The sequence below is a fragment of the Lissotriton vulgaris genome, chromosome 7 (assembly GCF_964263255.1).
Source record: "Lissotriton vulgaris chromosome 7, aLisVul1.2, whole genome shotgun sequence".
NCBI classification, from domain to species: Eukaryota; Metazoa; Chordata; class Amphibia; order Caudata; family Salamandridae; genus Lissotriton; species Lissotriton vulgaris.
Genome location: NC_141695.1, coordinates 1,620,079,597 through 1,620,151,685, shown reverse-complemented (window position 1 = coordinate 1,620,151,685; position 72,089 = coordinate 1,620,079,597). Strand labels below are relative to the sequence as shown.

The following is a 72,089-nucleotide window of genomic DNA, read 5'->3' as shown; positions in this document are numbered from 1 at the left end:
GGAGGAGGTCTTGATCACGGTAGTGTTAGGAGGCAAGTGAGCTTTTTTTGAACTGCTGCGTATATGTACGTGATAGTCAGCAGAGAAGGACACAACCATTGGCCTTCATACGTTGCTTTCACACACATTAGCCTATGGCTGTGTGGGTCATGGAGTAGAACACCCACTAAGCGGTCAACTTCCGCTGCTGACATCTGATTACAAATGTCCTGATGACGAGGTCAGGCACCCGCCTTTTTAGAAGGTCAAATAGCGTGTTTGTGAATTGTAGGTGCGCCTCCATGACTCAAAATGGTGGCTAGATTGTTTACATATTCAAACTTCGAAGGACACTCATCTATTTAAAAAAAATATCTCTATGTAGTGCGTTCCTGTGGTTAGATGAGATAGTTGTGCAGTGTTGTTTACACCTCTATTGATGGTGTTTAGGTGAATTTTTTTACAAAAAGATTGTGTAAATAATACATCAGTAATTTATAATTTACATATTCTTTCATATTTTAAATATTACATTTGTGAAGTAAAAATGACAAAAATAAATGTTAGATTGAAATATGTTGTGAAACCATATATATGTTTAGCACAACAGGAAAATTGTGTTAATAATTCAAATTAAATATGTGGAAAATATTTTTACATGTTCACATTTTTTCCAATGGAGACGTTTGAACCCTGGGAGAGTGAGGAGACAACAAGTGTACCACCGATTTCTAGGCCTTGCCACCATGGAAGAACATGATATTATCAAAAGTTCAGAATAAACAGGCAAACTATACTGGGTATATGTCATCAGCTGAAACCAGATCTTCTGCCTCACACCAGAAATCCCAGATCTATTACATCAATTGTCAAACTCATGGCGGTACTTCATTTTGTGGCCACAGGATCAGTCCAATAGACCTGTGGTTCCCAAACTGTGCGCCGCGGCGCCCTGGTGCGCCGTTATCAGTAGCCAGGGGCGCCGCATATGATGTGGGAAAGATAGCTCTGGACGCGATGTCAGAGGTGCAGAGCACCCGCCAGAACACCAGAGAAATAGTATATTGAAGCCTTGGAGCTTTCGGTTTCAAATCTGCACAGTTTTTTAAAAATATTTTTATTTCTGCAGCTTCGGTAGCTTGAAAGAGAAACTGTGGATAAAAACCACGCAAAGCTCTGTGACTACGAGTTACGAGCAACTGAGTGTGTGTGAATTATGAATGAGCCAGCGACGAATGAACGCCCTGGAGAAAAAGTTAGTAAACTGAATAAGAGACTGATATTTAAGCATTCCTTTGCGACCATTTCCATTTGCCTCCACCATTTCCCGAGCATCATTGCTCGTGGAGCATGCAGATAGGGAGCTTGTATGTCCAGCTGCACTCAAAATAAAATATTATGCCACTTGTCTACACTCTTTGGGGCTTTTTACAAGCCCCTTGCTCCGCAAGTGCATCACTTTTAACATTTGTAAAGTGACGTATGAGCGGCGGTGTGAGATCTAAAATTACAACATAGTTGGCATACATTAAAATATGAATATTACTAAATTGTATTTTTGGCAGAAAATTATTAATTTGTAGGAATATTATTCATTTGTAGAAAACGCTCTGGAAGATCACTTATATAGAGAGAAAATAAAATGGGGGGCAAAAGACAGCCTTGCTTTAGTCCATTCAACATTGGTATAGATCGAGTTAATCCCTTTTCTCCCCCCATTTGGACTTTATACCATGTTGATGTATGTAATGATATAATTATTGTGAGTAGGTCATTGGGTATTTCTAACCTCTCTAACTTCTTCCAGAGTGTTGGTCTATCTACACTATCGAAAGTTGTGGTGAAATTTGTGGTAACACAAATAATTCTCAATAGAAAACATTAAATAGATATTGATCAATAAATGACATTATATCATATGTGAAAAAAAAATTGAAAAAGGAGAACGGGCAAAATTACATAGCAATATGGTTTTTACAAAACAGATGCAAGGCATCGTGGTAGTTGTAGTTATTTCAATGATACATTCATTACACTTGCAAAATTGTAACTTGAACATACCATGTGTAAATCTGCAGTAAAAAGAGAACAGACATTAACTATGTGAAATACACATATGTCATCTATTTCTTGGCATACATACATTTAAAGGCACCATATCATCATGTGAAATGTGATGGCTATTGAAACCTGTTATCTTAAATACAACTGACTACATTCAAACAGGCAAGCCACACAAGATGTTACTGATATATTTAGGTGTCTATGTAAAATATATTGCACTGAACATATTAGCAACCGCTAACTTCAAAGCAAAAGGGGCATTTTGGTTTAGGGACACATTGCAAAGTATAACTTACCAGTCTCCACTCCACCAGGGATTCCTGTCAAGCCTGCAGGATGTAGGATTTGCAAGACCTTCTCTTCCCAGGGATACAGTTGAAAGGGGAGCAGGGAGAACCACCACCAGTCCTCTGGGCCTCCAGTTGATGCTTGGAGGCCAGGGATCCTAATCACCCCCGCAGGTCATTCTACCTCTTCCTAATTTCCTCCTGGGCACGCAGGTTGTTCACAACAGCATTCACTCTGTCAACTGTTCTGGCACATATTTGACTTTTCTGATAGGGGTTTATTTTGTACTTGGGCTTCAAATAATTGTGGCTCTATTCTTATGACATCATCCACCACGACTGTGAGAAGCTGTCCTGGTATATTATGTCCACTAATGTAAGTGGGCACCTGGCGCCAGTCCAGACAACCCTTATGGTGATTTAGGAGGTCTCAGACAACCTTAGAAAGCTATCCAAGTGGTAGCTGTGGAGAGCAGCCTTCAGGCTTAGTCTTGAAGTAGTGTAAAGCAGCTTGTTTTATCAGAATGCAATTTTATAGTATAGATTAAATTAAAAAGAATCACGAAAAGTATTTATAAAAATATGTATTTATTTAATAACACTATCTAGTATGTTACAGTATCACCCACACAAAGATAGATACAAAGCACACAATACCTTAGCAAAGACATCACAGTAAACAGCACTAATACACAGTGGGGGGGAACCAAACCATATACTAAGAAAGTGGTATAAGAACCACGACTCAAGTCAGGACAATGTCAAGAGGATGTAGAATTGCTGGAGACCCACAGAACCACCCAAGGTAAGTAGATAGGGGCCCCACGGAGAGTGTGTGCAGTATGTGAACATGACTGCGTGCCCCGTACAAGTTTATGTGCAAGTCGTGGTTGGATTTTTAAAGATTAGGGACCCTTCCCAGGGCACCGTGAAGAAACCCTGTGGAAGACAGAAGGTTGGACAGCCACTCCACCTGTGGATACCGTGGTACCCAAGTTACCTATCCCAGGGAAGCCAGGTGCATAGGTTTGAAGTGGTGTCGGAAACCGCAGTCGAACCCAATGGAGGACTTCAGGGAGGTGCCGCCGCTGGAAGAGGAAACAATGTTCAGAGGAGTACCTGAAAGCAAAGGCAACATAGTCTATGTCACTCAGGAGTGACCAGGAGCCCTGGAAGACTAATGCCCTCCGATGTCGGTGCTTCAGGAAAGATGACGATGACCGTGACTCTGCAGCTGCGAGGACAAAGCGAAGCTGAGGATGACCAGGACCCGGATACGAGAATCCATGAAGAATGTCGAGTGCTGAGGGGTCGGTGTCCGGCAGGACCACCAATAAGCCTTGGCAAATGTAACACACACAGGGAAGTCAAGAACGTGCAACAATGGGACCAGCAAGGTCCAGGAGACTCACCACAAGCAGGGGAGTCAGGGACAGCCTGAGCAATCAGGGGAGCCCAAAAGAGACATGTTTGACCCTCAAGTGGGCCCACAGGCCATAGGCACTGAGTTGCTAGAGGACATTAAGCAGCTCACCAAAAGCTGCAGGCCACGATGCCCATAATGTGGAGTGGCTGAAGATTCTGGTCACTGTAAGTGCTCGAGGTTGGGACCCGAAGATCTTCTTGCAAAGATGACAATAAGCCTTTGCAACTGCAAAGTGGATGTGGTACTCAGGTGTTTGGTTATTGCAACCCCCACGAAGACTACTGGCATCAAACCTGGGGAGAGGGTAGAGCAGGCCTTGGGAGCTGTGGAAAACCACCACCTGTGATGCAAAGCCGACAGAGTCCGGAGGCGCTCAGGATCTGCAGACCGGTCGACTTAGTTGTGGTGCCTGCGAATGCAGGTGAGTGACTTCTTCACTCTAAGGGAGAAATATTTTGGTTGTCTTTGATGCTTCACAGGCCTTAGAAGGTTTCTGTATGATGCACAGGCACAGAAGATGCAGCAAACTGGAAGGGAGATGAAGTAAGGCCCAAACGAAGTCCAGTGAAGTCCAGAGTGTCCAGACATTAAAAGTTCAGTGGTTTCAGTTCTGAATCTTATCCCATAACAAATCTAGGGACCTACACGCAGGTAAGCCCTTAAGTACCCTAAGGAAAGGGTTGGTATGATTCAGGGGACCTTCCCAGGGGAGGGTCTGGACAGGGGGGAGTTTACTCCCATGTCCTTTGTCCAGTTTCGCACCAGAGCAGGAGCCAACAGCTCCCAGGACTGGTTTGAACTGGATTATGCTCAGGGACACCAAATGTGCCCTCATGCAGACTTTCAGGTGGTGGCAAGTGCACCCACTCAGCCCTAATACATTAAGGGCCAGATGTACGACCCTTTTTTGCAGCCGCAAACGGGAGATCCATCCCGTTTGCGGCCGCAAAAAAGGGCAATAGCATGTACAAAGGCTATTTTGTGACTCTCGCTATTAGGAAGGGGCGTCCCTTCCTAATAGCGAGTCAACATGCTCGTAAAACACTGGCAGTTTACCACCTATTTCAAGTAGGTGGTAAACCACTCGCAAAAGGGGAAGGGGTCCCCAGGGGACCCATTCCCCTTTGTGAGTATGTGGGAAAATATTTTTTAAGAGCAGGCGGTGGTCCCAGAGACCACTGCCTGCCCTTAAAAAATGAAACTGAAAAAATTCATTTTTCTTATTGAAATGCATCCCATTTTACTTTAAGGAAAACGGGCTGCGTTTGAAAAAAAAAAACTACTTTATTAAAAACGCAGTCACAGACATGGTGGTCTGCTGACCCCAGCAGGCCACCATCCCTGTGAATGCTAGCCATTCCTAAAGGGGTAGCAAATTGCGCTTTCCTCATTAATATTAATGAGGCATGCAATTTGCAACCCCATTAGGAATCGCAAACAGTTTCTGAGACACTGTTGTGCATTCTAATTTGCGAGTCGCTAACTGGCGGGTCGTACATATGGCCCTAAATCCTTTCTGGGAGGTGGTCACACTTCCCTGTGACAGGATGTCTATAGTTCTACCCTCCCCTGCTCGAGCTTGGATCAGCAGAAGGAGGACAGAAATATGTCTCTGGTCGGCAGCAACCATTTTGTGCTGTCTGGGTCTAAAAGGTTGATATCAGGAACACTGAGAGCTTAACGGAGGGCTCTTCCAGTCATACCTCCAGTGTGGGGGAATGATTCCAACATGTTTCATACCAAACAGGATAGGATTTGTTGCAGCCGTTTTCGAGGTGGTCATCGTGCGATTACGAGGTGACCCTCTATATAGTATATGGCTGCTTCACTGACAACCCGGGAGAATGGACTACATAGGTTGCAGGGGTGTCCTGCTCATGCAGGAGCACCGTCTCACATAGAACCAAGCACCCTGCCTTTAGGATTATAAAGGCCTGCTATAGGAGTGACTTATAGGTTTTAAGGGCAGTGACCCTTAGATATAGTAAACCTATATTGTTAGTACGTGGTGTAAGCACCAACTTACACGGGATGCAATGGCAGGCCTGTAGTTCCATTTTGAATGGTCTCCTTTGGGTGGCATAATGCATTCTGCAGCCAATGGAAGACCTTTGGGGTACCTATGCCCTGGGTACATGGGTACCATATACTAGGGACTGACAAGGATACCCCAGTATCCAATCTGGGATATACCGAAGTACTGAGCACAACAATTTAGGGAGAAAGCAGATACACTAGGGTCCTGATTAACAGGATCCCAGTCAGACTAGTCAAAAACAGCATCACATCAAGCAAAAAGTGGGGGTAACCATAAGAATCAAATCCTACTTTCCTACAATGACTGACAATTCTTCCTCAGAAAAACGTACATTTTTGTTCCCTGGAATTATGAAATGATAATCTTAACTGATTGTAATTAACCACCAAAAAGAATTTACAAATGAGAGAGAATGAACAAGTAACAGGAAAAGCAAAAAGAAAACCTGACTTAACTGAGAAATCGCCATGGAACAATGTTGTGCATCCGTGAATGCAAAGGACCATGCCGTGATATGAAGCGTGTTTTATAGTGAGGTATGCAGGTGCAAATAATTGCCCAATACAAATCAGGTGTGTGATGCTAGCATCCAGCCTACAGCCACAGGAATAGTCCAATGTTAACCGTATCCCCAACGGAATCACTCCGTCTGCATCCCGCCGCTAGAACACCGCCAACACAACTGTGAAATCTAAATCAGCTTGGCGCTATCCCGCGCCCTGACAGTGATGGAATACTATTCGTCAGCTGAGGAATCCGCCGCGTTGACAGCGGTAAGCAGCGTACACGACAGTAAACACTCCGTCGTGGACGGAGAGTCAGACAGCATACATGTAAATAGGGCTGGCGGACAGCCATCAGCTAGACGGAATACTTGGAGCCGTTGCAGGATGATGGAAGTACAGCCAAGATCTAGATCAGGGCCTAAGTTCCCATCCCAGTTATTGAACTTCACCTGCAAAGAGGGAAACATCTAGTGGCGGTATAATAGTAATTTTAGCTTCCAGTAAATTATTGATATTTGCTTCCCAGTGTACACCTAGCTATTTCACCATACTTATTTAATTTAACGTTTAGCAATTGTTTTGTGGGAAAAAATATATCACAACATTTTGTTAATGTATTGTTTTTAGTTGAGTATGTGACACTGTTTCTCTGCCTTCTCTGCCAGGTGCAGAATGCGGATTCCGTAAGGCATCCAGTGACTTTGCAAGGACTTTGTGACTCACCTGCTAGGACAGCTTGACTGAGGATGTCAGTGGATGCATTTCATCTATTTGTGTCGCTTTTTAAAAATTAGAACTACGGCTCCTCAATCACAAAATAGAAGCTGAAACTGATAAATAATAGAAGTAGATGCCATGGATGCAAAAAGAACCAATCATGGTTACATAAAGTAAGAAACGATGAAAATCGCAACAAAAATGCAAGAGGCAAAAGGGATTTAAGAGGGAGAGAAGGGAGGACACAATAATTCAAAGAAAGAAAGATAGAAGGAAAAATGGGAGCATGGAAGATGGTTTTAAGGAATTAAACAAAAATCGAAAGAAGCAATGAAAAAGAGAAAGGAGAAAAGAAAAGGAAGAAAGATGTAAGGAAACTTTATCTGAGGAAACAATACCTAGGGATCTTCTTTGAAAGGGTCAGAATTGCACGCTTTGCTTACTCATTCAGTGGCTGATATATATTTCAAAGGGAGGGGTACTTTATTTTTCTGGCTACACCCATGAGGCTTTGTGGAAGTTTGTAGTTGTGAGAGCCTGATTGGGAGGTTGGTGGTTTTAGAAAAGGAGCACACTTTAGCAGCACGCCAGACTCAAGAGGCAACTAAATCAGTATTGCAGGAAGAAATAGTGATTGCTAAAGCTGAAATCAGTAGTTATTATAGTAGGAGGAGCACTGCAGGATTTTGGGTGTATAAGAATGAAAGTTATGAGTATGGAGAGTCTGTGAATAAGTTATTAGTGCTCTGCACAAGGCAGAAGCTGCACAGCAATAATATCCCCGGCATTAAAGGGCAGGATAGACTGTATGCTACAAGTTCAAAGGATATTATCAAAGTATTCGAAAGCTTCTATCAGGATCTATATCTGCATGACAATCTCAGCCCTTTTTCTATTAATTGGATTGTAAGAATCACAGGGGACCTACGAGGGGCTGACGAAGAGACGAAAAAGGAGCTAGAGGCAGATATTATATTAGAGGAAGTTTAAAATGCCTTATACTCTATGGCCTCAGGAAAAGCGGCATGCCCAGATAGAATTCCCCTGGAGCTATATAAGGTAATACAGGCGGAGATAACTCCCCTACCTCTGGAGGTGTACAGCATAGTAGGGTCCCTCCGGAATCCTGGCAAGGAACAGACATAGTCATCTTCTCTAAAAAAGGATAAGCCCTCAGACAAACCTGCAACCCAAAGCGAGTCATATCTCTTATTAATTCGTATGCCAAGCTATATCCTATGATTTTAGCATCTTGGTTAGGTAGGATCATAGCCCCAAAACAGACTAAATTATCTGTGGGTCTAGATAGTTACTTGGCGCCCTAAGGCATCCTAAACACAAGTAAAGAATATTGAATCTCACACAGTGAAGCCCTAATTAAAGGACGTAGTCTCATCACTCACCAAAGTGAAATGCATCATCATCTGGGATCTCCACCCAGCTGTAATTCCTAATACAGCCGAGGGCTAAAACCCCCTCGCCGTGAGGAAGGAGCTCAGGGATGTTTTCAATGTTATAAGGATATACTAAAATCCACTGGATGAAGAGCTGGAATTCGTTACTGGGTGATGGGTGCAGTCCTCAAAGAAAAAACGTGAAGATGTGTACTAAAACGTACTACCAGGAGAAAAAAGTTTTAATATGTATCTTGTGGTGTCAGGGTTAAAAACAGTGCTAGCACAGTTTTGAAAAAATAACTGCAACTATCAAGTTAGTTTCTGCGATCATGACCGACAGAGTGTCTAGCATTCCTCAGGACCTAAAAGTGTAAGCTACTGCATATAATGTGGAAAAAAATAAACACAGGTGTAACTGCAGAAAGGAACAGATACAACCATCCACACCAAAACTCAGTGTTCTAGGTGCATGTAGTTATCAAACCCATAGTGTGTGGGTAAGAAACCGCACACCACCTGGCAACTGCTCAGGACATGATGTACCGCTCTCTCTGTCGGTACTTTGGTCTTCACTGAGCCATAGTCGGAGGTCATAGCCCGCCTTGTCTCCCCATGGCAAAATGACTTTATACCTGTTAGAGGCAACAGCGATCATATCAGGTGTGCAATAGCTTTATTTGATATAACAGAGGTAACAGGAGAGAGGATGGATATGATCCTCCTGGACACAGAAAAGGCCTTTGACAGTACTTATGGGGAATCTTGGCTCAAAAGTGGTTTGATCTGGGTCTTATAACGGCCATACGTGCAACCAGGAATCAGGCTGTATTCAGGCAGCCAGTGGGACAAGGCAGGGCTGCCCCTGCTCTCCAATTTTTTTTGCCTTATATATTGGTCTGTTTATCCAGCAAATCCTCCAAAACCAGATAATAAAGTCAATAAGTATTAACGGATTTGGCACCAAGGTAATGGCATACGCCGATGATATCACCATAGTGATTCCAGACCCTAGAGAGGCAATATTATAAATAGAAAGTTTGGCCGGGGAATATGGCTGAAAATCAGGCTATCAACTGAATGCAGGGAAAACACAGATTGTTTGTAACTCCAATACTCCTCTTTTGGATTGCCGAAACCAGGATGCAGCAGTCTAACTTGGGATTAGGGTTAGTAGTAGGGCTAGCTCTATACAGTCAATAAATATGAGCCCCATGCTAAATAAGATTAGTATGGATTTAAGATGCATGGATAGGCTCCATCTTTCAATAATAGGATAATACAATATTCGTAAAATGATTATTCTCCCTAACATTTTGTACCTGTTTCGATCCATCCCCCTTGAGATTGAAGTCCACTTTTTAAAGAAATTAGACTCTATTTTCTTTAATTTCATTAGGAGACATAAGAAAACCTGATGATCTTTAACATTATTAACTCTGCCGCAAGAGGGCGGAGGGTGGGTGGTTCCAAATTTAGGATACTATTATTATGCAGTTTTTTTACAACAGATGGAGGTGCTGTTTACATCAAAAAATACTGGCTGGAGCATCTGGGACCAGGAGCTTGGTATGGTTATCCCTAATGTATACGAGTTGGCTATAGGTAGATCGGCACGCGGCATCCGTCTTCGACAGGTTAAGGCCAGGTAATACAAGAAAACGGGGTTCAAGAGTGTGGTAGCGACCTGGAAAGTATGGAGCAAAGTGATAAAACATACGCAGATACCCACGTACAATCAATATACACCTCTGTAGCAATCCCCTCTGTTTCCTACAATGGCTTACGATGTGATAGGTAGGCAATGGGAACAAAAGGGTATAACCAGGATATGGGATCTATACTTGGCCAATCAAATCTGCTCATTTTCAGACCTGCAGCAGGGTCATGAAGTAACTGCTGGGTCTCGTATCAAGTATATACAGACTACTAGCTTTTTGACTCCACCTAAGATCAAAAAGTTCACTTTAAACAAAATCCTACTTCTGGAAGCTGTTATCTATCCCCAGTCTAGGATAAAACACATCTATAAAATGTTGTGGATACAATGTCCTGTGACCTAGAGAAGGTAGAAGCCAACAGGGTTAGGAAACTGGGCGATCAGGATACAGACTTATATCAGTCAATTGTACTAGGTAGTGAAATCTTTCTCTCAGCCAACTTAAAAGCTCACCACTATCAAACTATTTTTAATATCTACTTTACTCCTGGTAGGGTCTTTAGCTGGGGTAAAAGGGAGGATGATAAATGCCCTAGGTCTGCTCAAGGGCCAGACAACCCGATGCATATGTTTTTTAGCTGTGGGAATTTGCCCCTTTTAAAAGAAGGGATCGAGGAGTTCTTGCACAATGCATTGGGTAGAAGGGTTCACATAACTCCATTATTGATGCTTCTGGGCTATAATAATGAAGAGCAACACAATATATCTCAGATCAACGTTATCATTATTGTGGTTGCTGTAGCCCAGCTGCTTATTGCTATGCGTAGGTAGGATGACGATCACTCCACCTATCATGCCTGGCTGGGCCGCTTACTCGCCATATACAAACTCGAAAGGACCTTTATAACCTCAAGGGCAGGCGCCCCAGCAGGAAAGGCCACAAGATCTGGGCTCCAATGAGCAAGTGGCTCACAATGTATAGAGGCGGAAGGGACTGGCTTTTCCACAATCGTTCATTACCGTAATGTTGCAAAAAAGTTTTGTTTGAGTAGGCATAAATTTGTATTAGTAAAATCTACCTGACCCACTGTGGTATGTTTTAAAACCTGAGTATGTGCTTCTCCAGACTAAACACACTTAAAATATACTGCCTACAAGTATGGATGGCGTGTGACTCCTATACCTTGTAGCCCTCATCTTATGTAAAGTTTTCCATAGACTGATTTACTCATGTTAGGGTGACCAGACCTCCTGCATTTGCCTGGACAGTGCAGGTTTTTGAAGGGCTATCCTGGCGTCCCGACACTTTTATGTAAAACAAAACAACGATCCCAGTTTTTAATGGAGGGTTGGGTGAACCTGCACATTAATCTCCAGGGGCGTAGCATGGTTAGTAAAATAGGGGGGTGTAAGTTTCAGATTTCCCAACAATCACACTGAGGTATCTTGTTTAAAATGCATCGTGAGAAGCAGGACACGAACAGGGGGCTTAAGATGCAGTGGAAAGAGTAAGTAGTGCAGATTGTTAGGGGTACTTTAAACACAATGGTTTTCAAACTAACCACCTTTGGAGGCTGAGAGGAGAGACAGTGTGTGTGCGTTTGCAAGTATGGACATGTGAAAATCCAGGTGAAATCCAACATACAGCTCACCATACGCAACTGAGGGCACCTGTACCCAACGATTTACTACAGGTTACATTCCTTAGGACGAACAAAACAAACACACTTTGCCACTGGATTCAAGCTAGCCTGGCTGATGAAGGGTGTTACCCAGAAATCGGCCACAGGGAGCTTGTTTCCGGTTCAGGGAAGACCTGGCTTGGCAGTTCGGGCTGGACTGTTCCCATGAAACACAGGCTCGACTGATTTGCATATAGCTGGGTCTGAACTGAGGTGGTGTAGTGAGCTAAAGAATGATGATGACTTTAACCCAGATCTGTGACTGGGGGTGAGTGTCTGAAACATTTCAGCGCTAAGTCCATCATCTCCTTGTGTTTACATTCCTTATGAACCCCTGTTAATCACAGATTCATGCAGGCTCACATTACAACTGGCCCTCTCAGACACCGGGGACAAAAGTTTACTTGTTTAGGTTCTCCGGCTGTGCTGCTTCGCCTCATTCAAGCAGCTGAGTAGGATTTTCTGAGGTGTGAATCCCTAGAGATGGTCAAATGAGATTCGCGCACGGGGCGCCACCAGCACTAAAGCAGGCCCTACCTCCAACTGGTCAAAAGTAGGTCTATGAATCTGATCTGTTGAATCGGCAGTGGTCTTACATTCACTTCATTACTCGCTGGCTAGTCTTCATTAAAAGCGTGTTCGACTTTACAGGCTATCGGACCACCGAGTTTTCGTTACATTCACAAAGAATGAGCAGCACAATTCAAAATTTGCGAACATAAGTGACAAGAATTTTCAATTTTATTAAGGACAAGGAGGTGAGGATTATGCTTTCTCGTTTCTTTATTAGAAATGCTCAGCAGCCAATTAGAAAACAGTAGATAAAAAACAAACTACAGTACCCATGAACACCAGGGTATCACATGTCCAACCATAGAGACCAAAGTATAAAAGGTCATGTAGAGAGTAACACATCCTCTTTCTATGGTGAGGAAAAACTGTTCAAATTAAAACAGGAAGTCCAAACGAAACGTTGAACATCAGGAAAATGAAGCCATCATCAGCAGCAGTAGTCCACGCTGAAGAACACAAGAGTCGTGCAGACGAAGAGCACCGGAAGCAGAAAAAAACCATTGAAAGGCAGGATAAGCCAAATGGAACAGAAAACCTCTACTTCGGGTCGGGACCTGAAAAGAGACATATATCCGTAATACACATCCAGTATAGAGAATGAAGTCATAAACAGGGGGGTAGAAAAAACAAGGAAGTACAATAAACACAATCCATATGCAAATAGCAACATTATAATGATATAACATGTGCAGAAAAAGACAATAACAACGGGTGGGATTATCCTCGCCTCCTTGTCCTTAATAGAATTGAAAATTCTTGTCACGTGTGTTCGCAAATTTTTAATTCTATGTCCGGACAGGAGGCTCCGATTATGTTTGTTTAAAGCTGATCCACTGCCACAGAAGCAATATGATCAATTTGTTTGTAATAAAATGTTTTGAACACTGAATCAGAAGACCAATCTGTGGCCTTCATGAAGTCAAATAAAGTAACACCCAATGAAACAGCCTTAGAAGCCATAGCCCCACATGCCGAATGAGCACCAAAAATGGAAACATCAATGCCAGCTTCAGACATGAGTAGGGAAATCAAAAAAGGGGGAGGAAGAGGTGGTGCTGTAAGGCACCTAGGTGGGCACGTCCTCCTCTTGCGAAAGTACCAGTAATCAGAGAGGTCCACCTCTAAGAGGATCAGTGTGTATCCTGATGTCTATGGAATACACACAATGTGTTAAAATACCCCTCACACACCAAAAGGGCCCTTGGTGTCATGCTTCATCATCGGTGTCTTCCCGCCCGGCTGCCGGACAGGGCAGTGCTGCGACAAGCGACTACGCTGGAGCACCTTTTGAATGAGGATGCTATGTGAGTGAATTGGAGTGAGTGTCAGTGGGGTCAGGAGTGATGAAAAAGTGGTGTTAAAAAATACCTGGCCTAGTGATAGAAAAAATTATTTAATAAACACTGGCTGGTATTATTTTAAAAAATGTGGTGTCGGAAAGGGTAAGCGGGTTAATGGGCTTACTTTCCTGTGCGGGTATTTTAACACATTGTGTGTATTCCATAGACATCAGGATACACACTGATCCTCTTAGAGGTGGACCTCTCTGATTACTGGTAGCTTCAGACATGAGCCATCTAACCCAGCGAGGTAATGTAGCTGGGGTTACAGGGCGAAAAGGCTTCTGCAAAGCAATCAACAGTTGACCCTGCATATCTGAACGGAAAGGAGCAGTACTTAATCCATAATCCTTGACACATTGAACAGCGCAAAGGTTGGGATGATGAGGAAAGGAAGGATAAGTAACCGAAGTAGTATTCGTTTTGGTACGTCTGGAAAGAAAAAAAGTGACACCTTCAGGCGTAAAACTTCAACCTGGCAAGTCCAAAGCACGGACATCAGACACCCGCTTGCAGGAAACAAGGCATAATAACATAGTCAGTTTGGCTGACAATTGTTTACAGGATAGCAGTGAATTGGAAGGCCAGGCCTCCAAAAATTTCAAAACAATGGAAACATCCCATAAAGAGACGTACTTAGGACATGGAGGCTTCGCCAGACGAATACCGTTAAGTAATTTGGCAATCAGAGGATGTTCTCCCGCAGGTTTACCAGCAATATGAAGATGGCCCGCCGAAATGGCAGACCGGAAGTTATTAACAGTGCGATAAGCCAAACCGGAGGAAGCAAGAGAGGCTAGGAAATTGATGATCAGGGAGACATCCGCTGAAGTGGGATCAACCTCCCGTTGAACACACCAGTCACACCATCGATTCCAGGATCCTCTGTAGCATTTATGAGTATTGGGTGACCAGGCTTCACTGATAAACTTGGAAGCGTCTTGTGAAAGGCCCGGGACCGTCCAGCGATCCCCGAAATTTGCCATGCTAGCAGAAGGAGATTGCCTGATAGGATCAGGGGATGCGGAGTGCCGAGAGGATCCAGCAAGAGATTCCACTTCTGGGGAAGAAGGAGTGGCACCGCAAAACACATCTCTAGGAGAACCGGGAACCATGCCTGAGCCCTCCACAGAGGAGCGATCAGAATCAAGTCTGACTGATAACGCTTTGTGCAAGCCAAGACCCTGGGAATCATCATGAATGGGGGAAAGGCATAGCACAGAAAAAACGGCCAGGTCTGCAGAAACGCATCCGTGGCCAGGGCTTCCGGATCCAACCTCGAGCTGAAAAACCGAGGGTGTTGAGTGTTGAGGCGAGAGGGGAATAGGTCGATCTGACACTGGCCCCAGATCCGGAGGAGAGAACGGGAGATGCGAGGATGAAGCCTCCAATCGCTGAAGTCCCGAAGGTGGCGCAAATTCCAGTCCGCAATCTTATTGTTACGACCGGGAAGATACTCGGCAATAACAAGGATCTTCTGTTGCAGACAAAAATGCCAAAAATCTTTGGCGCTCTCCGCCAATATTTTGGATTTTGTTTCGCCCAACTTGTTGACATACCGAACTGCCGAAATGTTGTCCATGCGGAGAAGTATGCAGCAATTGGACCGAAGAGGAGTGAAGCAACTAATCGCAAATAACCCTGCCAGGAGTTCCAGGCAATTTATGTGGAGAGACAACTCCTGGGAGGACCACTGACCTCCCGTCAAGACGGGACCACACCGGCTCTCCAACCCCACAGACTGGCATCGGAGTCTATCACCAGTTCCGGAGATGATCCGAACAGGGCTCGCCCATTCCAGGCCTCCATGTGGACTAAACATCACTGACTGCATCTCCCACCTCGCTTCCTCTGAAAGAGGAATTGCATCAGAATAGCGAAGGTCTTTTTGGAGATGACAAATCTTCAAACGCTGAAGTGCTCTGTAATGCAGAGGGCCTGGGAAGATCGCCTGAATGGAGGACGCCAACAGATCTATAACGCGTGCTAACGATCTCAATGACACATTCTGTCTGGAAATAACTGATCAATTCCCTCTTGATGTATCAAAACTTTTGATTGGGCAAGAGAAGTTGACATGAAAGAGAGTTGACCTGGAAGCCCAGAAAATCTATCACCTGCGAAGGGATCAAAACCGATTTCTGAGGATTCACCAGAAATCCCAGAGACTGTAAGAGGTCCATAGACCACTCCAGGTGTGTCAGGAGTTTGAAGGGACAGTCCGCCATGATCAGAATGTCGTCTAAGAATATTATCAATTGAACACCCCGAGCGCGCAAACATTCCACAACAGGCCTCAGAAGTTTCGTGAAGCACCAAGGTGCTGATGAGAGGCCGAACAAGAGAACTTTGTACCGGAACCGACGATGTGGCTCGAAGATTGGAATCGACAAGTACACATCTTTGAGATCGAGAAGAACCATCCAATCCCCTTCTCGAAGATCTTGCAACAGATGGATTCCCTCCATCTTGAAATGCCTGTAAACGACTCCTCAGTTGAACTCCTTCAGATTGAGAACCAGGCGGGATCCGCCTCCTTTTTTCTGAACCAGGAAAATCCTGCTGACGAACCCATTGGGATGGCGTACAGTTAGAATTATTGCTACCTTTTGAAGGAGAAAGTTGACTTCCGCAGAAATGAACTCTTTTTCCTGAAGGGAGAAACACAGAGGAGAGGGAGGGAGGGTTTGATGTTGGTGCTGATAAAACTCTATTTTGTAACCTTGAACGGTCTCCAGCACCCAAGCATCTTTGGAGATTATACGCCAATTGTGTAGAAAAAATTGTATCCTGCCCCCCAGAACCACATCGCAAGCTGGGATCAAGCTCACTTGAAGTGTTGGAATCCTGGTAGCCACCTTGATTGCTGCCGGAACGTCCCTTTTTATACTGCCCTCTCCCCTTGCGAGAGGGATAAAAGTTGGAATGGGTGTTGTAGCCTGAGTCTTGTCCACCGCCTCTCTGGGACTGGAATCCCCTCTGGGAGCCACGGCCGAACGAGCGCCCCCTGTGTCATCCGGCCCTGGCAAAAACCGGACAAAACTCTTGTCGCAGCGAAGCTTGGGCCTTGTCAAGGCCACTGAAAGTTGCCACAAACTTTGTAAGTTCTTTTAGGAAGGGCTAGCCAAATAACAGACCCTGAGCAATGGGACCGGATTCAGAAGAGGAGAGCTCTGCCAACTTTGGGTCCAACTTAAGGAGAATAGAACGACGACGCTCACATGAAATTGAGCAATTGGCATTACCCAACTGGCAAATAGCCCTCTGAGCCCATTCGATAAGTTCATCTAGGTCAACCAGGGCCAAAGACTCTTTGGCTAGAAAACCAAGATCTAAAAATTTCGTCAGAGGACCCAACAAATCCAGGAGTTTGTCCTGACAGGAGCGCCAAGATCTGTCAAGACCTTTCTTTGGATCTTTGGCGTATGTCTTGAGATAGGTGACTATCATGGGATCAACCTCTGGAGTGTCAGCTAAATGGTCGGCAAGATCCAGACGAGGACATTCGGAGCGAAGGCGGGCCCTAACATCTTTTTTAAAGGGTTGCCGAATGTGAGTTTGAACATACTTCGCCACAGCGGGGGAGAGAAGACAGGAAGTGGAATGTGGATGAATGATGTCTGAAGGATCAAATGTTAATACAGGAGGATGTGTAGGAGCATCAACATAATGCTCTTTACACAACTTCTTTCGCAGTGGAGGGTCATCCTGATCAGAGAAAGTGGAGGAATGAGTATCATCCGTATCCGTAGGGGGATTGGTGTATGCCGCAACGTCCACCGAGGCCTTAGTTGAAGACTTGTCAGAGGCTAGAGTCTTGGCCAACTTCTGAAAATCCGCTCTATGAGGATTAACTGGTGACTTAGAGGACAGTGAGGACGATAACCAGCCCTGTTGCTTTGCGTATTGATTAACCGCAGAGGGAAGGAAGCATCCAACAGCCGACAGAGATCCTGGTTTTTTACCCTGAATACATGTCAAAAGGGCAGCAGGACATGCTAAATCGTGGCAACATTCTCAGATTATTGGAATGTATCCCCAACTTGGGGGGCATAAGCACAAAGGACTTAGTCTCAGTAGAATTCTTACCCTCTGCCAATCCACACAGCCCAGAGGCAACTAAGACACCCTGGTCCTCTAGCAATGTCGCAGATTCGATCTTAGCGGAAGTAGAGCTATTTAAAAACTGGGGAATTAAGCTGGTTCCCCCTACAAAGACCAGCCTATCCCTCGCCATTTTGAGCAGGACAAGTCTGGAGCCAGAGACACACAAGGCTCACACCTTTAGCGTTCTTAGGGATGAACTGGGAAGCTCACCTAAGAGAAGCAAGAGCAGCCCCTGGCAGCGAACAGTAGCACGTCCAATGGCGGCAGCAGGCCTTCACTTAGCACCACCCACGAGCCGGTTGAGCCCAGTGCCAAAGAAACATCAGACTCGCACTTTCAGGGCAATCAGGACCACACGAGGAAGCTCACCAAAAGGAAGCATATGCAGCCTCCGGGGCCGGTCGGAAGCAAGCTCATCGGCGGCACCAGAGCAAAACCAAGCTCCAATAAGGGAAATACTGTCTCAAACCATCTTTATACGCCCTGAAGAGGCCTGACGCTATCAACAAAACAGAGAAGGTAGCAGGGGAAGGACACCAACCATAGGCATCTGCTTCTGGAATATCAACGGCCTAAACTCAAAAATGGACGATCCAGACTTCCAGCATTATATTACTCTCTTTGACATTATAATGCTGCAAGAAACCTGGCTTATAACTCCACAGCACATCACGGGCTATACTTGCTTTTCCATAGCCGCGGCAAGAACCAGAAGATTTGGCAACCATTAAGGAGGTTTGGCCACCTACCTTTCCACCACATCAATATCTTCGGCAATCCTTATGGATCCATCTTAATCTACAACATAAGCAGTAAAGATAAAATTAGCCCTTGGTAATATAGAAGAAGAGGTATGCATAATCAACGCATACGTCCATCCCAAAAACAGAGCTAAAGCCTACTCCAAAATCTCCAACCAATTGGCTGAGTATGTCACCCAGATGGAAAAACCACTCTTCATTCTGACAGGGGACCTAAATCAATATCTACTTGGCTCATCAGCAGGAGAAGAGGCTCTGGCTCTAAACAGAATCTACACTATAGCACCGCAAAGTGCCCCCCTAAATAGGAGAAAACATCGAAACAACCGTTTACTCCATGATCTAGAACATCAAAACCTTCGGGCACTAAACGCAAGATTTCTGACAGACTCTCCTCCAGTAGAAACCTTTTATTCGACCACAGCAAGCTCCATTCTGGACTATACTTTTGCCAGCCTTGCGTTATTCCCACACATCCTGGGGTTTAGCATGGGGGATAAGGGCGAAAGCGATCATCGCCCCTAGGAATGTTATTCAATATCAAAGACGCCAATCGCAATCAGGCCAGATTTAACGCTTGGGTCGATTAACTCCATGAACAAAAAAAGGATTAAACGCACGCCAGTCAATTCAACCATTCTGGCTGAAGCTGCACTTAAACTATACAACATCCAAAAATCAAGTGCAGTCAGGCACACTATCTACTGGTAGCACTATATGGCAACACTGCTAAAAGAACTGGCAATCAAGACCGCCCTAAAAGCTAATCCTCACAAAGAGAGCAGCAAAAAAAACCTAAAGAAAGAATCGAGAGCTCAATTAAAAACACAAAAAAGATCAGTAAACCTGACATTACGGAAGCTAAGATTAGCCCCTAACAACATCTACCTATGAGCACAGCTGAAACATCAAAGGGCTGGGCTCAATCGAACAAAATGGAACATCAAAAAAGACGTTGAAAACGAGGTTTGGGCAAAATTACTATACGACACCAAAATCAACAATAGTGCCCTCTTCTGGCAATCAGTGAATAGGATCCTGCGCCCAGAGCACACTGATTCAGGATCTCACATCATGGAAGAGACTTGGATTAATTACCTTTCCAGTCACTTCAATGACCCTTCAGAGTACGCAGGAGTACAAAAAAAGAATCAACAAGAGCACAGAATCAGATTGTGTAACATACATGCCTGCGACACTGGGTCAGGGTGCTCAAGGCTCACTCACCAACAACCAAGACACCTCTAGAACTCAGCAGATAGCCTCAATCAAAAAAACAGAAAACCAAAGGCAGGAAAGAAGGTGCCCCAGGACCAAACGGCATCCCACCAGCCCTTTTCAAAGCAAAAAACACAGAGTGGGCGGAGATCATGCAAACCCTATTCACGGAAGTTAGGCTTCTAAACAGAATCCCAGAATCCTGGAGGTGGTCGACGATTATCCCCATTTATAAACAAGAGGGACCCAAACAACTATCACTTAGTAGCCCTCCTTGACAACGAGGCGAAATACTTCGCGGGCACCATCTTAGAGGAGATCGCACTTTGGGCTGAGTCAAATTTGATCATACCACTGAACCAGACCGGTTTTCGGAAAAAGACCGGCACAGTAACCAACATCCTTGCCATTTCATTAATTATAGATGCAGCAAAAATCAAAAAACTCCCGCTGCATTTGTGCTACATCGACTTCAGTGCCGCATTCGACAACATCGAGAGAGGCAGACTATGGGGAAAACTGGCACAATGGGGCATATCACAGCCAATTCTAAACATGCTGAAGCTTCTCCACACTGACACCTGGGTGCAGGTGAAGCTAGGAAGCGGCACCCATGTGTCCTCAAAAGTTCGTACCACCAAAGGACTTAAACAAGGGTGCATGCTGGCTCCAATATTGTTCAGCCTCTTTATGGCGGACTTACCAAGACTACTCGACACCTGCAATTCCCATTCCCTAAGGATGGGAGGGAAAACTCTGAGTAACCTTCTGTACGCTGATGACGTTGTACTACTCAGCCACACCTACATTGGTCTCCAGCAGCTTTTGATGGAAATGCATAATTATGCAACGGAAAACAACTTAAAAATAAACCTGAGCAAGACTCGTACGATGTCAATCAACATCAACAAAAAACAACAGAAGACCTGGTCTCTTGGTGGACTAAAAATTGAGCCAGCTAGTGAGTATAAATACTTGGGAGTTACTTTTGATAGAGAAGGCTCATTTGTGCAGCAGAAGCAGGAATCAAGAAGGAGGAGAGGAGCACTGATTGCAGTGACGTTGAAAAATGTAGCTACCCAACTGATGGGACCGACCCTGACCCCCTATCTGAAAGTCATTCAGGCGAAGCTACTCCCCTCGATTACTTATGGCAGCGAGGCCTTGCAGGGAAGAGACTCCAAAAACCTGGACAATATACAGGTCAAACCTTATAGAACAAGGTTTTTGCTCCCGCTTCACACTTCCCCTGCTCAAATAGACTGGAGTTCGGCTTGCAAAAACAAAATCTAGCCAGGTACGGAGCATACATTATTTGCTGCCACAAACTCAGCACCGCCACTACAGGCACATTAAACTCTTTGCTATGGCAGGACATACAAGGCAGGGACGCATCTCAGGCAAGATCTTACTTGCAGGCAGCGCTATGAGCGACCAAACTCGCTGTGCTTTGGGACATGCAACTCGGGCACAACACTTTTAAAAAACTAGTTATGAAAAATGTCAAATCATTACTAGAGGACAAGGCTGCTTTTTCCAAAAGATCTCATGCATGGATGACCCTCAACCCGTACAAATCTTTGACACCACAATCATACTTTAGTGAGGGTTACCCAAAAGCCACAAAAATGAGGTTCCTGAAATACAGATTAGGGATTCTGCCAAGTACAGAGTACCTCCCACCATGGCTCCGGACAGAGGGCAAGGAGGCCTGCCCGCTCTGTAATTCAAAGAAAGGTGACATTCTCCATATGACCTGTCTCTGTGAAGACCTACAACAAGCCCGCCAACTGCTCCTTAAGGACCAGTTTAAGCAGAAAGGGATTAGTACCAGAAGGCAAGCGGTGCTCACCTGCCTGAATCCTGCAAATACTAAATTGAACTGCAGATATGTCAAATTTCTCGCGATGGTCGAGCAAAGAATTCCAAGACCGCCAAAATCGGGGAACACCAACACAGATACAGGTCAACAAGCGGACGGACAGAAGGAAGTAAGGGAACCCACTGCATGGACAGCCACACTGTATATTTTAATTGTACGTTTACTTTTTAATGGTTTTAAAGTATGATATTGTATGATCCTTCTGTAACATGTTTTGCACTGGTTTTAATTAACTATGCATAATAAACTTTACCTTACCTTTGCATATTGATTCAAATGACGCTTTAATGGATTCATAGCACGAACAAGTGCCTTATTAACAGAGTGTTGCACACCCTGGTCCAAAGCCTCCACCAAATCCTGCTCCAAAGAGCCAGAGGCGTCATCCCCATAAGAATAGTCATCTTCGTCAAAGTATTCATCCATAGTGACACAAAGTGTTACAGTAATGCCCACAAGATGACACAAAGTCAATAATGGCCAAAGGCACAATGCAGGGGGATTGGATAACCCCACAGCAAGCCAGCAGCACAGGCAGAACCCGCACACACTGCAAACAATTGAATGTGGTGGGAGGGCTTGCTGCAAAATACACACTCTAGGCAGAACCTATGCTTAGTTATGCAGCCCAATGCTTATTTGGAGCAAAAGGCGTAAAATAGGGCTGAAATCACGAGGCTGTGGGCAGTCGGTGTATAAAAAACGACCGTTTTCCTCAAAGTTCCGTGTAAACACGGAACTAAGCGTCAAAAATGTCCGCCGCGCATACGCGGTAACGGCCGCCTCCGTAATCAGAGATGGGTGCTCGCGTGCACAGAGCACAGCGCGTGAGCCCTCAAGCCCCTGTCTCCTGCTCCACAGAATAAGGAAGGACGTGGGCGCAAAGCGCCCGGACACAGGAGGGGTGACCACATGCCCCCACAACAGACGCGCAGAAGCGTCAAAAACGAAACACAAAGGAACAGCCGATACCGGCTAAGTAGCGCAAGATCAGGATGCGAATGGAAATCGCGAGTGCAAGCGCTAGCAAGCCTTCAACCGTCTAAAGACAAAGCAAGCAACAATTAACCAGTAATAGCAAGTAAGTAATAGTATAGAAACACTAACTGGCTGCGGAGCAGCAACAAAAGAGGATGTGTTACTCTCCACATGACCTTTTATACTGTGGTCTCTATTGTTGGTCATGTGATACCCTGGTGTTCATGGGTACTGTAGTTTGTTTTTTAGGTCGAGCGTCAGCGAAGGACCTATTGTCATTGCTTTCGGGGGAATCTGAGACAGCGTTCGGCCACGCGCCTCTGCTGTCTCAGATTTGCCCTCGAGGGCGCGCACGGCGCCGTGCACATCCCCTGCCTCCCATTCACAGCCTCTCTCAATCACACACAGCCACGCTCACGCATGCGAGCACACACACATACACCCACGCAGGCACACACAGGCAGGCACACACACGCATGCATGCATACACACACACGCGCGCGGAGGGTGGAGTCTGCGTATTTAGAACTGGGAAGCGCTGCAGGGAAAGCGCTGTACGTAATAAGATCACCACTCCTGGCCCGAGGTTCTCATGGTGTGTGAACTTACCCCCCAACTTCACCGCCGTGTGAGAGTTCTTCAACATTGCCATTAGAAGCACCGCCAGCAGCCCGGGAACCTCGGGACGCCGTTGCCTGCTCCACCTACATCACCTCCGTGTCGTGCTGTGGTTGGCTCAAGGATTCAGCCATTCCCGCCGCGTCATCAGAGGGCTGCGCCGGGATTGGATGTAGCTCTCCAGGACTTCAGTGACATCAGCCTCTCTTTGGTGGAGAGGAGGCCTGGGCAGTGATCGGACAGATGGGGGGTGTCTGCGTGACTTGTTTTTGCCCCAGTAGACGACTCACCAGTGAACTGTGAGGGGAACTGCATTCCCGTTTGGGCGGAAAGTTTAGAGCCTGAACATTAACAGGATTTGCAGCTGCACAGGCAGTGCCAAGGGAGATGACGGCTCACGTACGTGCAGCACATCCAGAGAGGCCACACGCCAAGGCCCATCTGCACCAGGACAGGTAAATGCTAACTGAACACTGCCCCACGTGGGGCTCACAGCTGTGACTGTGGGCCTAATGTCTCACAGCTAGGAAACCAGGGCCCGTTAAGAGACTGACCTGGGAGTCATGGATACAATTAAAATAAGTTATAAGAATGTTATGGTCATTGGGATAGTACGGTTTATGGCATTCGCATCTCTGATTGAATGGATGTCTAGGGTATTCTTTACCTTTGTGCCTCATGCTCACACACACTGATAAAAGAATACAACAATATAGATAAGCCCCACTCTGAGTCAACCAGAGCGCTTACAGCAGAGAGAGCGTGGAGCTTGAGTTAGGTACCTGATTGAGTCATTCAGTTCTCGTGGATTTCCTTATGCAGGTACTCAGTAACTGCACACAGAGGCCACACTGCTCAGCAGCGATAGTTCACCTGTCCGTTCATTCCAGCCTATCTTTTCTGACCCAACAAAGGACATGGGGATGCAGGCCGACCACCTATTTATTTACGATGTTTTGACAAGGGCGGACTCAGGCATCATAGTGCTGCACAAAAGACCAACGTGGTAGACACAGGAACATCAAACAAAGAATAAGGGTCAAAAAGGTCCTTACATAGAGTGAACATAGGTCAGGCGAGCACACAATCTATATGTTCAGTTGTGTGTCCATGCAGGGATGATAAAGGCACAATATAGGAGGTATCTGCAGATTATACATATACGAAAGAACATGTGTTACCATGAGAAAGTGATGACACACATGAGAGAGCAATGGTCTAGGCAGGAAGGTAGACTACGTCGCCACAGAATCAACAGGCAGGTGTACAATTAATGGCGTCATCTCCTTCACTGGATGCAGGGTGCTTGCGACACCCTTTACAAGCTACTGTTCTTCTGCATTAGAATTCTTGAGAGGTGACGTCATTGGTTCAGTTCCCTGCTACCGCCCTTTGAGCTAGGACGGGACTCCTTTTCCAGAATAAGGCTCTGTCTCACCCTTGAATGTAAAAGTGGGTGGATCTGGGGCTAGGACAAGGTCACATCACAAGGTCACTTAAAGGATCCCTCGAACAACAAGGGAGGAAATAAGCTTTGAGGATTTCCGTCCTAAACCAAAGAATGTCCTTCAAACAGAACTGAAGAAAGCCGGCCAGAACCTGCTGCACGCTGGCCATTGAATCAGTCATTAATTATTTGAAGAAAGATGCACGCTGGGCTTATGCTCTATATGAACATATGAAAATAACACGTGTTCACGCTTGGACATTAGGCTGCATGCCAGCGATTAATTGAATTATCTTCAATAAGGGCACAAGCTTCTGATACTAGGAGTATATTGACATGAGGTAGTCACTTTCTGTGCAAAAGTGGAGACTCCTTTGATGCAGCTAATTATGCTGTGCTCAAGAATGCGAAGCCTTCCTTAGATCGCCCCCTACAGAGTAATTGGTGAACCCGTGACATTGAAAACCATTAATTGGATCTTTTCTGACAGTTTTAATAGACATGGGCTAATGTACAAGCTCGAACACGAGCTGTCTTACGGCTAATTGACACTTTTAATGATCACTAACTCTGCAAATATTCCTTCATCTATTCTTCCAACCAGTGCTCACGGCCTAAACAAGCATTTGCAATGCAACAGGTCTCACATGTACCCGAGTTTCAGCTATTGGCATTTTATTTATCTTTTGGTTTTTGAAACATATATAAAACGCATTGTTATTTACAATGCCAATAGCTTAAACTTGTTTTTCCTGTACTGCCCCAGCACGCATATGGCACGCCTGCTTCCCACCAGCAAGCAGCCCCCAGCCCTTTATGAGAGGCACGAAGAGGACATAAATGGTTTGATGCAACTGCCAGAGGCAAGTAGGCACGGTATTTAGATTCCCTCTGCTACCCGGCACGGGCACGCATAGGGCATTGTAAAGCTGCTGAAGAAGGGAACGGGACAGTACAATTATATGTTCTGAATACTGATTCCACCCCGCTTTGTTCTGCAGTGAAATTGCCCTTATGCCTCTGAAATTTCTTTAAACATATTGTTTTCCTTTGATTTAATTATTTGAGTGATGTGTGTGTGTCGATTACAAACATTTTGTAAAGGAATATGTTGTTTAACAAAACATCCATAACAATTGTTTTTTTTTATGTAAATACTTCCTAACACATACTATGTACTGGTGAAATACCTCTGTGCTTAACCAATGAATGTATCAGCATTATGTGCATTTAATCCCATTTCTGAATTTGTTTCCTTGGCAGTTAAAACCTTAGTGTTTGCCCCATGTTCAGTTTCAATCTCGGGCTTTCTATTGGCTCACTGTGTGATCGCTGTGAGGTTATGCTATCCTCCTGTAACTCGGAACGAGTTCATTTCAAGAGGAGTCGTCTGTAAATAATCCCTTAATAAAACCCTATGATATCATCCCTCAAAGCCACTGCACTAAAGACAGTATACCACCCCTACACTCACAATGTTACCAGAGCTTTTGGGGATTCCCTTGTTGTACCTTTCACCTGTTCTCAACACACTAAAGCGCCTAGAGCATTCGTGTTCTAGCGTGGGCTGTATGCATATATTTCAAATGTCCTCTGACATATTTGTGTTTTAGTGTGCCCTGCATGCATATATTTTATAGGTCCTCTAACATGTTTATGACTCCGCCCCTGTCTTTCTTCATGCAGTTGTGACTCTCAGCTGCTTGGGGACACTTTAACCTAGTTACGGTTTTATCGTCCAATGTGGCTCTCTGCTCAAGGCTAGGAAGGTCGCACCACCTAAATCGCGCTGCTTCTTTTTCTCTGTTAAATGTGCATATAGCTTAGTAGTGTAGCATGCCCGGTGATGCGTGTGTGCATGTTATCTTATGTGTAGCCAACCCATGTGTCTGTACCTACATCACTCGGGGACACTATCACATCACTCGGGGACACTACCACATCACTCAAGAACACCACCACATCACTCAGGAACACCACTACACCATTCAGGAACACCACCACATCACTAAGGGCACCACCACCTCACTCAACACAACCACATCGTCACTCAGCACCACAACAGGCAGCTAAAGACCTGGCTCTTTTCCCAGAATAACTAAACACTCTCTCCCCTTTCTCCGCCCATTCCTACCTGGAAAAATGATCACTCAGCGCCGGGACACCTCCTTGTGAGGTAGCTGTTCGCGCTTTATAAATGTCGGTATTATTATTATTATTATAACAGCACTGTCCTTGCTTGCTACCAACAAGCATTGTCATAGCCAATATGAGTGGACTCGCATTAGGAAAGTGTAAACGATTGGCTTTGTGAATAACAATGCTATTAATTTATATATTTTCAAAGCCAACACATATTTAAAAAAATTGTCATTTACAATACCAATAGCTCACACTTTCCTAATGCGAGACCGATTGCATTGCAAATGCTTGTTATCTACTGTTTTCTAATTGGCTGCTGACCATTTCTAATAAAGAAATGAGAAAGCATAATCGGAGCCTCCTGTGCTGACATAGAATTTGCATTTAACAGTACATTACAGTAGCCTTTCCCTTGCGGTAAAATTCAAACCACTCTGCTACAAAAAAAACCTTTTGCAACATTGTATAACCTCAGTGTCATTCAACAGCATGTTTAGGCTACTAAGAAAAAACATGAACTCTGCAGAAATGTTACTGTATGTGAACAGCTCTTTGTCCGTAACTGGCATTAATTAACCACGTTAGAATGCCATGACGTAATGCCTACAGGTGTTGCCAATTACGTCTGTGATGAGTCTGATGACGTTCACACAATTACCAGCTTTTCGGCACTAGCTTGTGATGATCAATGGAAGGAGAAAACAGACAACCGGGAAGTAAACTGCCTCGTGGGTTGACGAGGCTTTTGCCGCGATATGATCCAATTTAGCGGCCATCTTCAAATTTCTCCTCAGTTACTATAGCAATGAAAAACATACTGATCTTAAACCGATTTTTCGTCAAAAGACACATAAGTCAAAAGTGTCGAATTCGTTTAATTTATTTAATGCCATGCATTATTAGACTTCTAATAAAGAATTGAGTTTCCATACGTGACTATTTTTTTTTTACTTTTAGCGTGTGAATATACCTTAATATCATGTTTTTTTGTATTCAGTTTGATTCCTGATTTTTTTTATAGCTGAAAGTGGTAGTGCTTTTAAAGGTGTGCATTGCTCATTCGCGATTGCTTACCGGCGGCGGCCGTGTTACCTTCAACCCTAATAATGCACATAGAAAGTGGCAATATTATATTGGTAAAGTGGTACTCCAAAAAACGTCACCACGGAAAAAAAACTATGAATACCCTCAATAATGAACATCGGTTGGGTACTTCCTGGACAGGGCTGCGCACGCTCTTTAGTGATCTGGGTGTCACGATTGCAATAGGGCATTTTGCATAGTAGGGTGGAGTTCTCCGGAAGCGGAAGTGACGAACTGAACGGAAGTAAGAAAACGACCGTAAGGCTGCCCGAGGACGGAAAGCTACGGCTGCTTTCGGTGATTTCTCGTGAGCATTGGTGAACCCGGGCCGCGGTGAGTGCGGTGCCCTTTGCAGGCTTTGAGGGCCACCGTCTAGAGTGGGGGTGCAGGGCTAGGGCAATGTAGGTGGGGCTGAGCAGTGAGACCTGGGAGGGGTGCGGCGAGAGGCGCGGCCGCTGCTCTGCGGGGGCGGGTGGCAGGCCGTGCCTGCGCCCCCACGAAATCAATCCATCAATCGGTCGGTGTATACAAACCTCGAATATCGGTCCCTTCTGAAACGAGAGGCACGCAATTCAGAAACGCAGACTTCCTCCGGCCTGGTGGCCTCTGGTACCGGGGTGGGGCTGGCGCATACCGCAGGGCCCCTGGGAGTGTCTGCCATTCACCCAAGCTGCGCGTTGGGTATTTTTATATAGATCGATTGTTTTAGGGTATTTGTCTATATAGAATTACTCTTCCACAAGAAGGTTTCGTGTGTCACTACATCTGCCTTCCGCCGGATCGCCACCTCGATACTCCTCCCCTCGGGTGCTCCTTGCTAGCAGTTACTATCGCGTTTTCCGGAGCACTGGGCTTGCGATATAGCGTTCAAATCAGCATATCGTTTTTCTCTGCCCGCGGCCTTCCGAGAGGCGACTTTGTTTTGTTTTTTTAGACAAATTCTTCCTAGCGGCCCGTCTAGGCCCGCATGTGTCAGATCAGTCATTCAAGCTCTCCAGAGACCTTGAGTGCTTAAAATATGCACTTTATACAGCTTCGGTTAGTATATGGCTTTTCGGCAGCTCGCGTTACTGTGATCGCAACAATGTTGCGGTGTCACACCGGAGTTTTTCTGCTCGGCGGCTACATTACTCGCACCATTCTTACTCGATACAAAGTAACTCCTCCCTATCCAGCGCTCCTTCCTCAGTTGTATTCTTGAGATGTTGCCCTTCGTTTGCTACGATGTCTGCGGTTACGCTGTAAAATATAAATTTACCAGGATGTCCACGTCTTTTTCTAGACGAAAACTGCTCCAATTTCCACTGTTTATTGGTTTGCTTGTTTTACTGAAGAATTTAGTATTTTAGAGAATTGCCGCATACGTTCATGGTAGTTTGGGTTTCACTTTTAATGTTACTAGAATATCCACTTAATTGTTACACTCCTTGTTACTTTCTTATACCACATTACATGGAGCTAATTTGTTGCTGAAGTTGACGCCCTTCTCCCGACGTCATATTTTTTTTAATCTGTTGCCAAAGGAATCGCACGTGTCACAGGACTCTAATTTGCCTCCTACATCTAAATGGGGTGATAAGTTCTACGCCTATTGCGTCTTTATTTCAGACATGACAGAGCTGGTCGTTGATGTTATTTCACCAAAATGTTTTTTAGGTGGTTAAAAAAAGTATATTCGTATCTACGCAAGCAAAATGATACTGAGATAGTCTAGGAGTCACCACAACCAGCACAAAATATATTTTATAACCACCGTCATTAGTTTATTGCTCGTCACTGCTGTGACACACCTTGTCCGAGCCTCTCCTGTCATTTTTTTTTTTACGCCACGCAGTTTTTACTCACATTTCTTAACGTACTCTGATTTGCTGAAACATTCAACAGGGCTTATGAGATGGGCCACATACCAGTGAGTATTGAGTAGTCTGTGGCCAGCATCATAAGCTGACACTGTTGAGCGAATAGGCACATTAATTCACCCAGTAGTCAGTCAAACCACTTTATTCGATTACTTAAAATCATAAAAGTATGCTATACATGTACAAAAAACATTAAAAATATTAGTTAAAAATGTATTATACAGGATAAAAATACAGTACAAATTCATTAAAACATTCACCCAGTACAGTTTACTGATGTACCAAGCACACATTGGTGGTATAGGTGCTTAATTTGAGCTGGTGTCTTTGTGCTCGTAATCCACACTCAATTCTCCAGTGACACTATCGACAGTACACCACATGGTGGCGTTGGCTGTCTGTTTTTTAAAGATAAGCACAACAACTGTGTTTTACAATTAAATATACATTAAAGATGAGCAATACCGGTTTGTTCATGCTATTCTTACCCTTGGTGACATGGAATAGTCACAGATGTGGGAGTGCAATGGTCAGTAGCTATGTTGGTTCGGTCATCTGCTGCACATGCAAGGGCAATGGGTGACTCAAGCGGCGTGTCCTCTTTAGAAAGGATGTGGCACTTGTGATTTTTTTTTTTTTTGTTTTATACAGATTAAGCACTGATGTAATATTTATGGTGTAGTAAAGGGATTGCATTTTTCAAGTGCATGGTCTATACTTGTTTAATAGCAGCAGACATGGTCTTTTGCACTGCATTCTCACTTTGGGAGTAACCCATCCATGATGTTCGTTGAATAACGATTTTTATAAAAGCACACTAAAGGCTGACCTTGGGTGTGCTCCCCTTTGACTTAAGTTGGGAGGCTTGAATTCAAAAAATCTTTTGACCGGGCTTGTCTTCTGCTGCAGTGGGGGTTGCAGCTAGACTTTTAATTGATTTACCCGCACAATAGTCTAACCAATGAAGAGTAGGGAGAACTTTTACTAAAAACTCTGCTGAGTCCCTTCATCACTTGCAGTGCCATGTTAGGTCTGTTTAACAAAGCGTTTTAGGTCGCAGCCTACCAGTCTGGTTTGCTAAAGACATCTTGGGGACACATGGCAAGCTAGCCTAGGAATGCATTACACCCTTTGCTTACCATTGTGTTTGTGGTTTGTAAATCACATTATCTGGCTGTATTTGCTTTAGGCTGTCCAGCTTGAGTTTGTCCCTTCCGTTGTTCAAACAGTATTTACTGTATTCTTCCACAAACTCGCTTTCTGTAAACAGGCCTTTAAATCTTGCTTTTATCCTGACACATTAGCTGTGCATACATACACTGAGGTCAAATGTAAAGCTGTCCTGGAGCTTGGTGCTTAGCCACTGCACACCCTTACACTCTGTGCCATACCACTCCACTTTACAACACTTCCAACACTCACTCCACGCCTCTCCATGATAAGCCACTCAACTCCATGACAAGTAGTACTTGTAAATCGCAGTTTGTCACATGAGGGTATCCAGGCCGTTTTTTGCAGGCATCAGTCGAAGAGCCAGGCCTTAAGCTCCTTCCTGACTGGGTCAGGGAGGGTGCAATGTGGGGAGGGGGGCATTCCCGGCTTTGCAGCGATATGGGAGGACCGTCTTCTAGAGCTGCAGCAGCGTCCTGGAGCGGCAGCAGCATATGCAAGGTATCTGTGCGAGGTGAGCTGAGGTTCCTGGGAGGTCAGTGGAAATGTAAGCATGTTCTTGGTCATTGAGGGCTTTCTAGGTGTTGGTCAGGAGGTTGTATTGGCATCTCTTCTGGACTGGGAGCCAGTGAAGGTCCTTCAGGTGCTGGGTGATATGGGTTCTTAAGGGCAGGTTGAGGATCAGTCTGGCGGCTGCGTTCTGGATGGACAGGTGGCTGCATGTGTTCAGAGGTATCTACACAGATTGTGTTGCTGTAGTCTAGTCTGTTGGTGATGAGGGCCTGTGCCAGTCATTCTGCTGTTGACGGGGAGCCACATGAAAACTTTGCAGAGTGTGTAGAAACAGGCTGAGGAGATGGCATTGGCTTGACTCTTCACTGAGAGATTACTGTTGAGGGTGATGCCTAGGTTGCAGGCTTGGTCTTTGGGGGTGGGGTCTAAGTTCCCACAGCCACCAGGAATCGTTCCAGAGGGTGGTGTCTGCCAACAATCAGAATTTCAGTTCTGTTGGGCTTCAGTAATTTGTCCTTCATCCAGGTTGAGACGTTCCTCATACAGTTGTGGAGCTTGGTCTTCGTTGAGGTGGGGTCCGCTGAAAGCGAAAGGGTGACCTGGGGTTGGCGTAGGAGATGTCATCTTGCAGTCGGACGATGTCTGTGAGTGGTGGCATGTAGACATTGAAGAGAATTGGGCTGAAGGATGAGCCCTGGGCGACGCCACAGATGGTGTGCTTGGCTTGCAAGGTAAAGGAGGCGCAGACTCTGGGTGCGCCTGGTAGGTTGCCCATCAACCTGAGCGAGTAGTCTGTGGTTTTGATCTGGCATAGTCAATCGATGAGTGTGTGGTGGGAATCTGTCTAAGACTGCAGAAAGGTCATGCAGGATCTGGGCGGCCGATTGTCAGTGTTGAGTAGGGTGTGGATGTTGTCTGTTGCGGTGATCACTCCAATCTTTCCAACTCCCAATTCGCTCCAATCTTTCCAACTCCACGTCCTGCATTCCACTGTACCCCACTCTACTTTAATTTTCCACATGCCACATGGCACCCAAATCTAACCCACTCTAACTCCCATCTGCCACACCCTAATTTGCCCCAATATAGCCCACTCCACTTGACCCTGTTCTACTCCACCTCACCCAATCTACCTCAGTTTAATCTTCCTCACTCACTCCATTCTGCCCCAATTTACATTGTACCAATCTGACCCAATATACTCCGTTCTATTCACCTAATATACCCCACCCCATGCCACTAACTTTTAGCCATGCTGAACAGCAGCCAAACTGACCTACATAATGGCTAAAGCACGTTGCCAAAGCCAATAGCTCTCGTAGTGGCGATCTCTTGGCTTTGCCAGTGTTTGTTGGTGTTACTCTTTTAGAGCAGTATAAATACATTGGTCTTGATATTGACTAGGTAGTGTTACTCTTCCAGTTCACTAGGGGCTATTTAAAACCAGTGAAGTAGAATTAATCATCACACTTGGTCACGTTCACTCATTTATCTTACATCCATTTGAAAGGATTCACTTTAAAAAAAAAAAATAGAACTGTAGCAGGAGTTTTAATACATTTGTCTAACAGAAGCACAAACATGATTCTATGATGGTGGCCTTATTATCTTTTATTTTTGCAATATGGGCAGTCTGGTACCTAAATGGCCACCTGGCATCTCAAATAAAAGCTGCATTCCTGTTTGATTTGGGTGGACACTGTAGTGTCAGGCTGGTCTGATCTCTAACACTATCAAAACCACCTGCAAATTTCCACTTTCACTCTGATAAACTTGTATGGCAACATTGGTCCCCACAAAACAAGCAGTGTCAAAACCAGCTGACGTGTTTTAACTGCAATTGCAAACTAGCCTAGTTTCTAGTATCTTTGCACACATATGCCGACTGCAACCATATCTATTTACTTTGCAAAAGCTTGTTTTAGGTGAGGTGGTTTCATGTTTTTGTTTAATGTATCATTTGTTTGGCTTGTGAGTAAAGTTGTTGCTGCCACATTTACTCCAACAAAATATCGATATCCACACCAGAGTTTGAGTATTTACATCCTGTGATGCCTTTTTGTGGTAGAACCTTACTTCCCAAAGATTTTCACCTCCACCATCTAAGATACAGATTTTGGGATACAGAGGGAAAGCTTGAAGCCTCCTTTTTAGGTCACTCCTTGGCAGCACTTGCACTGTCTCTTCGGGACATGTTATATTCAGGACATGGGCATAAAGCTCTGCCCATCTTTTTATTTGTCTCCTGTCCTTTGTAAATGGTAGCTTTTCATTGGTTAGTAGGCTTGGTAGTCCCTCCTTAGTACTGCCTTGTCTCTTCTTGTAACCGCCCACGAGGACTCTCCCTTTTAACACATGTTACTCCCTAGGTTTTAATTGCAGCATCAGAGCACTATTTTCTTAAAGGGCTTCAGGCAGGACATCTGCTTGATCCTAAGCAATGATGACAGTGGTTACTTTGCTCACTAGCACATCTCACATTTATAAGACCGTTTCACTTCATCCGCTCCATACGGAGTACAACCTAATCTGAAATTAATATAATCATTCTTTTGTCACATTTCAAAGCTACTAATTGTGCATATGGACATAGCTATTTGCATGTGCTTGTGGTACTCTCTTGCATGTAGTACATTATGAGTAGGGTGGATTTATGACCGCTTCTGCAGGGTGCAGTACCACATGTGACCAAAAGATGTCCCACTGGACCTCTTTTGGCCACATATGGTACTGCACCCTATAATTGAGGCTCCCGGTTTTCCATTTTTACTGATAGACATAAAATATTTTTTTTTTTGTCCATTCGTAAATGTGGATAAAAACTGAAATTGGATTGCTTTTTGAGCAATTCGAAGTACTGTCTGCCATGACCACCAGGCCAGTTGCTGTGTGGATTGGTGGGTAAAGGACTAAAAAAGAGAGGACTTTTAGTTAAGTGGCTTTAACAGCAGTAGGTGTGCACAAGGTTGAAACTGAAATTTGCAGTACCTAGTAGGTATTCAAGCATGTGCACATTTACTGCTTAAATGTGGAATATACTAATTTCAGCCTTTTTTTCCGCAAAACCCAAAATAAATATAGATACAGACGGAAATGTAAAAAAAGAAATACCATATAATTGGGTCCCCTATTTATAATGCCACTAGCAGCCCGCCCCAGCGTTATCCGGGTCAGAAGGGGGCTGGGGGCAGCATTTCAGGCTTGCGTGCACTCCCGGCCCGCCACAACATTGTCCGTGTCCCGGAGCCTGAGCCTTACCTCAGCCGCCGTTGTTCAGGGCCAACCTCCCGCCCGTGTCCCAGAGAGCCTGAGCCTTACCTCAGCCACCGGTCCCGCTCCAGGCGCTTTTCCTCCTGTAATTCAGTTTGCTACCTCCTGCTCCCCGCGCATGAAGCAGCGCCAGTCACTCCAGGACTCACCCCCGTCTGCGCTCTAAGGCATTGTCCGGTCCCGCTCCATGGGTCCCGCTCCAGGCGCCCCGCCCGCACAGGCCGCCACTTCGCCCAGTAGCAAGCAGGGCCGCAGCAGTCCTCCCAGCAGGTCGCGATCTTCCATCAATGGGCACGATCCGCAGAGCTGCACAGCCTCGGACACCCCGGGCAGCACGATTTGCCGCCATTTCAGGAAGTGTTGCCAGGGAGCGCAAATGATGTCATAACGCAGACGTCGCGGCCGGCGCTACTTGCATGGGACTAATTTATTTTTAAATTTTTAAATTTTTTTAAACAACTTATATTTTTTTATTTTTAACCCCTTCGATGCTGATGACGAGCTCAGCTCGTCATCACCCACGGGTGGCGTGTGCTGATGACGAGCTGAGCTAGTCATGTAACGCGGTATTTTAAAAATTACCGCGCAGCCCAAAAATAGCCTATGTCCTTCTGCTTGCCCTGAGGTTTTCAAATATGTCTTGGGTGTTTGGATTGGTGGTGTACATTTCGAGTTTACCTGCCTCAAAGGACACAGTTCTCTATTTATAATAGTAGTATAGATTAACTCCTACTCCAATTCCTACTCCAACAACTGCAAGACAAAAGTGCATTTTCAAAGCATTAGGTCTTGCATTTGTTAGTTAGTTGTTGGTGTTGAAAATGACAATGTTTTTTACTTTTGCTTTTTTTTTTATACCATTGACAATAGTGCTATGCAAATAAAAAAAATAACAAAAGTAAACATTATTTTCAACGCCAACCGCTCTAACTTTAGCAAATGCGAGACCTATTACATTGCAAATGCTTGTTTTACTCTGCTATTAGGCAAGACCTCCCCATTGCACATGGGAGAGGAATGCAGTTAAAGTTGTGCCAGATGGAAATGAGTACAGCCAATAGGCGTCACCTTTGTGACCTATTGTCATTGGGGTTTTTGGAGGGGCGGGGCGAGCCATGCTGCCCGGGGTCTGTGATGCTATGCAGCGTGGCTAAAGTAAAGGGGGGAGGGTGCAAAGGGGAATTATAGTGCATGGAAAGAGATTTGCGCATTTGTTACAGCTCACTGTAATTGAGTGCATCACACTAAACATAAATAGTGCTTGAAAGCAAGAAGCAAAAGCATCTATAAAAGCAGCAACTGCAGCCAATCGGATAGTAAGGATTCGCTGCTCCATGGCAGGTACCAACACAAGATTGACAAGCTGAGGCATAAATGAGAAGCAGGCAGATAAGTGTAGTAAGGGAAGCCAACAAATTGTTTTTAATTGGCGGACTCCCAGCACCTCTGTATCGATGGAAATCAACAGTATGCTTCTCAATACAGTATATGTGCTGTCTTTTTTTTAGTCCTGACCTAAACTTCTTTCAGATCTAGTAAGTTGCTCTATTTCCAGCATTTTATTGTGCACAATTTTTATAGCCCTAGCTTTGAGATTCAGAAATCTTAACATTTATGGTCGTAAATGCGTTTTACTCTTTACTTTTACCCCACCTGTCTAGTGGATGCAGCAGCTTAAAAATCCATCTTTTGATTATGTGATTATATTAAATCAAGCTAATGTATTTATCTTCAGGTTGCATTGGTTCGACATTTTATAAACTAATAATTGGACTAGGGGAAGATTCAGTGGTTTAATCTTTAAGTATCGCACTTTCTGGTGATTTATGTCGATTGCTACAAAAAGTCTCTTCCTCCTGCTTTTATTGTGTAAAACCAGTGTTAAAGCGAATGCCCCCTGTGCAACTTGGTCCTTTTTAGCACATTCTGCAACTTTTTCCATTTCATCCGAAGAACTTGACAATGAGCGAGGCTCTTAGTGTTTCATGTCATTTGGTTTGAGTACCCATAATGGCCCTTTGGGGAGATTGCTTGTCCATTGATGCTTAAAATGCCCCATTCCTGAATACATTGGCCACGTCATGCCAGTGTCACCTAAGTTGTACCTAGGTGTCCTTGCCCAAGTGTGTAAAAAAAAAAAAAAAACAAGAGCAGCTCCTAGACGGCCCCTTATTCTTGCTGAACACATCATACCCAAAACATCGCTTAACACCAAATGCGACGTGTCCCCAAAAAGCACCAAGCACAACTGTCTCACCAACGCAACCACTTGCAAACTCTCACATTGGCATTCCACTTACACCTCGTGGCAAACAAGCAAAACTCAATATCCACCCTCGTTTACACATTTAACATGTATTACAGAATCCGATTTCTTACCCCCCCCCCCCCCCCCCCAACACGTTTAGATGCTCCTCTACCTCTGTCCAAAAACACTCGCACTCCATCTTCTGATAAACTGAACCCAACTAAACCTGCTCCCTAACAGCTACTTAGTTGGAAAAACCTATGCTTTGCCCGTGCACTCTCTCAGATTTGCAGATTCGTAAAAAAAAAGTTCACAGAAAAATAACTGCCCAACTCGGCACTGCATGACATATTGGCACATACTGCCAAAGGCCATTAATGGTTTTAATTTCCAGAGGATTCATGTTCTTGGAGGAATTGCGTGGCAGTGACGAACAAACTGGCTGCAAGGAAAGTCCTCTTATGCTGCGCTGCTTCCCGTGACAAGCACATCTCTAGAGCCGTTCAGTATATTTCTTTTCTATTAAGTGCATGTTTCACTCGGAGGTACTTAAAGTCAGGACTTCTGACCTTAAATTCAGATACGACAAGTTTGTAATGTTAATAAAGTGCGAGTGCCCTGTTAACTGCACCTTTTTATAAGCGCTGTAATTTGCACATGGGTTTGTTAATTAAAAAATAGCAGTTCCCCGGGTCCATGAAATGGTAACGTTTATAATGAGGTGGCAACATAGACATCTCTTTAACTTGCTAATTATAGCGCTCGACAGCTGAAGGTCACGTTTCAGCTTCAATAAGGTGGCTGGAGTGTTTGCCACAAAGTACATTCTAAAACCGTGTCAAGTCAGTATGGACAACTTGGACATTTAATAATCCCTTTACCCAGTGACCCTGATTATGTTCTTCTATCCCCTTATGTGCATACATGGAGACACTGCCAGTCAGCTTGGCCTTGGGGGAAGGATAAGGGGTAAAACTTAGGTATGGGGACTCACGCTGTTCGCTCTAAATTTCTGCAGTCTCAACGGAGAATACCTAAGTCGAATGTGATGCACGCGTGGTAGTGGGTGGTATCTTAACCAAAACTAGGGACACTTCCGGTATCTTTGCTGAAAACACGTAGTGGATACGGAGGAAATTCCTATACCTGGAGGCAGAACATATCGTACCCGCCCAAGTTTAGCGAGGCATGTAGAATTCCAACAGGAACTTACGTGTGCACTTTTATCCACCTGGGCGTTGCTTGGTCAGTCCGCTTTTGGAGGGGAGCTTTAGATTTCCCCACAATCTCGCTGGCATATGCTAAAAAAAATTAGAAAGGGGCAACGTAAAGGGAGAGTAATGCAGATTGATATAAATAATAAGTGAGAGAAAAAAAAATTGTAAAATCAACTTTTTTTTTTTTAGTAAAATCCGACAGACACCTCACCGGACTAAAATCACCCATACCCAACTATTCACCAGATAATGCATTTATTAGTGGGGTGTAACACCCCAAACGTATAAAGTAAATATTTTTAGCTAGGATGGTAAGTGCAGAAACTAGTTTTTTTGTTGGCATTTTAATACGTTTGTACTTGTTTATCATTAACAATTCCCCTAATTGGGTGATCTATTCAGATTTATATTAGATAATTTGATCTGAACGTTGTAAGTCAAGGAATGTTGTGATGACTGCTTTTAATGTTCCTTCCCCCCCCCCCATAGTTGCAGATATGGACCCAGCTGAGCTTGTGCAGAAGGCTAAGCTCGCCGAGCAAGCAGAGCGGTACGACGACATGGCTGCTGCCATGAAGGAGGTGACTGAACACGGGAAGGAGCTGTCCAATGAGGAACGGAATCTGCTCTCGGTCGCATATAAGAACGTAGTTGGGGCTCGTCGCTCCTCCTGGCGAGTCATCTCCAGTATTGAGCAGAAAACCGAAGGCAATGAGAAGAAGCAGCAGATGTCCAGGGAGTACCGCGATAAAATTGAAGGCGAATTGCAGGAAATTTGCAACGATGTTTTGGTAACTTTCTATAAACTTAAAAATAGTTATTGCAAAGTTTGAAATGCTGCATTTTGGTTAGCACTTTTGGGAAGCTATTTTGATGTACAGCTTAAGCAGGTTAACTTCTGAAAGAATCGGGGGCACTCCAATCTGTGTGTATGGGTGTATAGTATGTATGTATGTGTGTGTGTATCTATACCTATATCTATCTATCAGCTCGACCCTTGACTTTCCAGAGACACTTGATCGCTCCAGTCCAATTCTGTAACAAAAAAAAGGTGATCGACGGAATGCAATATATTAATCTCAGCTGGTGACAATTGCTCACCTCAGTTTGTGCACAGCCTCATGCAATCAGTCTTGTACCTGGTCCAATCAACAGTCCAGGTCGAACCAAGACAGCACCACCCTTAACCAGAACACAAGCAACCTAGGACCGTTTTTGCCCTGATAAGGGGTCATCAGCCAGTTGTAGCATGGTTCCAGTGAGCATAGGACTCACATCTGTCTGGCAAAATAACCATGGGTTGGAATGCCACCCCGATTGATTGCCATTGGCTAGACGTATTGCAAGCATCCTCAATTACCCTTTGTTTGATGTACCGCCCTAAGCGTTCAAGGGTATTCCCTGACATGGGTCTCAGCTAACTGTATTGCTGGGACCTCGCTACATCAAATTAAAAAGCCCCCCCCCCATGGTGGGGAGAGCATTTCTTGGATTGCTTATGATCTGCTTCGGAGAACACCTGACTTGACAGTTCTAGCTGCACTGTTCCTATTTGAGCAGGGTCAAGGCAAATTTGCATATGGCTGGGTTTAATCTGAGGTGGTTTGGTGGGAAAAAGCACGATGAGTTTGAATGCTACCCCTGAGTGATTGCCAATGGTTAGACCTATTGCAAACCTCCTCCCATCCCCTTCTGTTTGTTTGTGCCGCTTCTGTGTCTTAAGCAGTGCTAGTGTATAGTTCAAAGCATGTGCCTTGTGTTGGACACCAGCATAAAAAAGTTGCAATATTTAATCTCTGGAGTATTTCACATTTGTGCCGCCTACACGTTATTTCACTCTTTAGTAAGACATGTTTGTTGAGGTGCTCCGTCTTCATGCTGCTCAAATGGGAGTGTTATGTTCATCAAATCAACCTATTTAAAAACATAGTAATTGACATTACAAATTGTTCTCTAAGCTGTATCCGAAAAGTGTAACCAACACGAAGTAGTAGTTTAGCTGTCCTTTCACCTGTAAGTGGACCGTTAGCTGGTATGTGCGGGGTTGTTATGATCTGCAAGTGCAGAACCCACAAAGATTTACCTTTCAGAAATAGTTTGAACGTTCAAAGAATTTTCCTATTTCATGTACTCATTGGCTGTATTTTATGGAACAATATGCAAAGTTTTTCCTCACTAATTCCAATTTTGTTACCTTAATTTTTTTTAGTGCTTGTTGGACAAACACCTAATTGCAAACGCATCACAGCCGGAGAGCAAAGTCTTTTACTTGAAAATGAAAGGGGACTACTACAGGTATCTTTCGGAAGTGGCAAGTGGCGACAAAAAGAAAGGTATGTTTCCCAGTACACTAAGGCATGGGAATAACATCTTGCATGCAGCGCTAGTAGTGATGCAGCATTATTTTATCTTTTGACACATCATTTGCAAAGAGAACTCGCTCCATATAAATCTCCCGAATTACAAGGCTTTTATTAGTGAGGACCTGGGGCCATCAGTCTTTTTCAAGCATGTTCATTGGGTCGGTCATTTATGCTTTGGTCCTTTGGATCTCTGGAACAGTCTTCTCTGTCCCTCCAGAAAGATCTGCAGTGAGACGTAGCAATTCCAAGCGCTTGTAGACTGTTATCCTCTAACTCAATTGCCACTCGTGCGTTTGAGAGAAAATATATATAGTATGCAAAGGCCCGAAAGCTTAAAGGACTCACTCGCAGCAACTGAAGCAAACGCTTTATTAAAAGGAAAGAACCGGCATTTTCAGGAAAGCAGTTTGTGCCGACACGTTTCGAGGATGAAACCTCTTCTTCATGGGCAGCTCTCGCAATTACACAGATGGCTCCAATCACTGATTTTCACTGCATGCTGGACCCCCAGTGGGTCATGCGCAGTATATGCTTTAGTGGCTTGCATGCTGGGACGTGTGTATATATATGTATATATATATATATATATATATATATATATATATATCCTCCAACATTGTTCAAACACGCCAATTCGCCAAAACTGTACAAGTTTAAAAGTTGGCTTGCTTCCTCTATTCTTCACAATACTCTGTTCTTTGATTCTTTTTGTACTTGGAGATTTATGTGCTTAAATTATGATCGAGTTCGTTAGGCATTGGTATTCCAGTTTGCACTAGACACTTTTAAGATCTCAAGTGGTGTGTATTTTAAAAAAAATATTCTTTATTTTGTGACTGCTTCTATTTGGTTCTTCAATTACCTTTTCTCAATACTTGTTTTTTAAAATCTAAATACTTGCCAACACGATTTTGGCTTTTTAATGCTTGCAAGTAGATTTTGACTTGCACACCAGATCAAGTAGCTTCCTAATGCTGTAGTGCTCAACAAAAGTGACATTGATCACACCTTGATTAGTCTCAATTGTCATTTTTTTAATAAAAAAAGCACACTGGATAGTTCGTAGAAGTCTAACGTGAGTTTAATGCAGAACATAGCCAAAAAACACTCCGAAATAATCAATGTAATTGCTTAGTTAATGGACTAAAGGTGCGTTGCTGACCAGTTGGAGCATGTAACTAACTAAATTGTCACATTTTGGTGCTATATGTATACACCGGTTTTCCCTCAATACAAGCTAATGAAAGCGCGAACACCTGATAAAACTGAACCTACATAAAGGAACCATTAACTGGGGGCCAGGCTCATATCGTGGGGAAAATACGAGAGGGCTTCATGGCTTGATGTGAATATCGCCCTAAAACCAATGTCAGTGTTCCAGCTTCAGTACGAGCCTATGCTTGCCAGGACAATGTAGCCAAGATGTGCCGCCTACAAAGCAGGATGACATGTCAACATTTAAAATGCATGTCCGTATGAAATATAGCTCAGGCTTTAGTGGGCTTCAAACGGGTACAAAATAGTTGATCTGAAAAATATAGCATCATATTGAGGGACATGTGGATTTACTTGATATAGTACATAAGCAATCATTCAGGCATTTACATCCCTTCTCACATGATTCATATTGTGCAGCTTTTATTTATTTTTTATTTTTGACACGACATTCTTAAAGTTGGCCTTTGTGTGTTTCTAGGTGCGTTCGATGGTTTTATCTGTGTAATATATATCTTTTTTGCTTTTGGTAGAAACTGTAGACAAATCCCAGGAGGCGTATCAGTTGGCCTTTGAAATTAGCAAGAAGGAAATGCAGCCAACACATCCGATTCGACTTGGGCTCGCTTTAAATTTTTCAGTGTTTTATTATGAAATTCTTAATTCTCCTGATAGAGCCTGCCACCTGGCAAAAACGGTAAGCATGTTTCTTTTACTTAAATTTAATATTGACGGTTTACTTTTCATTACAGAAGAGTTTTTTTTTCTGGGTGCCAATTTACTACCCCTCCTCCACCCCTATCTTCATTGCAGTCATTTTCCTGTCCAAACTGATTATAAGGGGTTGCTTTCACACTAATCATTCATACCAGGAATGACTTGTAAAAACAGTCTTCGTGCGAAATCCATATACAAGGATTGATGTGTTGGTAGGTCTCCTTTTGTGACCATGAACCAGCGACTAGATTTGTCTAGTAGTTGACTATCTTAATTACCATTATGTGTAGAAATTAAATTGGATTTGCATTTTTATTCATGGAGGAGCGGTCTGTTCATAGATAGTTCATCTTTGGTGTCTAGCTAACTTGAAACCTAGATAAGATATTTGAAATTGGTAATCTTTCACATTTTTGATAGATGTTTTGTTTGGAGGTTACTCTTGTTCCCTAATCTGCACAAATTCTTTGTGTATAGTTATTCTAGTTGTCAGTAGTCCAGCCCCAAGCTAGACAATCGAGGTAAGCCGGGATACTATTGTTGCACTCTGAGGCAGAGTGTTGGCCGAATTCTGTTACTAGCAGCTTTCTGTGAAGAAAGTATTTAATTGATCTGCTATAAGTTTCTTGATAGTTGGGATAGGTTAACTGTTAATGGGTGTTTTCTTAACATAGGCATGTCTTCAGTTTTTCTGTTTTGCATGGTTTCCCCAATCTGTGTTTGCCCTGCTTGTTTGTGGCAAGGTTAGTCTGAGTTATTGCTTTTGCAAGTTATGCATGGGTGGTCAGAGGGTGAATGACAGCTGCTGGGTGGAGGCATATGTGCCTTGGATCTTTTAACCATTGTTTGAAGGTATGCTAAAAGTTAGGGGTCTCAGGTCTCCGTCCAAGTGCTGCTCTTAAGACAAGTCCTGCCTAGACTTGCAGAATGGTTTATTTTATCATGGCACGACTCCCCTCGCCCAAAACATGGAGGGTTCTTAAAGAATGACAAAGTGAGGAGCAGTGTTTTTACATGAACACTGTGCCAAAGGACCTGGGTTCCTACAATCTTTATGGTGAGACTTCAAGCCTTTCAGACTAGTGTCCACCTACAGAATCAAAGTGGTGCAGGGAGACCTCAGAATGGACCTTGCTTTTGTGCTACCCTAGAGGACTAAGGTTTGGTTTGTGTTGGAAGTCTTTTTCAGGGATCATTGGTTTAATTTTGCTAAGGAAGAGCCTTTACCATGTTGTCTTGATTTTCTTGTCAATATATTTGAAGTAGTAGTCGGTGGAGAGTGAATCTAAGGGAGAAAAGCTTCAACATTGAAGGCTTTTCCACACAATGCCTTTAACAAGCAGCCTTTACCACGCAAGTAAGAACCATGCAGGTAAGGTTTAGCTGGGGGTAGTTTTAAAGGGTCCATTTTAGGACCGGGTAGTGGTAAAATGTGACTGAAATTTTAGGGTGGGGAGTGGTTAAGGGAGGGAAGGGTCATTTTACGGGTTAGAGGTGGGTAGTAGTAAAGCGACATTAGGAGTAAACTAAATGAGTTTGGGGGTTCCCACATTAAAAAGTCATTTAAATTAAATATTAAAGTAAATAAAGTATATATTGGGGGCTTAATTACCTTATGTAAGCCTGGTACATATTGCATTGGAAAGGCATGCTTTCAAATGATTTATTTATTTTTGTTGGAGGGGGGGGGGTAAAACCTTTGGGATTTGTCGGCCTGTACATGAATTTTGGTGTTATCAGTGAAATGAAGACTTCTTTGTTGGATTAAGTTTTGTGAGCACACTCAGTTCTGAATTATGTTAAGTTCCTAAGTGTCCAGAGCAGTTGAGATGCTCAGCTCGAATTGACCATCAGCATATTGATGGGTTGCATGTGGAGATTGTAAATGATTGAGAACAGGATGGAGTTTTGGGTATTATGAGATGAAGGGTTTTTCCAGATTTCAGATTCTCATTTTAAAGAACATATTGCTGTTGGGGTGGTATAATTTGAAACACTGTCGAAAAAGCAATATATGTTTCTGGTAGTTTTTTCGACTAGAGTTTGTCCTAGTTGGAGCTAGTTTAACAAATCTTGTTTGATGGAAAACTTGTGAAAGCTCCCCCCCACTTCCTTCCCAAAGGTTTTCTTATGGTTATATATGATCCATGCACTCACTCATTCACCCTATACTACTACTATGATCCCCCAAAATAACCTGTTTTGGACTCTTCCCTACTCTACCCCTCCTTGCATCATATCCTACCTCTTTACTATTCAGATATCCCAAGCAAGCCTTTCTAAACTCTTCCACCTAATTTTTACTCATCCCAAGCCGCCTCCTATTGCTATTGGCTCCAAAACTAATAATTCTAAATCCTTCTATCCCTCCCCTGTCCTTTTCAATCCAAATAACAGACTAACATACACACCACTCAATTTAATTTCATGTTTCACTATACTAATAAACCACTAATCATTTATGGGTTCCAGATTAGCGTGCTACTCGCCGAAAATAAACTTCAACATCCCATCAGGGGTAGCAAGCACTATATAAATGCAAACCTCTTCTATCCCTCTACTCCTCAATTCAAATAACTGAATAACACATTCACCACTCAAATTACTTTCATATTTTCACTATACTAATACTTTACAAGTCCGGAGTAGCGTGCTACTCTCTGAAATAACGATTTGACGCCTCGTCCATGGTAGTAATCATTATATAAATGTAATACAATCACCCCCCCCCCTCCAAGCTGTCTGTCTTGTGTAATTCTCTGCTCCTGCACTGTTGCTCTCTGAGCAAGAGTACTTCCCTCTGCCCCTATAGCTCCCTATACCCTCTATGCAGTTTCCCAACCCCAGTGTTGCTTCCCCCACCCCCCAAAATACTTAGCAAGTTTTCTTTTTAGTTACTACCGATCCAACTCTGTTGGTAACTAAAAAGATAAGCTCCTGTGTCATTTTGTGAGCACATGCATGGTGTGCACACCTAGAAAAATTATGCAGTGCTCGGATGAAAGACTTCACCTTTTAAAACTTTTGCCTTGCTATACAGCATTGGGGATGCTGTGCAGAGTCTAAAAACGATTGACCAAGCCAATAAGTCACAAAGGCAATAACGTTTTTTTCCGATGCTTGTAAACATAGGGGTTGAGGAGAGTCTTTTGTGTAGCCGGAGTGCCCATTTTTTGCAGCTAATACGCGTTTTTTTTCTCTTTTCTGTAAAATATATTTGGATGATGGCAATTTAAAGTAGTTTAAATTTTACTTTTCTAAAGTTTCCTTAAGGGCAACAATCTGTGAATACCTGAACATCCTCTTCCCCCTGCGCCTTCTCCCGCATCCTAGATTGAATAAGGTGCAATCGTTTAGTCCTCCAACCCATGTTATATCTCAGTCTGCACTAATAAAATGGTGTTCACTATTCTCTGGTTTTTGTAGGCAAATGGCAAGGTCACTGTTCCAGGTGGTAAATGTTTCTTAGTCATCTTAAACAGAACAGAGTGCCAGTACCTCACTAGTAACGTTGTTCTTGTGCCCCATTCTATAACTACCGCAAGACCAATTTATTAAGTTCTTTTCCTTAAACACAGGCTATTTTCTGAAAACTGGAGTATGTTTTTCCAACTAAAGTCTCGTGCACCTTTCTTTCACTATGCCATCTTTTTGTTTCAGTCTTAGTAGTAGGCTTATCTCTCTGAACCAAATCCGGATTGTAGCGTTTGTCAGGAAGTTGCTTATACAAGACTGGGGGGCAGATGTGGGCTAAACTGGGAGATGAGACGTGTGCCTGACCAGAATCTGACTTCAACAGCGTATGGTGTTTTACATTGTATTTGTCATTTTCGTTGGGCTGTCAAGGACGTGCAGTGCATGTGGCCAGGCAGTTCTTGTGGATGGTCAGACACCCCTCCATTGCGGTCTGGTATTTTAAATCCGGTTTAAAGTGATTTCCCAACTTTGAAATATATTTTTAAATATTTGTACAGTTAGTTTACAAGGTATTAAAAAAAGATTTTTAAAAATTAAACTGAATTCTGATAGCCTTTCATTGTACACAGCATGATTGTCAGACTGTTCACTGTACTTTTTTTTTTTGGTGTAAGACATTTATTTTACAATAAAGAGGCAGAAGGTTTACACTGCGTCACGCCAACAACCCGGAGGCAGGCCGCTATATGGTACACATTGCTCAAGGTACATTAAGACAGTTAGAGATAGCATAACCTGGTCGGTCTCAATGTTCCCAGAAAAATATACAGTGCAGGAAATACTTTTGCGTGAGCAGTGCAACTTCAGCACGGTAAGTGATCTTACTTTTTTCAGTGCTGTAGACCAGCAAGTGTACTAGGAAGTAGCTGGGCTTTTCCAGAGTAGGCAGCAGGAGGCGGCCCGTTGCAGCTATCGATAGATAGTGTACGTCTAACAGCGCTGTTTTCACCCAACCTTTCCCAACAAACAAAAAGAAAACGAGAACAGCAAACATCGGTGCAAGTTCATGGAATCGACCACCCAGCATCCCATACATACACGGGGCTGCGTAGTTCTGCGCTGGATCATTGACAACTAGAGCCGTGCAGAGTTGAGGATAGGGGGCGCGGCGGGCTTCAAGCTGTCTCTGTGAAGACTGAGGGGGGGGGGGGGGGGAGGAGAAGTAGGGGGGGAAGGAGTACTTCAAAACGAGGCCATCTATCGGGTCGTGAGATCGTAATAGGGTCAGAGGGGGCCAGGGAATGCAGCATGCGCTAGATCAATAGGGCGGCAGGTGCAGAATGTATCCTAGGTCGGGGGCAGGCCTGCTCCAGCTCAAGTCATCTGAGCATCAACCACATGAACTCGTTTCCAACACAGTCAACCCATATCGTCCGAAACACCCATATCAGGCGATTTTCCAGAGGTGTCCGAGCCCGCACGCTCTCTAGTCCACTGTAGGAATGGTTCCCAGATATCATTAGGCCTGGAAGCGGTGGGCATCGTCTCCCAATAATGTGTCAGCTGTGCATGCCCATACGTCACATCCTTAATCCACCCTGTGAACGAGGGGAGAGCCCTCCTGCCCCAGTGTAGTGAAATTTGCCGTTTGGCATAAAGGAGTAGTGCATGTAGCTTTCTGTCGCAGGGTTCAGTATCCTTGACATAGCCTAATAAGCCCAGAAGTGGTGATGGCGTATCATTCCTATGTGTGATTTGATTAATGGCCGTGAAGACTTCTGACCAGTATTCCCCCAGCCTGGGGCAGCTCCATGCCACATGGAGAAAGGACGCATCCTCTCCTCCACATTTCCAACAGGATGCATCCGTGCGAATGCCCATGCGGTGTAACAGTAGCGGCGTACGATAATACCGGTGTAGAAATTTAAAGTAGATGAGTCGGAGCCGATAGTTTGGAGACAGTGCCGTGAGCTGTTTACAGCAGTACTCCCACGTTTCATCCGTTAAAGGGACTTCCAGGTCAGCAGCCCAAGCCAATTTGGCCGTGGCTACCGTTAGCGGGGCCTGCTCCTGCATGCAGTTGTACAGTCTCGACACCAGTTTTTGGGGGGAGGGTCGTGAAAGCAGGTTTTGGAGGGCGTCCAGTGTCTGCTGCTCCTCCGGAAAGTGGGGCCCCATCTTTTTGCAGGATTCCCTGAGGGAATGGTATAGCAGCGTGTCTGTAAAAGATTCAGGCTGGGCGTCGTCCCCCGCGCACAACTCCTCAAAGGTGCCATCGGGATATAAATCAGCAAAGGTGTGTAGTCTCTTCCCTCGGAGCGTGAGGATATCACCTCTGGCGCTCAAGCAGGGCAGCATCGGGTTACCCCGTAGGGGGATGGCTGGCGCGTAAAGCAAGGAGAGTCCCGCTCTTCTTTGCAGCCCGCACCAGGCCCAGCGAACCATCTCCACGGTGTCAACTTCCTTTGAAGGACATGAGACCTTTCCGTATAGTGCCACTCGCAGCGGGGCAACCACGGCCAGTTCCACTGCCGCATGCGGCTGGTAAGGAGCAGGGAAGGCCCAGAAGTGCAGAAATTGCGCTTGCGCGCACAGGGAGTAGAGCTTCAAGTCGGGAGCTCCAAGGCCCCCCTGCGGGAGCGTGAGCAGGTCCCAGGAGACCCTCGCCTGTCCTCCGGCCCACACCAATTTCAACAGCAACGAGCGGACACGCGCATGGAAATGCGCCGTCATGGGCAGCGGAATATTCACTAACAAGTACAGAAATTTGGGGAGGACTACCATTTTCGCTAAGGCTATCCTTGCAACCAGGGACAAAGGCAGCTTGTTCCAAACCTCGATTTTACCCTCCAGCCAGTCCACCGCTCTGCCGAAGTTGAGTGACCACAGTTCTTGTACATCACGACTGACCCATATTCCCAGATATTTAACAGCGTCCGTCTCCCACCGCAGTGGGTAGTCCGGTGCTGGTCGACGGTCTCAGCTGTCAAAGGGAAGGCAACAGATTTAGACCAATTTATGGACACTCCTGCTAAGCCTTCAAACCTCACAAATTCTCGGAGCAGCAGACTCAAGTTATCTTTGGGGTTGATGACGTATAAGGTGACATCGTCAGCGTACAGCGAGATCAGCAAGCTTCGGGAGCTGAATCCAATGCCTCTCGCAGTGTGGTGTTGCCGTATCCGAGCCGCAAGCGGCTCCATTGCTATGGCAAAAAGGAGAGGGGACAGTGGACACCCCTGTCTGGTCCCTCTAGAGATAGCAAAGGGTTTGGATACAAGGCCATTCACACTCACCCTAGCTCTAGGGTCAGTGTACAGCAGTTTGATCAGGGTCATGAAGTTGCGACTGAACCCCATCCGTTCCAAAACTCTGAACAAATAAGGCCACTCCAACGAGTCAAATGCTTTGGTGGCGTCCAGGAACACCACCGCAGCTTGCACAGATGGATGTAAGTAATGGAGGACGGAAAAAATAGTTCTGAGGTTGTGTGATGTGGCACGGCCAGGGATAAACCCAGACTGGTTAGGAAGTGCGATGATCGGCAACATTGGCTGTAGTTTGTCCGCTATTATCTTTCCGTAAATTTTAGCATCTACATTTATCAGGGAGAGGGGTCTATAGGAGTCAAGGAGTAGCTCATCTTTGTCAGGTTTTAAGAGTGTAATTATTAAGGCTTCACGCATGGAGTCTGGCAAGGAATTCAATTCAAGGGCTTCAACGAATACAGAATGCAATTTCGGCGCCAGCTCACCAACATAGGTTTTATAGAAGGACGTCGTCAAACCGTCAGGGCCAGGGGCTTTATTGGCCGGCATGCTTTTAATCACCTGAGCGATATCTTGGACTGTTACAGGTAGGTCCATGTACTGTCTGTGGCTGTTATTAAACCAGACTAGGGCGATAGTCAAGAAAGTTTTCCAAAGAGGGTGGGATCAAGGGTTGTCTGGAGGTGTAGAGGGATGCGTAGAAGTCAGTGAAGGCGCCCAACACAGCCTCCTGGCCAACTGCCAGGGCCCCCTCCTTGTCATGAACGGTGTGGATGTAGTGTGACTGTGTACGAGGAGCTATCAATCTGGCGAGGGTCCTGCTCGGTCTGTCTCCCTCCCCATATCTGCGTGCTTCGGCCTGCCTCCCCAGAAATCGCACTTTGCGCTCCGCTTCCTCATTAAAGGCAAGCAGCTTGGCTTTTAGGGCTCCAGCAATCTCTAATGTCGGGTCCATGCTAAAGGCCGTATCCAGCTCTCTCAACTCTCCCTCCAATCTGGTCAGGGTGTCGCGAATGGCACGCAGCACTCCTGCCTTTCGCGCTATGCACTGGCCTCTGATCACAGCCTTAAAGGCGTCCCATTCGATGGCTTCCGATGAGACTGACCCAGCATTTTCGGCAAAATATTTAATGATGTCTGCCCTTATTTCCTCTACAAATACAGGGTCCGTGAGCGCGTGTGGGGGGAGGCGCCATGTGAATGCCCTGTGTATAGTGTCTGGGAGGCGCAACTCTAGCATACAAGGGGCGTGGTCTGACCGTGATCTAGCTTGAATATCAACTCCCGTCACCCACGTGGTAACCTCAGGCGACACCAGCCAGAAGTCCAACCTGGACCAAGCAGCTTTGTGGCACGTGTAACAAGTCCCCATTTTAACACCAGGATGTCGAACTCTCCACACATCCAAAAGCATTCCCTCACCCATTACATCTAGGACTGCTTGACACGCTTTAGCATGCGTAGGTCTGCTCACACCTCTGCGATCCATGTCATCATCCAGCACAACATTAAAATCCCCTCCTATCACGACCAATTGGCAGTCCAGCAATGCAATTTCCGCCCAAACACCTCTAAAGAAGTCAGGATCGTCCACATTTGGACCGTAAATGGCGGCCAGCACGATAGGTCGCCCCTGCAGAGAACCATGTAACAAAACATATCTCCCATCTACATCTTGTACGTGAGCGTGTTCCCTCCAATCCAGCCCTCTGCGTATGAGTATGGCCACCCCTCTCGCATAATTAGAATAGATGGCAGAATACACATGCGACCATCTGGAGTTCTTTAACCTAGGTGAAGGGATCGTGTTAAGATGAGTCTCTTGCAAAAAGCAAATGTCCACATTATGCCTGGCCAGTATACCATGCATCAAGCGGGCTTTCCTGTAATCCCCAAGGCCTCTAATGTTCCAGGTCCAGAGCTTAATCCCCCCCATATCTGAAGTGATGTAAATGCAGTTCCATCCCCAGTCGTTCCCACCCCCCAGAGCCAAAAAGTCCCGCACATTTCGTAACCATCGATCCTTTGCGCAAATAGGAAGTCAAAGTGAAAATTACATTGCACCGTATCAGAACCAAACTCAGCAACTTTAAACCCCCCCCCCCCTCCTCCCTCCACCCTCAGCAACCCCCCAATCAGGTCGTGACATATCCCATAGAAAGGCACGCAAGGCATGAAATAAACCCAACATCAAAAACAGTGGGAGACACCCCATGGGGCGTGGTGTACCCAGCTTACACCCCCGTTTGGACTGGGTGGCTACATTCAAGTATAAATCTCCGTGGTCCCAGCGGTGCCCCCATCCCAGGGCCGACTAAACCCATCATTGGCAATAGTCACATAGGCAAAAGGATACCAGTAGGCACATCTGGGCGCCCGGGGATGTACCAGTTTCTTACCACACACGTGTTCAGTTCGGGTGCAACAGCATTGGGCACAAGTAGGTCTCAAACATCCATTTAAGGCGTGAAGGAGGCAGAGCTATAGTAACCCAAAGCTCACAGTAGTAGCATTGTCAATCATTATCACTAAGTCGTTCCGAAGTGTCCTCCAGTCTGGGCGGCTTCCTACTGGCTGCAGCACTGCTGATGTTTGGCGAATTTGAGTGCAGATTTCGCATCAGTGAAGAAGTGTGAAGTGTTGTCATGTATCACCTTCAGCTTCGCAGGGTATAACAGAGAATATGGCACACCAGCTTGCAGCAGCACTTTTTTAGCTGGCAAAAATTCTTTGCGGGCCGCTTGCACCAGGGGGGTAAAGTCCGGATAAAAGGAAATGTTGTTTCCCTGATGCGTAATTTTACCCTTCTCCCTCTCCAGTCTCAATATGAGGTCTCTGTCCTGGTAGTTCAGTAATTTAGCAAGGATCTGACGAGGTGTAGCTCCAGGCGGCGGTTTTTCCCAAGCGACCTGTGTGCTCTCTGGACCGTGAAGACTGGGGATAGGTTCGGGTCGAATAGTTCGTGTAATAGGTCTGTCACAAACGCCTCCATCTTGCCAGTGTTCGTTGTCTCCGGAATACCCGTAATGCGGACATTAGATCTTCGGGAACGCGCTTCCAAATCATCAGACTTGGCACGCAAATTGTCTATTTCCCGCTCCAGGGACGTGATATGTTGCTTGGCCTGCTGTTGGAATTCGCAGCATTCAGTTTGCCTGTTTTCTAGGCAATCCAGCCTGGTGTCATGGGCATCAACCTTAGTTTTCACAGATTCTAGCTGTGAGGACATGGCGTCAAGTTTAGTGTCAATGCTTTTTAAGCTGGACCTCACCTCCATAATGAGCGCCCCAAAGTCTATGTCCGGCGTTGCCCCTTGCGACGACGATTCGCCGCCGTCCGTCTCTGGTGCTGGGTGTTTCGGCGGACGCTTGTTGTCAAAGCTTATTTTGGGCTGTCTAGCCTCATTCTTCCCCATCTTCGAGGTAAGGACGTGTCCACAAGGTTCTTGGTGGAGCAGCGCCCACCTGCAGGTCTGATGTGCACTGGCCGGTGTGGTGCCTAACCAGTGCGGGCAAATCCGGGGGGTGATGATGCACCAGCTAAGTTTCTTGGCCTCAGTAGCGGAGCCGCGTGGAGTTCGTGCTTTCAGCAGCGGAGTGTTGCCAAGGTACAAAATGGCGGGTGTCCGAGTTTCAGTAGTGGAGCCACGCAGTGTCAAATAAGCCACCAGGGTCGGGGTGCAGGAGTCAAAAATTAGGGGTCCGGTCCCTCGGGGCGTAAAGACACAAGTAGTTATCCGATCGCATTAACTGCTAGTAGCAGCTCCACCGCGGTGGAAAGGTGCGGCGGACGGGTAGCCGATAGTTCCCCGTCCCGTTGTAACTCCGCTGTTCCCCACTCTCAACACCCTTGGGAATCGCCCAGGCACAGCACCTCAGCCGGGTCTCGGCAACTTCAACCAGCGTGCGTCAGCTCCAGACGTATTACCGGACCGGTTGCAGCGTCTCGGCGGGAATCACCGCCATGGAGGAAGCCCGGCCGCCCTCCGCGTCTCAAGGATCTACAGCTGCTCGGTCTGCCCCCCCAGACACAGCAGGGACTCACCGGAGGTAGCCAAAGCATCGGTGCCGTCACAGGTAAGGTCCCGCACCTCCGTCCGCCGGATCTCCAGAGGCCTTCCAAGCCGCTGTCTGTAGTGCTCCGCGACGCCCGGGGTCCGGCACTTCCGCCGGGGACCAGTGCGGGCGCGTAAGTCGGCAAATCTCCAAATGGCTCCAGCTCCTCTATTCCACCAGCTGTACGCACCAAACTCAGCCTGGAGGATCTCCCGGGTGTCCGACGTCGACCCCTGAGGTATCGGGGGTCCGCAAGCACCAGGAGAAGGATAACAACAGGATTAATTAACGTAGCCGGCGGAGCACACTCACAGAGCGGCCATCTCGCTGCTCGGCTAGCCACGCCCCCCCCCCCCCAAGCCCCCCCCCCCCCCCCCCCCCCCCCCCCCCCCCCCACTGGCTTTGAACGCACAGCAAATTGAACAGTATTTAAAGGCATCTTTATTCTTTCACATTCTGAATTATAAAAACGCCTGTTTGTCAGCTGGAGTCTCTGGCCAGACTGTGCTTGTGAGTAGTGAGGTTATATTAGCTTTTCATTCCAAAGCTAAAAACTCAAGCAGGGTTAGGTGAAGAGTTCACGAATAGGGTTCGACTAAAGGGATATTAGAAGACGTTATTTTTAAGGACCTGCAGTAGTGGCATGAGGATTGTTTGGTTAGTTTGTTCATGATGAAATTGTCAGCGCAGGAGGAGAGGGAAGAAAGCCTGCCTTCTATGAGAAGGCTAGTACATTGGTGTGCAGTGAAGGAAACCCCTTAAAAGTGCATACAGTATATGGTTAATTATCTACTAATTCTTCTAGTTAATGGTTAGATGGCTATCATCTGATGAAAGGGTGAAACCAGATACTGTCTGCCACTAGAGAGGAAGTTATCTACTCCATACTAACGCTTTTACTATTTGGACAAGTGCTCGAGCAATGCGGACAGTGGTTTCAATACAAAAACGTGAACTTGCGTTTAAATAATTTGAAACTACTTAGGTTTTCAGAATTACCCATTTTATGCAAATAAAGTGCAAGAGACTGAAATCCAGATTGGCGATTGTTTGCTCTCATTGTACACCAGTTTGCATCTTGGGGAGAATATTTGCTTATCTATTGTGGAACATGCAACATTTCCATGAAGCATCATTCAGTGAACGGTTTGTAATCAAATATATATACTATTTAAAAGGATCATAAATATTGGAGAGTTGGAATAAAACTTAAGCATACAACTTTTCATCACAAAAGTGCAACAGCATGTATACATCCTTGTATTGGTGCAAATTTAATAGTTATAGGAATTGACAATATTTTGCAGAGTTTAGCCTATAAACCGTTCTGCTGTCCAAGTTCTGTGAATTTCACTTTTTATGAGCAGAAAGTGTGTATGAGCTCATGTGAAAACCGGTCTGCCTCGCAGGGTGGCAATAAAGGAGCTTTCCTACAATTCAAACACTTATAAAATGAACCCAGCCTTAGTCAAAGGATGTTATCAGAGCTCTGACCATGGAACGTTTTCTGTAAGTCACCTCACTACATGCCACCAAAAGATGCAAGTGAATGTTTTTAGATGACCAGTATATCTTTGAAGCAACCAGTTTCGTGGATCAGTGCATATTTTGAAGTCTCAAACCCCCAGTTTCCCAACCCATGTAATAATGCATGGTTTCCACTCCACATTTTAAAGTGATGTGTAAAAATTTGTACAATACACCGATGAAATAGATGCAAGCTACTAGGATGCACCAACGGTGATGGCAGCAGTGCAACATTTTCCATTTTTAAAGATCTTGTCAGCGATGGCGGCATATTAAGAGGCGGATAGGCATGTTAAGTAAGTTTACCACTACATTTGACACCCCATTTTAGTACTAAGAACAAGCTGAGGAAAAAGGCATATTTTACACTCTTAATGGCTTAAAGGATAGTCACTTATCGGTTGTCCAGTAAGGGTTATAAAATAAATTGTGGTAGGGAAAGTATGGGAATGGACAATCGCGGAGAAATCATGAAAATTACCCCTCCAAATTCTAAGGTTAAAGATGATTTGGATATGGTAGACTGCACTTTTCATACAAGACATGGTGCCCGCTAGCCACCCTCACTAAAATGACTGGACATTTTACCAATACTAACACATTTCGAATTCAAAATTGTAATGTTACTACATAGTAATTGTAATTGATGTAAAACTGAACATAATTACATTGAATTGTTAATGTTGGATTCAAAGAACAGAACTTTTAGTGAATTAAATAATACTATTTAGTTATAGTGCAGAAAAGAACATATATTAACTCAAAGGTTTTATAGGGTCAAAGCACAAAGGCTTATTAAAATCTCTGCCTTGCTTTTAGACAGATGTCGTGCAGCCGCAGTAATGGTGGCTTGTAACTTGCAAAATTGAGAGGAGGTTAAGTTTGCACTTTTTTCCACTTTGGATGTCACTGAATGTCTTTTTTCAGAAGGCAAGTAGACTACTTTATAATAGCTTCAGGATGTGAGTTGCTGCTGGTTATTGAATGAATATACAAGAGAAAGTAATGGGTTTATCATTTGATGGTTAAATGCTGCTTTCTCCTGCAGCCTACAAATTTCAACAGCTAATTCCATCTACACCTGCAAGTTACCACGATTTGCAACCTCCAAAGACTTTAATACTGTCATGGCTAGATGGCTGCTAAATAAAACAGTTCGCATCAAATGTAGGTTTTCCATAAAAAAGGTGCTGCTGCTGCTGCTGCACATTCGACTTTTAGGAACGTGGACCTGCAGCGATCTGTATTAGTGATCTTGGATCTCCAGTCAGATGAAGGCTGACTTGTTCGTACGAGTATTTGGTGCAAATCATTCTGGGCCAGTGTGAAGAGTGACCTTGAGTCCTTTCTTTGAGTAATAGTATATTGCAAAGATCTTTTCCCGGCATTCAGGAGGTAATTTAGAAGATGTTCATTGGAGCATCGGAGTGCATTAGTTGAGTAAGAAAGGCTGTGGTTTTACTCGTGTGCTACAATGGGAGACTTGACCTTCGGATTTTCTAATTAAGATTGGTTACTTCTATTGGCCCTCTTACTAATATGTTGGAAAAGCTGGTGTTGCAGATTAGTCTTACTGTTGTGCATGTACAATAATGAGCAATGTGTACGCATGGTAATTTGGAGTTTCTTGAGACCTGCTCTCCCAAAGTGCAGTCTGGGTTTTTCTGCAGATTTGCTTTTCCCTGTTATTTAAAGAATACTTCCAGGTTTTAGGTTTTTTAAATCCACCATGGAGCTGTGCAGTAAAATCTAATTTGACTTGTTCATATGACCACTGGAGGTGTGTGATAAAACAAAGATGTAAACACCATACGAAGTTGATACTGCATGAACACTTGAATGTGCTATACCTTAGTTAAATATTTTTCCCTTTCTCCTTGTGCTCAACAGGCGTTTGATGAGGCAATTGCTGAGTTGGACACACTCAATGAAGAATCGTACAAAGATAGCACTCTTATCATGCAGCTTCTAAGGGATAACCTTACTGTAAGTACTACTAGTGTTCAATTTTGAACAAGTTTCTTCTCGGATTATCAGAAGAATTAATAGTTATTATTGACCCTTTTGGAATATTTATCCTCACAATAATTATTCAACATAAATGTGCAAAATTTAAGGTCACAGATCGTGGTTAAAGACAAATTCTGTCTGTAGCATCTGCAGTAGGACAAATGCTTTACTTTAGAATTCATTATGGACACAGAGGAAGGTAGCATTTCTAAGGAGGAATGGTTATACAACCGCATGCATTTATGACAGAAAAGGGACAAAACAATCAACATTTGCTTAATCAAAATGGATCACTTTATTTCAGACTGTGTAATTCTCTTCAGAGTTTTGATCCAGGTCTCCACCATTCCCAAGACCACTTGTATCTAAAGCGTTGGCACATAAGATTACTAAACTGTGCCAAACATTTGTGTATGTGTATGTGTATGTGTATATATAATATAATTTTTTTTTTTTTTTTTTTTTACCTCATTTGATGTTGATGGTTGTCAGTAGTTCTCCACTTTGAGATCTGGTCTGCCCACTGATACAAAAAATGCTAATATGGTCGCATTTTGAACTAGCACACTGTTCCTGCCACCACCAATTCAATGCCATGCTTGTATTGAAGTGCAATTCTATTTCATGTGCGGTCTTTAGAACTGTACAGTATTTATTCAGGTCCAAGATTGGCGTAGTCTCAAGTTTATCATGCTCTTCCAAGTCCTAACCGCACTTAACAAGCATTTGCGATGCAATCAGTCTCACCTTTGTCACTGTATATGTATTTGGCTATGCAGCACATTAGCCTGGGTGCTGAAACATCTACTGTTCTTTAACATGGAGGGGAAAGGAAGCACCAAACTGTGTGACACGCGAGGCATGGGAACACATGAAGAGAAATATTGCCTTTCAGCTGGAAATGGTATACTCCGAAGCTGTTTTTAATATAAATTCAGGGCCATCGGTGGTCCTAGCATTGAAAAGACAAGATTTAAAAAAAACATTGTCTACAGGTGCTCGTTGAAGACATTTTCTATGGACTGGAATCTAGAGAATGCTAAAGTGATTCTGGTATTTCGTACTCCGTTGACCACCGAGCAGGAAAAAGGAAAAAAAAATACAGAAAAAGAACATTGGCGTACAAAAATTAAGGAAACCATTATAAACTATGACGGTGATTCTGGTATTTTACTGACCTCTCTACTGGTCGTTTTCGATTCAACTTAAATGGAGGCAGTTGCCAAAATTCTTTTTTTTTTTAAAGTCCCTCGGCAGAAAGCAATTCGGGTATTTTACAGACCTACTGTTCGTTTTCGATCATTCAGAAATAACTAAGGGAGGAGCAAAGAGGTACTAATCGCAGCATTGGAGGTGGATACGTCATCCATTAGTCTAATAATTAAACCTCAAAGATCCACCCTCAACCAGTTTCAACGGCCAAGTCCTCCCAGGTTGAGTATGGTTCCTACAATGATGGGGGAAAAAGTGTTTTTAAATGGCCCTCACACCAAAAGGGCCCTTGGTGTTATGCTTCATCATAGTGGTTTTCCCGCCCCTCGACTGGGCGTGCTACGACCTACGGATACGCGGGAGCACTGTTGAGACGACTATGTGTGGTGTAGGAGTGTGAGTGGAAGGGTCAGGAGTGAATGGAAGTGTGAGGTTAAATACCTGGCTCGTCTGTTAGAAAATCATTTTTAATACACCTGTGAGATGGTATTGTTAAAAAGCTGGGACAGAGATGTAAATGCCTTAATGAGCTATACCTCCAGAGTGAGTCAACATGTTTCGAAGCCCCCCCCTAACCGCCCCCCTCTCCCGGGCTGCTTCTTCAGGACTTAACTGATCGCTTTCTACACTCACTGATTATGTGGTGTGCATTAAACTAATCTTCTACAGACAAGTGTGTGAAAATAAATATAATGTGCACGTGGATTCTCAATGCACATATACGATACCTAAATAAATATCTTTATTCATTTGTTTCCATAAGTAAACGGGCCCCATGAGCCTGTAACTGGTGCCTATAATTGCAACTGCTCCTGGACTCTACCCTGCCGTGTCTGGCCTCCCCGTGGTTCCGCTGGACCATTTGGTGTGAGGGTATTTAAAAACACTGTTTTTCCCACCGTTTTCTATCAAGACAGTTAAATAGAGACAGTTGAACAGAACGTAAAGTCCCCAAGTGGGAGCAGACCAGCTCTAGGGCTGACGCCAGAGCCCACAACGTACATGCATATAGAAGTATATACTAAAGTATATACAAGAAGTCTCGCATGCTCGACCTAAAAATGTGGTTAAAGTATTTATCTATGGTAAGATATGACGTATCTGAAGTGTAGTAAAAGTCTGTGCTTTACTACCTTCGGTGTAGTGTCCAAGTCCTCTCGTTGCAGATCTATGTGGATTGTTAGTCGTCGTGCAATGCTTCATTAGTATCATAGTAAAAATGCAAGAATGTGCACATTTTGATTGAAACTTTACTGCCTATGATCTTCTGCTTTGCAGAAATATTTGTCTTAGTTTCAGAACAATTTTTTGATCCTTTAACTTAGTGAAATCTAGTTGATTTTTTTTTTATAACTAAAAAAAAAACACTTGCTCCATATTATGGCGATTCCCGCCTAATGCGTGCTAGATTGCTGAAACTTTCATTGCCTTTCCTAGCTGTTCTGCTGTAGGGGAAGGAGAATCAATTTTTGCTGGCTCCCTGATTCCACCTCTGCTGGCTGCACTTTAAATTACAGCATTTAGGGGTGTAGTCCCTGCAGAGTGGTTGTGAGGCTTCACTAGAAACTAGACTCAAATGGTCATGTGTGAGCTCACGGCAACATTAAACTGCCCCCCTCGCTGGAAACCTGTGATCAATACCTTGTAACACCCCCCCCCCATCTAAAATATATTTACCCCTTTTCTTAATAAATACCAGTACCCTTTGGGGTGCTACTTGACACCCCTCCAACCCCTCCCGAAAAACTTTGTTGCCTAACCCCTGGTACACATTTTAATTCAAGGAGATGAAGGACAAAGACATGTTGGCCTGAAGCTGCGTCCATGACGTAAACTGCATATTCCATGGACCACAAACCCTAATGTTATGCATGTTTTCTGCTCTTGTATCGGAAAGTGGTGGAAGTGCGAAACTAAGATTTCAATGATGGGGGTTTGTCGCTAAACACTGGGGATCCTTCAGCAGAATGAAAATATGAGAGCAGCTGCTAAGTTTAACAATGCAGCCTTGGAAATTATGTGAACCTTGTCCTGTAAACAAGTACATTTGCTTATCTGAATTCTGTATGTTAGGTGACATGAATTATTTCCCCATCCAGGATCCCAATGCAAATTGATTATTTGCTGTCCTTCCTGCGTGTGTACAGACTTCCCTCACCCCCTTCAGGTGTGATTGCTCCATGTGCGGAGACCTACATGTCTGCAACATGTAGATCTGAATGTTTATTGCCTAGAGAAACTAAGAACTGTAATTCTTGAGTGACTGTTCCACTGTGCTTTGTGACTACTAGCCCAAATTCGATCGGGATGGCAGCACTGTGAATAAATGCAAACATGTAAGGGAATGCAAAGAGTTTGCAGACATTATCAGTTTTAAACAATTGGAGCTGTGGCAGTTTATAGTTAAGTAGTCACACCAATCTCTACAAGGGTAGCTTAAGCGCACAGTGCCATTTTACTATCCCAATATAACGTATTTATATCTGTGAAATGCCTTCAGTGGTGCATTGAAAAAAGGTGCTAAACCCAGTGGAAGATTCTCCCTTTGCTCACTGTGTGCCGTTATGAAGAAATATCTCTAGCTGCCTTCAACCGAATATGCACCCACTCAGCACACTCCTGCTGCGTCAGTCATTGTTTTAAAATAGTGGCTATCTTTGGTGAGGGGGGGGGGCGGGGGGGGGGACACACTTTGGAAACAAATAGGATTGCAGTAAGCACTCTTTCTCAGACTAGGCATACCAATTCTGCAGGAGCATAACCTGTGAACCACCAACATGTTGGCAGAACTACCCCCCAATCTTTTATACTCCTAGATGCTTACAGTTGGTTAATTTAATGTCACTAGTTTGCTTTCTTTTTGTTTATCTGCTATTGTAGTTTCCTTCCTCTTCATGTGTTTGCCTCTCCCCTGGATCATGCGTTCATTACTTGTGTGCACTCCCGACCGCTAAGAGCATGGACTTGGGGAGTCCAGTTGCCATCACACTTTAGTACACACTGAGCAGATCATGGGCGTTCCGGACATAAATGAAGACACTAACTCTATGGATGTTGTAGATGATCCAGGACTACAGCATGCACCCACAGAATTGCCCATCTTTGAAGCCCTCTCTAGTGAAAACTTTTATTCAGCCAGAAAGAGGGCCTTGGCCTGTGGGAAGCACCACCTGACAAGGCAAGTAGAAGGATCAATGCATCCAGCAAGTAAAATGATCAGTGCAGTTACACTATGGAACATCTCAAATTCAGTGGTCCTGCTTGGTCAATCATTAACCGTTTCACCGGGAAGAGATTAGATCACTGATGCAACATCTGCAGGAGGCTTATCGAAAGATAAGAAGGCAGTTAATCCAAGTGGAGAAAATTCTCTCCACTGCCAATATCTGTTGTGCCCTTGATGTAGCTGATAACCCATCCAGAGGGACAACCCTGGTTTACCATTCAGGTGCCCTCCTTGGCTCAGGGTCTCTGGCTTCCATCATGAAGAATATCTGAGTTTCCCCTTTGCCATTGAACTTTTTTTGACCCACAGGTAGATATGATGTTGGAAAACCTCAAGGAACTGAAATGGATATACAGGGAAACAGCTGCAGAGAATGTAGAGGAGTCAAAGGCAAGGGTTCCTTTGCAGCAGTGCTTAATCGGCCACTCTTAGACCAACTGAAGGAAGAATACGCTTCTTTCTTTCCTGATGAGAAATAATATCCTCTTGGGTATAATCCATAGTTGTCTGTGGATGATCGGAATTTGATACCACACCATCAAATCTACCATCTGGTACCCACACTGTCCACCAAGAACCGCATAGTCCACTGCAAGAGGAGGTGAATGTATATCTCCATAAAAGGCAATAGAGTGGTTTCCGGTGAATCGGAAGACTAGGAATATATTCATTATACTTGCTAATCCCAAAAAGGACGGGGCACAAAGAACAATGAATGACCCCATGGCTACTTTTTTTATTTTGAGTCCGAACACTTAAAGATGGCAACTTTGTAAGAAGTTATTTCGCTGCCATACCGAGGATCTTTTAGTGGCCCTCTATCACAAATACCTACTATCATATTCCCATCCTCCTGGAACGCCATTGCTACTTCTGGTTCCTAGTAAGTGGAAATATTGACTGTTTAAAGTTCCAGGTCTAGATAGCCCCACGTGTACTCTGCAAAGCTTAGTGGTGGTTGCATGCTGGAGCTCTTTTCGTGTCTTTGCTGTTTGAGGCTGGTGTTTTTCAGCCAGTCCTCCAAATATGGAGTCTATAACAAACTCCATGAGTAGTGTTTGTTCTACATCGATTGGATAGCACAGTAAATGCCAAAAATTGCATCTTCCCCCCCAAAGAATAGAAAGTTCTTGAGTCCTACTGAACCGCGACAAAGCCCAGTCCTGAAAATGGCTTCAGACAGACTGCTTCCTCTCTGCCAGACATTCTATTCTCTGAAAATGCGAATGATAGTGACATTTTTGATGACCAAAGCTTTTTAGATTGCGATAATGCCAAATACATGCCTTTTTATGTGCACCCACTCCAGGAGTGTCCTTGCAGGCAGTATATACAGATGGCTAGTTGATTGGGCTCAACTCTTCCAGCACTAGATTATCCAAACTAAAATGATGGACACCAACATAAGACTGCTCAGATTTTTTTATCAACCCTCAACTGTAGGTCGTTATTACCACAGATGCATCCCTTTCAGGTTGGTGAGCACCTTAGAGACACTGGCCTTTCTGGCGTTATGAACGCACCTACAGGAGCATATACACACACAAGTTTTATTTATTTAGTGTATTTTATATAGCGCACAGCTACCCCAACGGGGTGTCCCGGCGCTCCTGTGCATTCGTAAGCTGAGCTAGATTTTAGAGGGAAATTTAACAGTAAAGAAAAGTTTAAGGCTTTCCGAAAGGAGGGTTCTTCCTGGATCATCCGGATGGAAATGGGTAGCTTGTTCCAGAGGGTAGAGGCACATACTTGGAAGGTTCTACCGCTGGAGCGTTCTTTTTTTAAATCTGGGAGTGGTAAGGTTTTTTGAAGAACGAAGAAGCCTGACATTTGCTGTAGTGGGAGAGGCAGGTGGAAAGGTAAGCAGAGCCCTTTCCCCTCACTTCACGGTGGGCCAGTACAAGTGCTTTGAATTCTGCCCTTTTTTGTATGGGCAGCCAATGTGCTCTACGGCGATGAGGCGAGATGTGCTCGCGTAGGGGAATGCCACCCACCAACCGTACTGCAGCATTCTGGACTGTCTGGAGTCGATGGCAAAGACCAGCAGTCAGTCCAGTGTACAGGCCATTGGCGTAGTCCAGATGGGAGGTAATCAGTGCTTGGACTATAGTCTTACTGGTGTTATTAGGTAAGAAGTTGATGAATTTTTTCACCATCCTGATTTTGGAAAAACATGCTGCAGATACCGTATGGACTTGTTGGTGGAATGAGAGGTTAGAATCCCATCTAACCCCTAGATTTTTTACTGATTCTTAGGCTGGGGGGCACTCAATTCAAGGGGCCACCAGATGTTGGGGTCCAGTGGGGATGGCCGGTGGAAGAATAGTACCCCCATTTTCCCGGCATTAAGCCGGAGAAAATTGTTATCCCTCCATTGGGTAATGGTACGGAGGCAATTTTTTAGTGGGTCAAAGGTAAATTGAGTGGGGCTGTCAAAAGTGAACAAGAGCTGAATGTCCTCTGCATAAGATGTTTCCTTTATTCCAGTTTGGGCGATGATTTCAGCTTGGGGCGAGAAATTGCGTTCGATTGGACAGGAAGGATGCAATCCATTTCAGGGCCATACCCTGGATGCCTTTTGATCGGAGGCGGTCAAGGAGGAGTGGGTGGGAGACTGTGTCGAATGCTGCCGACAAGTCAAGCAGCACCAACACCGCTCTTGATCCCTCGTTCAACTTCCAACGTGTGGCATCGACCATCTCAATCAGTGCTGACTCAGTACTGTATCCCGGTCTAAAACCGTGTTGGGAGTCATGAAAAGCACCGTGTGCTTCTAAAAAAACCTGCTAGTTGCTGTACAATTTTTTTCGAGCACTTTAGCAGGGGCTGGTAAAAGGGAGATAGGCCTGTAGTTGGCAGGTTCACTAGGGTCGGCATTAGCTTTCTTCAGTATGGGGACTAATCAAGCATGCTTCCAGGAGTCTGGAAAGACACCTGTATGCAGGGAATCATTCCATATCCCATTTAAAATTGGGTTAAGAAGAGGTGCAAGAGATTTATATGGTTTAGCTGGCCAAGGGTCCATAGGTGAGCCAGATCTGCATTTTGAGAGTTCAGTTAGAGATTGATCTAAGGCAATCTCTTTGAAATTAGAGAAGGTACAGTCAGATCCCGTAGCAACTGTACTAGTTACATGATTATCTGGGTTGGTATTGCAGGGGAAGAAGTCGTATATAGTGGCATTTTTGTCTTCAAAAAAATCCGAAAGGCGACTGCAAAGTGTCAGACACCAAAGGGGGTTGTTTGAGAGCTAATGGGTTTGTGAAGGTTCTGACTGTTAAATGTTTCTCTGGACGATCCCTGTGCACGGTTTCTTTGAGCTGGTTGCAGTGCAACTGGTACTGAATGTTTTTGATATTTTAACATGACTGCTCATATCAACAGATAATATAACTACAATGTACTTCATTCAGAAACAAGGGGGCACACCTGGGAGAGGCAACCATGGTACCGCTTGCCACTGGACCAGTCTTTTCACTTGCACTAGCAGCTACCCCTGCATCTAGACTTCCAACATACCATGAGCAGTTATTAAAACCCAGAAATTCCAAGGCTTGAATCCTGTGATGTAGTCTCTGCGGTCTTAGAATTTTGCTCCATTCAGCTTCTTGGCTCGTAGACCCCCAAAAAGAGTTCTATGCCGCCAAATGAAAAATATTTGTATACTATATTCTTCGTAAGGGAATATAATCCTTGAGACATCTGTACAAGACATGCTCTTTACTTTATTTGCAGAAATCTGTCCTAGACTATTTATCTTGGTATCTGTAGCAGCCTACATGTTCCTACACAAAATCACACTGACTTCATTCTGAAGCATAGCATAATCCATGTCCTGAAGAATGTTTGGCAAAGACTATTTGTCAGTGGCATCATTCTTAGTTGGGCACCCATGGTTGACCTAAACTTATATTTTTCAATGAGCTACAAATCCAGGTCCATGTTCTAAATGGTGGTTAATGTTCAACATTTGCCTATTTATTCTTCTAGCTGTATATGCTAGTGGTTTCCTCAGTCTTCTGTACTAATGTTTGTACTTGTACCATATCCCTGTCATTTAAAATGGCTTACCTTTTCAGGCTAGCGTCTCAGTTCAGGAATAGCATTCAGGCAATCACTAGTTGTAGAGTAGCAGTGGTCCTAGGCTCTCGTGTGATACAGTTCTTTAAAATTAAACTGCATAAATACACCCGATGAATTTAGTCATGCTAATGTTCAGTGTTAGAATAGTTTGTCATAGTCTACAGTTTTTTTTTTCTTTCAAAAAGGGTCCTTTGAACAAAGCTTGAGAAATGTAGTCACAATTTCATTATGCGTGTGTAGCTTTGACCCTCAAGGAGAATTACTACATTCTTTTAAACCACGTCATTGACTTCCTTCACCTACTCTTCCAGCCCAGTATCCTACTCTAACACTTTACTTAACAATCTACTGCAGTGATTGCGATGTATGTGACACCTGTTTTGTATCTTTTGAACTGTAGACCATGACCGGTTCTTAAATGGCAACATGTTAGTTTTTTTACACTGCTCAAGTTCATAAACCTGTGTTGCGCTGTTCCTTTCATGTGCTGCACTGCTTAGTCTAATTCTGCGGACATTGTAGTATTCAACGCTTGTACTGTAGTTTAAAGCTTATTTTTGCGTTTCTTTTTACAGTTGTGGACATCAGAAAATCAGGGAGACGATGCCGATCCTGCAGAGGGGGACAACTAATGACTGCCACAATTCACTATCTGTTCACCGTCGCTCAGTATCTTACACATGTATTCCCTCGTGCAACAAGTAATGAGAATAGTACATCGACTTTCACAACCTCAGTGTAGCTAACATTTTGTGGGATGAAGAAATATTTGGTTGGTGTTTGTACCTTAAAATAAGGCACAAGCTAAACGGATACACTTGCATTCAAAATTTTCTTCTATTCATTTTCAATTCCATCTAGATTTGTATGGTTACTGTGGGTTTTTACGTTTTTTTTAATGAAGCACTGTGATTAAATGGGGTTTTGTGAATGCAGTTAGTTTAACAAACTCTAACCGGTAGAAAAAGTAAACAAGAACATGTTACTTTTTATTTTTAAACTGGTAATTAAGTCGAAGTACAATTCTGTTCTACAACTTGTACAGAATGTTTTAGAGCTCATACTGTGACCCTGGTGAGGGTGGTGGTTGAGGGAGGACAGATGACCCATTGTCATTCGGCAAGTAATAAATGTACATAACTCCTATTCCCATTCACAATACTGCTATACACTCAATTTTAAACAGAAGCTTATGGTATAAGATTTGTAAAGTGGTAATCTTAGTGCTCTATGGTATAAACGTTTGGGACCACTGCAGTTCTTTCCTAAATTCAGTAGTGATGAATCATTTAAGTGATTCATTGATGGCATTGACAATGAAGCTCCCCCTCATTGTAGCAATTGACTGAAAGCTTGAGCGAGCTTCCAGGTACTTTTTCATTGCATTAATTGTAAGTTATACATGGCAGTGGTAAGTTAAATTTTGTTTTCCAGGAAATACTGTTAAGTAACTATTGTAGATAAAATAATGAATACATTTCAAATTGTCTGTCCAAGGATATTGATTTTCTTAATGTTCTTTAGTTAATTTGCTCTTTCCAAAATCTGGCATTTTCTTGCTTGTTCAGTTCACTTTTACAGGGGCTCTTAGCATAACGGATTTAATAATTTGTATCTGTTTGCGTTTTTGATATGTTTCAATATGTTCAATCGTCCCTTAATGTCTAAACATTTGCACGCATCTTACCCTATTCCCTGATTGAACCTTTGCACACTTTATTTGTATATGCCTGTTAATTCTCCAGTGAAAGGAGAAAAGTGTAATTAGTCATGGATTTGAGTTTTTAGATTTTCTCCCTTTTTATTTTGCTGCTATAAGTCTTCCTTCAGTTTCATGTATATTACGGATTTCAATCACAGAAAGGTCTGCATTAAAGTACTTGAATGGAATTCCTATTTCTCAATTTTTAGTGTTCTTCTAATTCTTTTTTCTGACAAATAGTTACCTTCTAAAGTGATGCTTGATGTCCATTAAGATTAGAGCCATCATAACGGTCAGCAATGCAGTGAGTAGATGTTCTGTCTCATTTGAGACCTCCGCCTCCCAGCATCACAGTATTATCCCTCAATCCTAACACTCTACCTAGCTGTAGCTCTCATATGTCTGTTCATCTGTCTGCTGATTAAAAAAGAAATCCATGCACTGATTTTTAAAACCCCATTCACCAACTGCACAAAATGTTCAGTTGATACTTTTGGCGCTTGATAAATGCAGTAGTGAATGTGGAACCGAGCCTGTCTGTATATCTGGTAGCTCTTTTTCGCTTTCTTTTTACTGACCAGTATTCTGCCTAAAATTAGCTTTTGTGGTTTTATTGCCTAGCACACGTGGTTGTGAAAATAGTATAGCTAAACGAAATACATGGTTATTGATGTACTAGATTTGTGTATGTCTTTTAAGCAGTTCTAGGTTCACCTTGCATAAAATAATCAGGAATGTGTAAAAACAGAAATGGAATAAAAATGTTAAGAGTTCCAGCGTGTTCTGTTATTTTATATGTATATATAAAATATCCATGTCTGGTTTTTGCTGTAAAAGTACCTTTATGTAAATCTGAGTACTACAGAGATTTTTGCAGCCTTTGTATATTAGTGATGTATTGGATCTGTTGTGATATCAGTAGCTGGGAATTGGTATTTCTCAACTTCTATTTTAGTTGGACTAAAGTATCTGTGCTTAAATTAAATGCTGTCTCAATGTGGTGGGTTGCGGGGCGGGGGGGATGGGTAGACCAGCCTGGCAGTCTGGAACAACGCTACAGATCCTTGTACTTTCCAAGTACATAATTGAGACCCATTGATAGTGATAGTCTTTACTAGGCCTATTTGGTGATCATTGTGAAATCTATGCTTTTAGACCTTTCTTTACTACTAAATGCCCACATCACTAAATCCGCCTTACTAATGATAATATGCACGTATTGTCTGTTTCAAGCTCAGTGGATGGTCCAAACAGGTGACTGGCTGTAGGATGTGGGCATGATAGTACTTAGTACTGTACCTGATCGTTAAATACCTAGTTACTGCTACAGAGCATTCATTGAAACTACTTTGCCTGTCACAATGGTGCTTATTGCCACGTCTTTAATCCAATTCACAATAAATGATATCTATGTAAACAAACGTGTCTGTGAATTTTGGTTGTGGACTACAGTTAATGTTTCCAACAGAGGATTTATTTCTTTGGATATGAATAATTAGAATACTTTAGTTTTGATATGAATTGTAACTAATTCTATTACTTGCATGTAATGCCGAGTAACAATTCAACTTCATCTAATGTACACTTGTTGTAAATGCCTTGCACTCATTTCTTCCCAAACTGCCAGATAATGCAAGTCTCACATGTGCCTCTTGAGAAACCTATATCTTATGCTTCATATTTAACGCCATCCTTTTCTGAGGTGCAAGGGGCTTACCTCCTGTGGTGATAGCTACCCAATTCCATAGCTTCCAAGTTCTCAACCTGTTCCAATTTTTTTCTTTAATTTGCTGTTTTACCATGTGTTTTTTACCTTTTTAACTTATTGGTTAGCATTACCTGCTGCTGGCACCGACCAATAAATTACATATAAATGATCACCTTTCCTTGTACACAACAAATCGACCATAGCTTACACTACATGAGTATGCACAGGGCCTCGAATTATGGAGTGTCTAGGTCTCCCCCACCTGATCATAGGTCGGAGTCGAGACTATCAAGACCAGCCTCTCGGACCATATGTGTCCGGGTTGAATGAATTCTGCCTTAATGAAAGGCCGAATAGATGGCGTAACGCTAACATTCTTTGATAGTATTCATTATTTTCTTATTTTTACACTGGTTAATACTGTCTGGTCATATGTTGCACCTCATTAGTACTGGTTTAACGCCCACATTTAGCAATAAGCAAGAACAAGGTGACCAGTCCACCTTTGCAAAGGCCGTTCTCTTGATTCCTATTCCTGATCCTAGATCCCAATACCAAACTCTAGATACCAGCATTGGCAAAGCAAGTATGTCTGGACTTTGCAGGCCTGCAATGTGTGTGGTTTCTAGTTTTCTATTCCCACCGGGGATCTTCAATAAGTCATGAAGGATCAGCATGCATAATCCTATACCAGTGCTTAATTTGAGTCCGTGTTTACTGATGCTGGGCACCAGCACTTAATTACTGGTGTTGATACTTGAACAGTGCCACCATATGGCAGACTGTTATATGTAATTTAGACATAAGCACAACAGTGGTTTATTAATTCAATGTGCATTTAAATGACTAATACCGGTCGCTAAAGCCATTCTAATTGCTATGGGACCTGGAATACACTGAATTGGACACTTGTAGGAGTTTGGGGGTTAGGTGGTTTGGCAGTGTGGCTGGGAGGGGCAATGGGTGGTGCAAAATGCAGTGCTTCTTGCGAGGGACCCGCCACTTATTCTTTTACTAATTAAGCACTGTCCTAGAGCCCTTTTTCAACCAGAAATGTTTATAAATTCCTTAATTTCTATAGCTTATTCTGTGACCATCTCAGTCCGTTTTTATATTTTTCTTTGCAAAGAATCAAATTTTGTATTTAAAGAAATTGTTGTTTGAAACAGAATGACTGACTGAAGACAAATTTTTTTACCAACTTTTTAATTCTCAAATAAAGAGGCTGGACTATGTAGACCGTTTTCAGGCTAAGAAGTCTGCAGTCTGTGACCGTTTCTTTAAGGAAGAGCACACAATCATTATCCAAACATGGCTGTTACTGCCAGTTAAGTGTTGCCCCCCCCTTACTGGGTATGGGACCTTGTAGTGCTAGCCTTGACTTTTTTAGGTTTCGCCTGCGCTGTGCTTGTGAAATATCCTGTATTTATTAGGTCTTACAAGGGGGTTTATCAGTTCCCAAAGCTGAATTTGTGTTCATTTGCGTGGAACTTTTTTTTGGTTTACTTCCCCTAGCTGCACTCATTTACGATACTTCCACTAAAGCTGTTCACACTGTTTAAGCCCCATTTACTTTCAAGATAAGATCTCTTCCCACAGAAAAGGCAGACTGCTTCTAACAGTATGCTGGAATGCATGATTGTTAATTAGTTGTGCAAAGCCTTACAATGTTTGTGGCATGTCCTATTCATGCATCCTTACCTTTCTATGCACTTTGTAGGCTTTATCGGATTGATTTCCTCCCCCCACTTAATCTGATTATGATCAAATTCTAAATGTTGTAATAAACATGGTCCTTTAAAAATAGTTAATATACAAGAGCATGCTACATTTTACTACTATACGGGCTTCCTCAAATGCAGTTACCTTGCAGACAACAGGGTCATGATTTGCATGGTGCAGCAGGTGCAGTAGCCCCCGGCCCAAAAGTTGTCAGAACTCCTCAAACACATAAAATTGCTATATTTGACTACTAAGCACGCAGTCACATTTAAAGTTAACTTGCAGTTAAAAGGGACTTGATTTGAATGGTGCAGCAGGTGGAGTGGCACTGAGGCCAACAACTCTAGGGACACCACTAATCCCAGATTATGGCTAAACGTTACTACTAAACAAGATGGTCATAAGACAATTTATCTAGTGGGCAATAGGTTCAGGATTACAATGGTGCACCAGCACTAGGCCCAAAAGTAATCAGAACGCCTCTAAACACCTAATATTGCTATATTTTACTACTAAACAGGCTGTCTCGAGTGCAGTTACCTTACAGGCAATAGGGTCAACTTAATGATGCAGAAAGTGCAGTGGCACTGAGCTTAAAAGTTGTCCGGACCCCTCTAAACACCTAAAATTGCTATTTGTTAGAACTGGGGGTATCTAGTTGGCAGAGGTAGGTACCACTGAATATGGACTCTTGCTTCTAGTCAGGGTAAGGAGGAAACACTTTAGATAACCTCTGCTCACCCCCTTGGTAGCTTGGCACAAGCAGTCAGGCTTATCCAAAAGCAATGTGTAAAGTATTTGTAACAACACTCACAGTAACACAGTGAAAACACCACAAACTGACTCCACAACAGTTTAGAAAAATAAAGATATTACATCTAAACTACACAAGACCAAAACGACAAAAATCCAACATACACAGTTCAAGAATATGGTTGCAAAAGAGTTCTTAATGTTCTTGTTAGTGATAAAATTATCCACAGTTGCGTCACGTTTTAGCCACAGTAACTTTGTTAGCGATAAGTTCCAAGCACAGAAGTTGTAGCTGTGAAAAACAAGCGATGCGTTGCTTCTGAGACCCTGGGGAGGTGTTAGCGACAGCCCCGCTGCAGCAGCGGGCGTGTTGCGACACATCTGGTCTGTATGGGGAGGAAGGCCACTTGTATGGATTCTGGTGCGTAGGTTCTGTAGGAAGGTTTCTCCTGCAAAGGCACGATGTGATGATTCTCTGGTGTTGCGACGATCGATGGGGCAACGATGCACGGTCCAGCTGCGATCTTTCTCACAGCTCCTCAATGCGATGGCTCTGCGACGATTCCCGCAGCGACGTGATGCGATTTCACCCAGCGATGACAGGCTCTGTGACTGTTCGCAGCGGCGGAAATCTTCCCGCTAACGAAGGGTGCGAAGTCTTCATGCAGCAGCGATAGGCGCTGCAAAGATCTGTCTTCGTAGTGGTGGGAATTTTCTCGCTCTGCCGGGATTGCGATACTTTTTCTGTAACAAAGTCTTTAAAAGTTTGATTTCCAGCTCCCCAACACAGGTACAACTTCCAGAGGCACCACACATGGGCCAAGCACTCCAGGAAGGACAGAGCTCTCAGCAGAACTCAGGGAAGTTGGGGGTGAAGTCCTTTTGTTCCTGGGAATTTAACACAGGGAGGCAGCTCTTCTCAGGCCCTTGG

General features: G+C 44.1%; 1 protein-coding gene across 1 annotated transcript; it reads left to right on the top strand.

The window, feature by feature from the left end:
* The first annotated feature begins 27,991 nt into the window (after positions 1-27,991).
* Positions 27,992-68,396, top strand: YWHAB (tyrosine 3-monooxygenase/tryptophan 5-monooxygenase activation protein beta). The gene is made up of 6 exons (XM_086932549.1): positions 27,992-28,235; positions 38,669-38,970; positions 40,389-40,512; positions 42,291-42,454; positions 56,633-56,728; positions 65,849-68,396. Exons 2-6 carry the CDS (start codon positions 38,677-38,679, stop codon positions 65,903-65,905), a joined length of 735 nt encoding a protein of 244 aa, XP_086788675.1. The 5' UTR covers positions 27,992-28,235; positions 38,669-38,676; the 3' UTR covers positions 65,906-68,396.
* Positions 68,397-72,089: the final 3,693 nt, after the last annotated feature.

Coding starts and splice junctions, on each gene's coding strand:
- YWHAB (XM_086932549.1), top strand. CDS start 38,677: ATGGACCCAGCTGAGCTTGTGCAGAAGGCTAAGCTCGCCGAGCAAGCA. Junction 42,455..56,632: donor CCTGCCACCTGGCAAAAACG/GTAAGCATGTTT, acceptor TGTGCTCAACAG/GCGTTTGATGAGGCAATTGC. Junction 56,729..65,848: donor TTCTAAGGGATAACCTTACT/GTAAGTACTACT, acceptor TTCTTTTTACAG/TTGTGGACATCAGAAAATCA.